At 40.3% G+C, this 66,772-nt stretch overlaps 3 protein-coding genes across 3 annotated transcripts; 2 read left to right on the forward strand and 1 right to left on the reverse strand.

Annotated features, from left to right (window-relative positions):
• Positions 1–14,868: 14,868 nt before the first annotated feature.
• LOC139292260 (immunoglobulin superfamily member 3-like) lies at positions 14,869–21,847 on the reverse strand. The gene is made up of 10 exons (XM_070914529.1): positions 21,778–21,847; positions 20,711–21,085; positions 20,164–20,580; positions 19,605–20,009; positions 19,034–19,405; positions 17,617–17,988; positions 17,117–17,509; positions 16,407–16,817; positions 15,346–15,738; positions 14,869–15,233 (listed from the first exon to the last, which is right to left on the reverse strand). Exons 1-10 carry the CDS (start codon positions 21,845–21,847, stop codon positions 15,037–15,039), a joined length of 3,405 nt encoding a protein of 1,134 aa, XP_070770630.1. The 3' UTR covers positions 14,869–15,036.
• A 3,015-nt stretch (positions 21,848–24,862) lies between these two features.
• On the forward strand, positions 24,863–30,342 carry klhl6 (kelch-like family member 6). The gene is made up of 7 exons (XM_070914674.1): positions 24,863–25,182; positions 25,263–25,428; positions 26,614–27,063; positions 27,316–27,553; positions 28,124–28,326; positions 28,669–28,882; positions 29,662–30,342. The coding sequence occupies exons 1-7, from the start codon at positions 24,923–24,925 to the stop codon at positions 29,958–29,960; spliced, it is 1,830 nt and encodes a 609-aa protein (XP_070770775.1). The 5' UTR covers positions 24,863–24,922; the 3' UTR covers positions 29,961–30,342.
• Positions 30,343–31,377: 1,035 nt separating this feature from the next.
• On the forward strand, positions 31,378–40,602 carry LOC139292490 (protein starmaker-like). The gene is made up of 11 exons (XM_070914842.1): positions 31,378–31,527; positions 32,663–32,953; positions 34,595–34,864; positions 36,109–36,204; positions 36,557–36,625; positions 37,108–37,143; positions 37,607–37,777; positions 38,035–38,568; positions 38,641–38,730; positions 38,917–38,976; positions 39,346–40,602. The coding sequence occupies exons 1-11, from the start codon at positions 31,482–31,484 to the stop codon at positions 39,351–39,353; spliced, it is 1,671 nt and encodes a 556-aa protein (XP_070770943.1). The 5' UTR covers positions 31,378–31,481; the 3' UTR covers positions 39,354–40,602.
• Positions 40,603–66,772: the final 26,170 nt, after the last annotated feature.

Genomic DNA, 66,772 nt, shown 5'->3' on the forward strand with positions numbered 1-66,772 from the left:
TTCTGATGGAGTCAAAAAGCAATAGGAAAAAAAAACATTTGAAATCTTCTGGTCATATTTATTCTAAGAGGCTTCCCTAAGAGGAGTGGGAGAGCAAGGCAGAGAGGGATGGGGAAATAATCCAGATGATGGAGGGAAGATAAACAGAGAAAGTGTAACATTTCACTGTCAAACAAAAGTCATGTTGCAATATGTGGTTCATCTGAATTAAACAGCACGAGTGGGGTTATGAGGTAAAAAGGATCTGGCATTGCTTAAAGGGAGAGCAGCTATTGTGCAAAAATACTTTGCAATCCATCAACAAGTATGGACACATTCACAGTCAAAACTATTTCTCCTAATTTGTACGCATGTGGCAGGTTGTTATGCTCTGCTCTTATACAGCTTCTGTTAGATGGCCATGTAGAGCGTATAGTCGCAGGTACCAACCCGACATATTGCATGTATGGTGGGTTTCGACAGTCAGCAGACTGACAGACAGCAGGCAACACTCCAGCTGGGACCGACCAGATTCAAGAGTGCCACTCTTCTATCTAGGATTTAATGTGAGCTGAGTCACTACACAGTCAAAGTGATACACTCACGCCAATTTCTCACGCCACACTTCACATCGGCTCGGAAGATTACACACTGCACTGTCAGATAACCTTTGATTATATGCAGCTGAGGCTGGTGCAGTCAGAGATGTATGATGGTGATTTTGCCTTTATGTTGTAAAACAAGTGTCATGCACAAGCTGTTTTTTTTTTAAAGCTCCAAAGAGTCTCGCACATGAAACTTATGTTGTATAGCCACAGTCACAGGGCCTTATTTTACATTGCATTAGCCTGCCAGGAGCACAAATCACTACATTTTCCAGGAGATTAATTATTCATCATAGGGGCTCTTAATGTAGAGTATTAATATGAAATTACTGTCAAGCTACCAATTTTTTTCTATCTGTCCGTGTCTCCTTTTCCATCCCTCACCTTTTCTCTCACTCTTTGTCATTTCTGTACTACTTGCTACTTTTTTCTTTTCTCTTGAAAGCTCTCTTTGCTATGATTACTTGATGATTATATCTACCGGTACTTACGTGTGTGTCTGCATACATGTCTTTTTTTTTCCATTGTAAAGAATCATGTAGTTTATACTTAGCAGTAATGTGTGTTCCTTTGTCTTCAAATTATAGCAGAACTGGTGCTGCAACAATGACCGAACACTATATGTAATTTTCATAATCATTAACTTACAGGTGCTTGCAAGAAATAGCCTATATTTATTTAATTGCAAATGATCACTCTAGCTGAATGTGACAATTAAAGGCTTTTGAATAAACTGAACAAATACTTGAACATCTGAGGAACGAAAGATCATTTCACCTAGGCTGGCTAGGCTTGCTGTTATTACATGGAGTTACACCAGGTGTTAATATACACACACTGTCAGCAGCAGAGCCACCAGGCCACACGGAAAAAAACAGAACAAGTCAGAAACAATTATGGCAGTTTCTGGCAGCAGTGATGGTAAAATCCTCCTGTGTCATGAAGAGGGACAGCTGTGTACACTTGTTCTTTCGTTGCGTGTAGCAGAACTAATTTTCTTCATCAAGTTAATTTTAGTAAGGTCCATGCATTCATCTCTCCTCTTCTCTCCGTCTGTCTGTCTTTGTCTTTTTTTACTCGTCTTGATTATGTGGGTGTTGCCCAGTGTTCAAACACAGCGGAACGTCATACATTATTCATTTGTAGTGTACTGGACAAAGTGACACACACACAAACACATGAACACACACACAGACACACACAGATGCAGTGTTCTCAGGGAATAGCTCATGATGGCAAGGGCATCAAGGTGAGCTTAGACACACTGTGAAGATTGTTCGACTTTACGCCCCAAAACACCAACTACATTACACAACACACGCATTTCATCATCATCCCTCGCAGGTACAGGCTTGTCCTTTTCGCTGTTGGGTAACAACAACAAAGCAGATGCTATCTATCAACTCCAGGCTGAAAAACATCATTTGTTTCTTATGGTCACACTTACTGGAGCTTGTGCTTTATGTATGCAGAACAAAGTAACTCATTCTCACAGCACACTCCTGAAAAACTGACATGACTCATGGCTGGGATGTATGTGGGCAAAAAAGGCTTTTGGAGGCACAGTTAATACACCACCAGATTACTGAATCACAGCATTATCCAAGCTTGTAACAAAAAAGGGGCACTGCATGTGAAATTGTATTAGTTTTAATGGATACATGATAGTACACGTCATGCTGAGTACTGATGTTTACTTGTATTCACCTATATCCTTTACTTTTACATATCTTTCACTTATAAGTTCATTAATTTAACTATAAACTGAGGAGTATAACATTACTGTGGTTGGTTGTACAGTATAAGTTTATTTTACTGTGGTGGCAGTGAAGCGTGGAGCAATTACAGGGTAGTTGTAAATGTAATTGTAGCAGTTAAAGGGATTTCTGCAACCAGAAGATGTCAGGTTTATTCCCAGGGACATGTCTGTTACGCCCCCTTCAGACCAACGCAACACAACCACACAACATGTATTATCCCACCTGGGTTCACAACCCTGCTCCTGATCTATGTTGAACACAGGTCTGACACTACTTGACTGTATGAAAAGTATTAAACAATAATTATAGGATTACTGTATGCTTTTATTATTGGATTACTTTAACCTCATGGGTGGATTTTGGTGTCAACTTCCAGTCCTCTAAACTATTATTTATGCTGCATTGTTATAGATGGTTGCATAAGCATACGATGATGAAAAGAAAAGAATTCACAGGAAAATCTAAACGAGAAAGTAAATAAAAATAAAGATCCTATCATATTAGACCACTTTATTCATGCCGTCTGTTGTTAATCAACCGTTTTGCAAATATGGATCTGTGATTTAGCAGTGATGTATATTGAACAACAGTGGCCATTAGACTGATGTCATTAACCCATGAGTAGCAGTCTAACTGGTAAAGGGGTCAAACCTATTACCCCGGGTCAGACATGGTGTTTGTGTGTGAAAGTGGTATACAGTGAGAGAGGTTTCATTTAACAGCAGGGACATTAAGTAGCAATTAACTCATAGCAAACTGGCACATAATTAGTGAATGTGAATTGGAATTTACTATAGTCTTAAACGGCATTCTTGCAGGTCACAATTGTTTTCTATACATTCGTCTTTGTACTCATGGACAAGGCTGGGATTTAGACATTGTACAGTAATTCTTGATTTAAAGGAATACTGAATTTTGTGGAGTACACTCACTTTCTTGCCAAGCGTTAGTTGAGAAGATTGATACCACTCTCATGTCTGTGCATTACAATATGGAGATACCACCAGCAGACAGTTAGCATCGCTTAGTATAAAGACTGGAAACCTGTCCAATGGTAAAAAAAACAAAACAATAACCCATATCTTCCTACAGCACCTCTAAAGCTCACGTGATTTATTCCATGCAAAACTGAAATGTAAAAACAAATAAGCTATAATGTGTTCATTAGTTAGCTTTGCTGTGCAAGATGTTTCCCCCTGCTTCCAGTCTTTATGCTAAGCAAGCTACCTGCTGGCAGTGGCTTCATACATTATTTACTGTGGTTACTCTAATCTGCAATTACTTCTGTCCTAGTGTCCTTGAGCAAGTTCCTGAACCTCTGGAAATCTGAGAAATTACAAAAATTGCGAGGCCATGAACTTGGTGGTTGTGTCTCTGCAACAGCACTGAGAAAACTGTGTGACATCATCACCGATGGGGAAACCTGAGACAGAACAACTGAGAGTGCCACAGTCCCTGGGACACAAGTATTAAATCCTGTTTAAGGTCACATTGAGGTATTGATGGCAATGACACGCAGTAGGTTACACAAGTTTGGTGCACGGCAAGTGACTCAGATAAGGGCCTTTTAATGTAGTTTTGCTTATTGTAACTATTTCAATGTTACAACCAACACCATTCTCCTCTGCTTTTCACCTGTAACAAGGGTTGAATGGGTGCATGGGCACAATCTATCTATCTGTTTTTTTGCTTGTTTTCCCCATGATCTAACACGTAAAAGGAAATTGACAATAGAAGATGATATTCTATTATTTTGATTTAGATCAAGGCAATCTGTGCACTGATACTTAATCAAACCATTCAGATGGGAGTTGAGAGTCTGCAGATAAGATTTCTGAGCCGCTTGTGTGCGTTGTTCAGCTGAGGTAAAGCCCAGGGCTTCTTACTGTAAATGATCAGGTCAGTCCGATCTTATCTGTGCTGCCTGCCAAACACAAGAAACATGAGCTGCCTGCCTACCTCGGGCTGAGTCATGCACTTCACTCTCTTAAACAAACACACTTGCATATTCATCTGCGCTGAACACACACACAAAGGGACACACGCGCACACCGAGTTTAGCACACACATACAGCTGCCATGAAAAACACCGCCTCTGATGCAAACACTATCTCATGCTAGCACTCCCATGCAAAACACTTTCCCTAACATGTCTTTGAGCCTGCTCTCCTTTTTCATCTCACCAGCATTATTCAGTTCCATTCATATGGGCTTTTCATGTCCTTCAACAATCATAAACAAGCTCACAGTGCTACATCTTTGCTCCTGGTGGCTGACTGTCTTGCTGGAGAAGCACTGCTCAGAGGAGCTGTAAAAATATCAACATGTAACCAACATGTGTGTACCTGCAGACGGTCTTGCGTGCACACATACAGGCTCACACAAGCATGTGTTGATTGCCCAAACAAACTTTGACTCAGTTTTAAGAAAACTGTACCCACTGTTAGCGGCGGTGCAATAGAGGACCCCCGATCCTGTGAATCACAATATGCAACATTTTGCAAGTCTTGACATTCTCATCTTACATCATGAAGCCAGAAATAATTATTGTGGTTCCATATTGATTTTCTCAACCTTTTTCACTGAAAGCTGTTGAGGAAAAATAATTACAGTGTAATGTATAATAATGTTGTTTTTACTGAAATGAGACTTTCATTAGAGAAAAAGATATTATCATTTTAAATCAAGAGGATATTTGGAGTCAACAGCATAAAATCATGTGATATTAGTTAAAGCATGTTAAAGGTTTCAGGGGATATTAGTTCAATGCTGCAGGAAATTCAAGGAATTCATTAGTCAGATTGCAGTTGTCAGATTTGGCTTGGATTGCACGGCTGATGAGCTGCACCACGATTCAAAACAATTGATGGATTAAGCTTTTACATCTATAAAAACATTTTGTCTCTTGTTCTTTTGTCAGAGGAAAATACTGTAGTTTGTCTTTTACCCCTCTGGCAACAACAAAACTTCCTGTACATGCAATCAATTCTCAACATTGCAAACACACTCATTAATAAGTCAAATGCAAACATCTGCAAAACAAAATAAAATAAATAAAAAGACACTGTATTGGCCCAGTTGGCCCATGTCCCATGCTTTACTGTAAGCCTGTTGTGAGCAGCACACATGGACTAAAGATAACGCGGCAGAGCTATCTGAGTCCAGGACTTACTCTCAGTCCCTCAGGACTCCATATCTTCGCTCTTCTTGGTCCACATTCTTCAATAGACTGTGAGTGTGTGTTTGAGAGAGGGGGGGTTCCTCTCTCTGAACCAGGCAGGGCTGTTAGCAAAAGAGTTTTAATTGATTTTGAAGTAGTAGCTGTTGGGAATGCCTCTCACCGTTAAAACATGCTTGACACACAGAAATCAAAACAGCTTATTACCACATCAAAGGGGCAGCCACCCTCATGCCATTTGTGTAAATTGAATCGCCAATTTTGATGACACAGAGCTTTTTTTTTTTTTAATGTTAATTTATAAACTTCCCTTTAGCTGTGTTAGGGTCATCTTATTGAATAGGCTCAGGATATGCAACAGCCATCAGCTTTGAGGGAGGGATTGTTGCTTCATGCTTATCACATACAGAGAAGTTGAAAGGGAGCATTCATTCATCACAGCAGGATGTGGAGCAAAAAAGCAACCCAAATCTCCCCCAACAAAAAGTATGATGGAATAGTGTCGGTAAAGGATTGGAGTTTGTTCATCCTCTCAGGTGTTTATCTGAGTGATAAGTCGCTCACTGTACAGGTTCAGTCATGTGCAGCTCTGATATCAGACAGTCTCCTGCACAGCGTGAGCCTCAGCTCTGGGATAAAGGAGCTGCTTACCAACAGAAATACCAATTACTGCACACTGCATCATGAAGCCTAATGGGCCTGCTGTGGCAGAGAGACACTCAGGATGAAAGACATGTAAGTTCTCTCACAGTAAAACCTGCATCTCATCTCGCATCAGCTTGTTTTAAGGCCACTACCTACAGTTTTTAAGGACCTAATTCTGATACTAGGTTGTGATAAAGCTTTACCATGGTATAGCTTTCCTTGCTCAGCTCACATGCAGTGCTAAATATACTGTGTATGGTTCATTAAAAGGACAGCATCTGCCGTTAAGTGACCGTAAACCAGGATCTAAACTCACATAAGCTACTACACGTTCACACAGAAAAGCGAGGCTAAGCGTGACAAACGTGCTAGCGGGCTACACGCTTGTGTCCTGCTTGAGGTTTGCCAGGGGTTTTGCCTTTCATGTTAGCTGTGTCGGCAGCAGATTTGGCTATCTCTGTTGTAAACAGATTATTAAATGCAAGGAAAATATTTGTGTTATTAGAGTGTAAAAAAAAAACCTAGTAGCATCTCCAGTGAGTTGGAAACTGCAAATACCCAAAAGGGCGGTACATTCTCCATATTCAACTCTCATTAGTCAGAAAGAAGGTCGTTTAAAAGATGACAGCTTTTATTCCAGTGTGTTTCCTGGGTGATCAGAAACTCTAAAGAATAAAACTTAAAAGGTAAACCAGCATGGAATTACACAGAGTAGTAAACTGCTGCTGAAACGCTCTCTATGGGAAACTGTCGAGCATGCTGCACTCTTGGCCACACCCCAATCAGTGATGTTTTGAATCATTTGCAAAAAAAAGAAAATAACATGCTTTTACATCTCTGATTGCAGTGTGGCAAGAGGTGCAAAGTGATTGAAAGTTTCATTGCACCAGCAATTTTCTGTCTTATTTGAATCAGCATGGATTTGTCCTTTGAAAGCAAGATAGAGAGAAAAGACGGATTTATAATATAATTCACAAAAAAGTGTTACAATATATAGTCAGTAGCATGCAATTCAAATGCTGCTAAATTGCACTAAATAGGCATATTGTACTTGTGCCTGCCGGGTAATTTCCTACCTCAAAGTTGCAAACCATAAATGAAATAAAGAGAGCAGCTTCTGTGGTGGCTACATCTATACTGTATGTAATTAGGCAGAGACTGGCAGATGATGAATAAAAGAAAACGTCGCATAAAAGTATCATGGGACCTCTCATTACCTCCGTTATGACTTTGAGTCTGGCTGTGCTTTGGACTAGAAAAAAACCTACCTACATGTAGGCGTGGGCCAGACCCTTCCTGTGCCCTGAAGGCCTACTGTGTCACACTGTAAGACCCTGATGATGTGTGACAGGCCTGCCTGCCTCAGTGTCACATCAACCAGCTGCTCAGAGAGAGACAAGCAGCACGAGTGACAGCAAGAAAGACACACTGACAGACACTTAAAAGTCCTTTAGCTTCATATTTCTCCATATACTTACCTGATTTGGCCAGCGGGCTGTGATGGAACAGATACAGGTGTCACAGAAAATGCACTAATAAGGATCATCAATTAGATATAATAGAGATTAACGTCAGTCATAACTGGTTCATTTACAATTATGAACACTTTTTTTTTTTTTTACTTTTCGTGTTAATACTCTCAAGGAGTTGGTTACCATGGTAGCCACAGGGTGATGTGAAAGGGGGGATGGTAATCAGATGCTCTATTTTAGTTGATATGATTCCACATTAAGCATCATTGTACTGTGAAAATAAAAGGAAGGGTCTCTCTGCAGCATTTCTAGTCTAGAAGTGTAGATTAGGAAATGTAAAAGAAATGTAATGACTTAATATGTACTCAGTAAGTAAAACATGACACACTAAGTGAAAATGTGTGAATGCATGTAGCCTTTATGGCCATATGAATGCGAATGCTTCTTTATGCTTCATAAGTGCATACTTGTTTGTGTGTGGTTTCAGATGTATACAAACATGAGCGCTGTAAATGTGCCAGGCCCTTGGTCGAACTGTACAGTGTTTGTCAGCTAATTAGCAACATGAGTTAGTGCGACAGCAGTTGGGGGAGCGCCTCACACGCAGAGAAAGGCTGATGGGAGCTGATGGGAGCTGATGGGCGCAGCAGAGCGTCGTTGCTGGTGACTGAGGAAGAGGAGGGGCGCTGACAGCATCTAAACCACTGCTAATGAAGACATCATCTCACTTGCATAGCTATCTTAGTCATGGGCGAGACAGCCTTCAAAATTGGCATTGTGGCGTGAATATATTGCGCAGACGGTGCAGAAGAATCATCAGATGTACACATGCTGGTGCAGAGAACAAAAACATTTGTGCTTGTGAAAACACAATTATCCCACTCCAGTAGGGACGGTGGTGTCCTGGTGGCATTGTCAAATGTGCAGAAGTAAACTAAAGAAAACAGCAAACACAATAAGATTGTCTCTGTTTGTTTGATGGTTCTGTCTGATTTGAGCTGTACTTCTGTCTTACTGTATTTGCCTGCATTGTTTTGGGACGCAGGAAAACACAATAATCCACAATGGCTGGAATAGAGTGGTTTAAAGCAGCAAAGGCAACTAAAAGTTTATTTTAATTTTGATTTCAGGTTGCTCTCATTGTGCATATGGTGTTACCATGACAATTTGAAGGCTACAGTATTGGAAAAAGAACATACATCTTAAATGTGAGTTTCACAGTGGTGTAGGTGTATATAATGGAATCATACATGGCTGAGTTCTGGATGCTAAAAGAAGGAAAAATGAACGCAAGACAGGCAACAAGGGTAACATGTGGTAAAATAGAAATAAAATAGGTGGCATAGAAGATAATTAGCTGAAAGCAACATCAGGCAGACAGGCTGCAAATAAAGTGGAAGATACAAAGACAGACTCTACACTGAATTATGTCGGATTTTCCTAGTAGCTAACAGCAAAACTGAGGCAGCAATCTCATCCCTCTCAAAATGTGTAACAACAAGGTGTAGTGTGGTTAAAGTCAAACTGACCATGACATTTCTCCCCTCTCTACCCTCCAGGAAAACATTTCGGATGCGAGACCCTGATGGGCACGGGGTGTGAGGAAAGCCTTCAGTGCCGGGGGCTGATGTATTGGCTGATTGGCAGCTTGCGTGGCCTCTGCTGATAGAGTTCCCTGATAGCTGCAGAGCTATATTTGCTGCCCTGCTCTGAGATACCGATGAACGAATGTTTTGGAAGCAGCTGACATTTTCCTCCGCTCTCATCCCGCGGCTAAGAGGCCTCTTCTCTGCAGCAGCTCTGTCAGTATGAAAATCAGATAACGTCAAACTGTACGCAGACAGTGTTAAAACCAGCTTAACCGTTGTTTCCCCATTTTCTCACCCAGGAAAGTTCACACCAACAACTTCAGTCAGAAGTCACAGTTGTGCTAAATTAAAAAGTCGTGCTCCAGCTGACATCTCAGACATCATGCTACTTCTTCCTCCTTAGTGATGCTTGATTCAGATTGCCCTCGCCAGCACGTCATCTGCAAGCCAGATGCATGGCACCTCCCACTGCATTAGTTGTTTATATCATCAGTTATTCACATTGGGCACATGTTACTGTCACTGGTATTTCTTTGATATAAATTCCAGATGATTTATTAAAGAGAATTTCTGAATGATGACAGTTACGATAACGACCATGAGTAGCAGCCAGGCTCGCACCACAAGACAGCAGCAGTCTCATTGTAGAAGCCCCTGCAGTCTTGTAAAGAAGCACCAATGGTGTGTTTGTTTCATTTGATCAGCTCTGGAAAGTATGTTGAATTTGATCCCAAAACGAAAATTCTTGTTTGTCAGTGGGATGGAAATGTCTTTGCTGTCTTGTTAAATGGAGGAGGTCTATGGAGGATAGTAGAGATGGAGTGACAAAGGAGAAATATGCTCGATCAAGAGTCAGTTAAGATTCATTGTTTTATTCATGTGCCTACTGGCACAATATTATTAAAAAAAAAACAACAACAACAAAAAAACAAGATTGATTTCATTTTGACACATGAATCAGTACATGCTTCATGGTGCTGTTACAATGAAATCTGCACTCATCGCCAACCTCTCCATTTTTTGTCCATCTTCCATCAGGGGACATACACAGCATACTGCAAGCATGATTAAAGGTAGCAGCGACAGCATATGCACATACACATGTAGGCAGTCAAGCACACAAACATGAAAGACACATGCATGCATATTAGTATGTTACATTATCATAACAGGAGGCACACAGATAAAGCAGCTTTGGGGTGTTCATCTATGCAGTTCCAGCATGTGAGAGTACAGCTGTGAGAGAAAAAAAATGGGAGCTCAGAGTTTCTTGAGAGCTCCCTTGACAGGGAGCAGAACAGGCTATTACTTCATATTGCACCATTTAAGCTGTTTTTATTTTGGACTCTCCAGCTCCTTCTACCAGCCGGCGCTGTCTCTAGGGATAACAATCAGGCCTCAACAAGAAAGAGAAGACAGCTCTTTACAGTTTAGCGAGTTGTATACAGTTTGCGTGTCTATATAGTTGTGTGTTGGGGTGCGGTTGGATAAATGAGATAATTCTCTCTTTGTGTGAAAAAAGATCGTGGCTGTCAATCATGCTCAGTTTGCTTCGACTCTTCTCAAATGCTGCTATTCTAGGCGACAATGTGTAGTCTGCTGTGTCACCTTCACACACTGGCTTCCAGCCTCCCCACCTGTGTGTCTCGGTCCAACTTTGTAGGCAGTTTTTCCTCTATTCTCTGACACTTACTCGCCAAGGGAGCTCATATCAACAAGTGAAGGCAGAGAAAGGAATCTACAGTTTCAAAGTCTTAGATTGGGTGCTGCGAAGACAAACTCTGAAGCACTCTGACTCACCCCTTTCTATTTTAACTTGTTGACTACTATATGTCTCTGTCCTTTTGGCTATCAATAGCTCCCTCTAGTGCTGACAGATGATAAGACTGATGTGGAGAGACAGAAAGGGAGAGAGAGAGAGAGAGAGAGAGACAGAGAGAGAGAGAGAGAGAGAGAGAAAGAGACAGAGAGAGAGAGAGAGAGAGAGAGAGAGAGAGAGAGAGAGAGAAAAACCATGTAGTTTATAGTTCGGGTGAGGAACAGAAGGCTGTTCTGTCAGGCCTGTGTCCTCTCCTTGTGAGAAAAGGGAATATCAAAGGCAAGACATGGCCATGAGGGAGTAGAGAGGAGTTGAGGGTATAAGCAGAGAGATTCAGTGAGCCGAGGTGAGAGGAGGCAAGAAGTGGTTCTGAGAAGACTTTCAGATTTCAGGAGAGGCGTTACGTAATTCGTGCAGATGGTAGTTTGAGTGTCTCTCTCCCCTCGTGTCGCCCCTACCCCTGCCAGGACACATTATCCTCTTTTTCAGGAGGTTTGACGGCTAACTTTGATCACTTGTGCTGTTTACTGTGTGTGTGTGTGTGTGTGTGTGTGTGTGTGTGTGTGTGTGTATGTGTTTGTGTGTGTGTGAAATAGCTTTGACAGGGCACTGTTAAATGCACACACATGCAGAGACATATTTAGTCTTAAGCTGCAGACAACAGTAACAGACAGGATGCATATTAGACCACAACAGACCTTTCTAATAGAAGACGTTTTGACTTCTCAGAGTCTAAAAGTCAGCTGCTAACATGCTCATGTTTAAGCAGATATAATGTTTACCATGTTCACCATTTTAGTTTAGGGTGTTAACAAATTGAAATTTTGACCTGGTACTGGAGCTAGATACAAAGTCAAGTAATCACCAGCGTTATTGTAATTCATTCTGAGGGGGACATGCATTTCTGTACCGAAGTTCATTGCAAACCATCCGATAGTTAAGACATTTATCTGCTATATCCTCTGTACCAAGATTGTCAACCTCATGGTAGCACTAGAGGTGATGGATTCATGTCCTGGGAACCCATGGATGACTGTGCATAATGTTGTGCCAACCCATCTAGTAAATGATGAGATATTTCACTCGATAAGTGAAACATGTGACCTGCTGGTGGCGCTAGAGAAAAAGTCAGGGGTTCACCAAATTCCTTAGCATTTTCTTCTGCTTACCGTGAATGCCTGTACCAAATCCAGTTGTCCAGACATTTTACAAAAAGACTAAACTGTAAACTTTATGGTGGCACTAGAGGAAAGGTCACCAATGCACAGGTGAAACTAATAACATTAATGATGGCACCGTGCCATTTAGGTGTGTCAATAAACCAGACAGACAGCATGCACAATAGGTTCCTGGCACTGGGATACCTACTTGGAACACACCCATCAATGCTGTTAACGACACCTGTGATTCACCAGTTGACAGGTGTGCAGATTGAGGTTGCTTTTGCTGTCAGATGAGTAACCTTCTTTCGCTTTCATTAACAAGTAGCTGTTTCTTTAACCTCAGATATCTATACTGCTGTAATAAATTATTATTATTATTATTATTATTATTATTATTATTATTATTATATAATAATTAAAAAAAGTGGTTATATGTGTGTGCACTTCCAAAATTCAAGCTCCTGTTGTTTAATGAGCTGCAGTTCAAGATGTTATGGAACAATGGCCACTTGGCTTTCATAAATCTAGTCCATTCATGGCACATGAAGGACAGAGCATCAAGCTGATGCCAAATCAGATCTGGAGTGAGATCATAGCAATGGAGATAACCAGCTCAAAGCATCCAGCTACATGCTACACTGAATCCAATGTCAAAACAAGAACTGATGATATGACTGTTCAATATGTTCATTTTCAGACTTGATTAAGGTGAATAGCATGACAAGAGAGTTTCTAGCATGGCTGCCATTGTACATTCAAGTTTGTCCCTGTTACATAGTCTGTGCCGCATAGACACCAGCATTGATTTGCCTCCCAAATTCAATGTTTCTTTGTTTGCTCTGACAGGCATTGCCATGGAAACACACAGGAGTGGAATTACAGTAAAGTTAAGAGGGAGGCTGTAAGAGGGAGCCAGTCCACCAGACTGTGAAGGGCTGGTATAATTCAAGACCAAAGACAGTGCTATAGCATCTCTCTGGGGCTGAGAGGACTACAGCCTGCCTTAAAGGTCCTCAGTGAACTTTTAGTCTCTCACATCTTTCGGAAAACCACTGTTAGTTTTACCTTAAGTTGTACATAACTGGTACACACTCCTCGGACAAGAGCCTTTCTCTGTATGGGAGTAATCTGGTGTCTAGGCCTGTTTCCTCAAAAGTGAAAGCAAGAAATGGATTCTATTCTTGTCTCTTACACAGATGGGGTGTTAAACATTGATAGGGCTGATGTAGGGAGAAAGGGAGAGAGGGGAGAGAGAGGGAGACAGAGAGAGGCACTACTTTCTTCTTCTATAGTTTTGATTTGATTACTCTCCAGCAACCAATTTTGTTGAGTAGGAACATCTGTTAAAATGCAGCAACTGCATTATAGCAGATTTCGAATCTGACGTGCATTCATGTGCAAACAAATACAAGCACAGTGCAGCCTGTGAGCATTTGGACAGTAACACATTTGTTGTTTTGGCACATTCGACTTTCAAGTTAAAGTGCTGACTTTAATCTTTACTTTGACGGTGCTTACAACTACATCAGACAAACCATGAAGGATTTGTAGCCGCAATTTAGGGGACCAACATTAAATAGGACAATTTCATATATGTAAAATTGGTTGCAGGCATCTCAACTTCTTGCTTGTTTAGGTGGGTTCTACTATCAGTCTGGTCTTCAAGAACTGGAAGACATGGTTTTAAGTTATTGACTTGGCCAATCAAAACCATTCATCAAGCCCAAAATGCTCTGGCTGTGTATTTAGGATCTTTGATCTGCTGCATTGTCCTACATCATGGGACCATGTATAAGAAAAGTGACGATTCTTAGATTGTTCAACCATTATGGATGTGAAAACCCTGAAACACCCTTGAAAGTCAGACATTTAATCTCATAGTAATTGTTTAATTTTAAATCCAATGTGCTGGATTAGAGCCAAAACAATGAAAAATGTTTCACTGTTAAATTATGGATGGACTGTTTGTGCACAAACACACATTCAGTAAGCACAGGCTCCCACACTCTTCCACAGCTTCCATGTCTCATCTATAAGTGAAACTGTTCATCCAGAATCACATGTGAATGACATGTGGTCATCATCAAAAACAATGGGCAACTTTTAGCAGGACAAGTAATGGCAGTAAAAGGAATCTTTGCATTGGCTGACTTCTACTTTCATTGCACAAATGTAACCTCTTCAAGAATGCTGTGACTGTCTACACAAATGCTCGTCACACTCACATCTCAGCAGATTTGCAGACCACACATCCACGTCATCCTGTCCTTTTGTACAACCACAGACTATTTCCTGGTTGAGAAAAGTTTCAAATCTTACCACATTTCGTGCTTAGCTGCTCCCTAAGACATGCTATGCTTTGACTTCTCCCCATGAAAGACTGTATCAAGCTGCCTGGTACGTTGCCACATAAAAAGGAAACTGTCAGTCAGAGTCTGTTGCTTTGTAGGTGCAAAGCCACAAAGTTGATCTGCTGCCTAGCTCAACTGTCCATTGCAGGCAGCTAAGAAGCTGGTGATTATGCAAAGAAGTTTTAGCTCTAAAATGAAAAGTGCCTGTTTAATTTTAAAGGTTTAATGAATTTAATTAATTCATAAAGGCAAAAAATTATTCCCAGCTGCACAGAGAGTAAAACACTGAAACATTTTTTTAATGGAACATTATCAACAGATTAATTTATACAAGAATTATTGAACTTTGAATAAAAATGAATAACAAATATTTACAGTGCAACTTTTTAAAATTCTAAAACACTATTGGATACATGGCACATAAAACATATGAGTGCATTTTCCCTCTCCTCTCTTCTCCTCTGGTCTATGAGTTTCATTCCTCTGCACTGGGTTTGATGTTCAGAGGGACTTGCTGTGCCCAGAAAGATTGGCTGGCCTTCTTTCCCTTGCTCCGGCACATCTTCACCACCAGTAGCAATATGACCAACAGTGTGCAGATGACAATAGCTATGAGAATCCCTATCCAGGTACCCGACTTGCATTCTGGCTCAGAGACGGCGTTGGCATCTTCTGCAAAGAAGAAGATAAAGAAACGCATTGCTTGTATCCATATACACATTTAACATGGTTTTCAATGTCTGATATTTTCTGGGAGAAACTAACCACGTTAAGATGTGCTTACCTTTTGCACGGACATTGACAGTCAAGTATCCTGACTTTTCCACTGCAACCTTCCTCCACCCATGAAACAGAGATGGGAGCCACTCTTCTACCTCACAGAAATACACGCCACTATCCTCAGGACCTGGCTTCAAGACTGTAAGGCTGAACTGGTTGGGCAAAGGGTGGCCAAATCTTAGATGATTACCCTTCACAAAGCTGTCTTGTAGGGTGGAGTTTCGGTACACAACAAATATGGGCCCTTGTTTAGTTTCTGTCTCTTTCTGCCAAAACCATGTGACCTGGAACTCAGACTCATTGCTGGATTGTTTGGTGATATGACAGGGGATAGTAAAATCCTGGGATCTGCTCACATTCAACTCCCCTTCTTTCTTTACAATGGACAGGTTTTTTTCTGTGAAAAAGCACACAGGTAAAACGGCATGTTTTATTCAGCTTTAGTTTAACAAGTCAAACCAATTAATGGGACTTTAAGTTAAATGAATAGGTACCCGGGAAGCCTGCCTACCTATTACAGAAACAGAAAACACAACAAAACAAGTTTGTAATACTAAAAGAGCAGAACACGTAGCACAGATGTACGTAACAAAGTAGAGATAACAAAATGTATAAAAGCATCAACATCACCACTAGAACAAAACATATGACAGCACAGTTAGAGAAGTGGTTATTTTGTTGAGAGCATGTGTGGTTATGCAGTACAAGAAAATGCATGCAGACAAACATACCCACCATCACATGATATTGGTAATATGAATGTACTACCTATTGCAAGTTTTAAGGGAACAGTGCAACATTTTGTCAGTGAGTGAGCATGCACAATATCAGAGCCCTGGAACTGGGCAGCCATCATTAATACCTATGGATAGAGCCAGACTAGCTGTTTCCACTTGTTTCCAGTCTATGTGCTAAGTTAAGCTGGCTGCTCACGGCAGCTTCACAAGTACCAAACAAACATGAGCATCGTATTAATCTTCTTGTCTAACTCTAAAGCAAATTTCCCAAAACGATGCCTTTAAACACCCATGCAAACACACACCTACATTAATAAAGCTTGCATACCTGCAACATTTACAGTCACTGCGATGGGGCCAGCGCTGTCTGAGGCCTTTTGCTGCCAGTGGCCTTCATGATCCAGCTGGTATTGCTCCACCTGGCACTGATAGGTCCCACTATCCCCGTCATGGGCCTTCTGAATCCCTAGGTAGAAGCTGCTCTGAGTGGGTCTGGAGAGACGAAGCCGCCCCTGCAGGCCTCTGAGCCCCTGGTTCTCTGGGTAACTCAGCAGGCCCGTGTGATCAAGCTCCACCAGGACAATTGGGACAGACGACTCGTGTCCAGCGTAGAGCCAAGAGACTCCGTAGAAAAAAGAGGGACTGGGTGCGCCTGAGATCATGTTACACTTGAGCTCCACGTTGTCTCCCTCCCTGGCAAACAGCGGCTGCTCTTTCTTATCTAAGCGAAGGTCATTGGCTGGAGAATGAGAGAGGGCAAATCATTTTTGTTAAAAGAACATGAAAAGGAAAAAAGGGTCAAATAGTAATTCACGAAGGCTTTTAACCCCAGCCACAAAATCAGTAAGAAAGTAAAGGACACAAATGTGAAAAATTGTTTGAACTTTGCCAGAATATAATGTGTTCTTGTAGAGCCTCATTGCTTATAGTATGAAGCTTGTTGAAAAAATAGGTTTTCTGGGCCTTAAAAATGGTATGGGCTGCATGTTGTTCATGACATGTTAAGTGCTTAATCAAATTAAAGATACACAAACTTACCAGGCTCAACAACTGTTAGCTTTGTAGTTTTGGACACTGGTGGGAGCTGATACCAATCACCATGAGGATCTTGTAGCCACTCCACCACCTCACATATGTATGAGCCTGTGTCTGAGATCCGAGCTTGCCGAATACTCAGTTCAAAACTAGGGCCCTTAGTGCGCTTCATGCTGATTCGCTGGCTGTGGCTCAACTCTACCCTGGGTCCAAATGTTACTAGGGCGTCCAGGTCCGAGCTTGCAATGGTCTTATTTTCTGCCTGTTGCAGCAGCATCCAGGTGACAGCGTAGCGAGAGGACGCAGAGCGTTCTGAGATAACTGAGCATTTTATTTCTATCTCAGTGTTGATATTTCTTGTCAAGGCCGGGGTGGAGGTGAGAACAAGCTTGCTCACTAGGAGAGGGAGACAAATTAAGTCATGTATGGTAAGAAACAAAGAGACATTCATAGTGCAGCTTTCATCCAAAGATGGCATGTAGCCTTACAAATCTTGGTGGTACCTGGGTTCTTCACATCCACAGCCAGCTGGTTGGACGGAGGCAGCTTCTTGTGTACATTCTCCAGGAAGACAGACACGCTACACTGGTACCTTCCTGCCTCTCTGTGGCTCGCACCGTTGATGAGCAGAAAGTGAACGACTTCATTCTGTTTCGTCTCTACTTTCAGCTGGTAGCGGTGCTGGTCTCCAGACCAGCTGATGGCACCATCAGAGTACAGTGTCAGGATGTTATCTAGGGTTGAGGTATCACGCTGCAGACTCCAAGTCAGTGTTATTGGTACGTGTGGCCCTCTGACCCTGCACATCAACTCCACATTTTCTCCTACAGTCACTACGTTGTTGCGACTTATCAGGTACACTTTCACAAACGAATCTGTGACACAAATCCAAAATAGTCAGCAGTGGAGAGTAAGAAAGGAGAAGTTGCTCATCATGAAAACATCAAGTGATCATAAGTGTCAAAAGTAAAAAAGGGATGTGAAAATGAGTTTTTCTCTTCTCTAGCTTATTCTCACACCTATTGTTTTGTACATCATTTCACATTATCATTTTCTTCTTTAAAACAAGAAAAGGTTCATATGTCCTTAAATGTATAAAAAAAACCAAACCCATTCATGTATTAAATATCAAGTATTTCTATGTCAACATACTTGTCTTCTCATATGACTTAAAGCATTAAGCAGTCTTAACACATATATCCTTTTGTGTCATTTCAACAAATGCACAAAACTTCAAGTCTAAAGGCTTGGAAGTGAACCTCATTACACCTTACAACACAAACGTATTGGACAGAACAAAAACCATCCTGTAGATTTCTATGAGCTTTACTTGTAGTCAGGCTCAAAGTGCAAAGTTTGTGCTGGTTAAAATCAAAATGAATTTTCCTCTTGGAAGCATGATTGTGCAAATGTCATGGCAATCTGCCTACTGGGTTTTGAAATGTCTTGAGTGCAAACTTAAGATTTTGACCTGAGGTGGCACAAGAGGGGAGACCATGCAGTGCACAAATGGAAAAGGTTCCTCTGTGGAGCATGAATGTACTCAGGAAGTATCTTACAATGTGATTTTGATATGTCTGTTTTGGCCTGATGGTGGTACTACAGGAAACATCAGAGGGGTCGTCTAAAGATTAGGAATAATCTTCTGGGAACCATGATCTTAAATGTCATGGCAATCTGACCTACTCTGGACTAAGCTGTTGGATGGATGGACAGACGGACAGCCCTACTGGCAGACTGACCAAGATCCACATCCTTAGCTTTGCCATTCATTTGGCAAAAATTGACAAATGTGTAGAAGTTTCAGATATGGTGAAACCTTTTTTAGAGAGTAATCAAATCATCTATGTGACAAGATTCAATGTGCAGGTTTCATCATTCATTTGTACTAGTACTCAGACAGAGGGAGACATATCTTACCCGCAGGAGCAACTGTCACAGCGGCAGTCTGTGACTGGCTCTTGGTCTTGCTATTGATTTTCCATTCAGACACAGTACACTGGTAGACACCTGCATCTGAAGGTGTGACCTCATCAAGCTCTAGGGTGAAGGTGTCAGTTGCTGTACGCGTTGCCTTTACTTTGCGACTCACAAACTCCCCCACTTTTTCCATAACACCCTCCTGACTTAGACTGATGATGTTGGTGAAGATGGCTGTTGATGAGGGTGTTGATCTGTGTTGCCAGGTGACGGAGAGCTGATCTTTGACCCCATTCACTTTACAGGTGAGCTTCAGCCTGTCACCTTCGTTAACACTCAGAGTGTTTTGCATTTCAACTGAGAGCCCACTTTCTGTGAAGAGATGAGGACAACAGACAGGTTGTGTTTGAGAAGATAATAATAGAAAACACAAAATTGAATCATCCTTTACAAGAGATAAAATGAAGAAGATAAAACTTAAAATCCTGGGTAAATCACACAGGTAAGAAAATTAAACCCTAAATAAATGTTTTGTGTGTCTGAGTCAGTATGGGCTCGCTTGCTGACTGACCTGTGACTGAGATGCTGACCAGCTGGGGGCTGGAGTCCTGGGCTGCTCCCTCTGTAAAGGCACCACCCTGGCCTCTGTCCTGAGGCCATGCCCTGCAGATATACTCTCCTTGGTCCTCGGTTCTGACAGGCTGCAACATGAGACTGTAATCTCTGTCCCCTATCCGGGCGGCCCTGAGCTCTCCTTCTTTCGCTCGCACGCTGTACTCGGGCCCCGCAGACAGAATGCCTGTAGGGCCGATGTGGGCCAGCACAACACTTCCCCTGAGCCAGGCTACAGAGAAGAACCTTTCCTCCAGGTTCTGTGTGTCTATGTTGCAGGATAGTGATAGTTCCTGCCCTTCCTGCAGAGTTGTCGGTTGTGCCAAGATTCTCACCACCAGAGACGACGTGTCTGGCACCATCACTACTCAAGAAATAAGCACAGTGAGACAAACATAGACACTCACATCCTGTCAAGAAGCCACAATGACTGCGTAGAGGAAGAGCAGAGATAACTGTGTCGACTCAAGATGTTCTATTAAAAAGATACAATCAGTTAAATGATAGCTACTTCTAACCTCTGCCTTTGACATTCAGGACAGTTTCTCCTGCACTCTTCTGTGCGATAGTGTACCAGGAGCGGTCAGGATCTTGGATCCACTCCTGAGCCTGGCAGTAGATCCTGCCTTGGTCTGACAGCTTCAGCTGAGCCATCTTAAGCCTGTACGTGGCCTCTCCCATTTTATCTAACCTTATGAGTCCAGCTTGGTAACGCCCTTCAAACCCCTGGCCTGGGCTCAGTGTGAAATCTCTGTCCAGAGAAATGATAGGCTGTGCGTTGTCCTCGCCGTCTTTATGGAGATACCAGGCAAGAGACAGATGGGTGTGCTGGACGGTGTTGCTGGAGGCTTGGCATGTTAAAGTGAGAACATCACCCTCATTATAGCTCAGTGAGGTGGAGGCAGGTGATGAAACACTTAGGGAGTTGTCAATCACTGTGGCACCACATCAGAAACAGACACAAAGACATGAAAGTAATAAATTTTTTGCCATCTTACATTACAGCAATGCAGTTACATTAAAAAGTATGCCTTAAAACTCAAAAGTAGAATGGTGACTGATTACCTTTCACTGTTGTCTTAGCATTGTAGGCTCCATCATAGCCAGCTTCTGGGTTGATCACAGAACAGTCATATTCCCCTTCATCACGTTTCTCTAGGCTTTGTATCTCAAAGACGACTGAGTTTGAAGACACATGTTTCAGAGTAATTTCCCCGTTCATCACACGGTTAGAATACATGGCATAGGCAAAGGTTTGGTCACTGGTGCTGATGATGTTGATCTCAAATGTTGGATTTGCAGCCTTGATAATACGGAATTCAAATTCTTTTCTAGTGCTGGCGCTGGCGAAGCCACTCACATTGCAGGAGATGAAGAGCGGAGAGCCCACCACACGATACAGAGGCCCAGTCTGTGCTTCAGTGTTCACTCTGGCTTCCCCTGAGTGAAGCACAGACAAAACACAGATGTTGAAGTCAGCTGAACACAACCACTGCAACTTTTAGTGTCAGTCATGTTTTATAAGAATGCTGCACACTAACCCTAACCCAACCTTTGTTTCAGTATTGCATGGATAGGTAAAACAAAACTACGTAGCTTAGTTATGTTACATTGCAAGAAAAGTATTCAATATAAACATTCATGAGGATAATTATAGTGCCTGCAAATAATGGAAAAGGACATTGATCTTCATCCAAAAGAAAGGAAGTGATTATTGTAATATAATGTTATGAAATTATTTGCCAATAATTAGTTTGCCTAAATCAATTAAATTGTTATTTTAAAAGATAGAGTGAATAACATGAAAAACACAGTCAGTATTTTAGATTTATCAGATAAATTTAGCTTGATATGTACATGTATTAGTGGTTATTATTATTTCTTGTTATTTATTAGTGGTGTGTTCAATATGGACATAATGACAGATGCACAAATAACTATGTTCCTCTTAAAATGCACTCAACAGGCCCAAGTTACATGGCTCCATTTACTCTAAAACTACTTTTTCTTTTCTGTTCTTATTTTCAACAAGGGCATATATTTTACAAAGTAAGTAGCCAATATTCTAAGATTGTTTCATTCAGCATGATCGCTCACCAGAAACCAATTCAACAAGAAGAATTACTACTTACCACAGCGCAGAAATAGCCCCAAATACAAGAGCAAATTGGCCCCCCAAAAGGACTGCAGGGAACACATCATCCTGAACCTGCCTCAGAAGTAACGCAGTGTTCAAATCATTGTAGTTGTGACCAAGCCTGTGTGAAAATCTGTCTGTGCCTTTACAGAGACACTGAAGTGTTCAGTGCTTCCTGCAGGTACACCAAGAGGAAGTCTGAAATAGTTCCTGCATAGTCTACCACACATACACTTGAAGCACAATGTACTTATCATTGCTACATATTCTGTATGTAAATGTGTTGGTGGTTTGTAGCGAAGTTTTGAAAAAAAAAAAAACAAAAAAAAAAAAACACCCACAGTCACAAACAGTTTTGTTTCGTCCTAGATCTACTTGCGGTGTGATTTGGGTTAGGTATAAGTCTGTGGTCGGAAAAAAAATCACATTGTCCTCGTTCGGGCTCGTGTACGTCACATGGTTTGACACCATCACCAAAATGTGATACAAAATCAATTGGGCAGAAATCAACCCATTAACCGAGAAACGAGGCGCTCATGTTAGCTGAACCATAGCTGGAGTAATGTGGAGTGGAGCGATGCTGTCGGCTCCTGCCTCTGCTGCAGGCAGGTGATGCACTCTATCGGCATCTTCACAGATCGACACCCCTCCATGTCTGTAAGGGCTTTGCCTTTAGGAAAAACTACATCCATTTTTTTTCTTGTATTTTATTTCACGGTAATATATGTGTAACTTCCGGTTTTACAGAATTCGATTATTCATTTGCATGATTAACAATATATTTCCATAATCCGATAAAACTGTTACGAGTGCGCGAGATAAAAGGGGCTGCGGTTGAATTGCGTTGCTAGGAAACAGCTTGGGTCCAAGTTCGACCTATTTCGGCAAACACTGAAACAAGAAATAAGTTCGGACACGTTTGGATTATGTTTGAATGGTGTTGTAGACCAGTGAGGCAATAGTGCCACTTAGTGGAGAAGTTGAAAGCGTACAGAAATGATGTATCCGTTCATGAGAAGGACAAGAGAGATGACAACCGACAGGCTGGACATCTCTGGGGTGTAGGACCGAGGTGGGGGAAATAGTACACTTTTCTCTTTCTTTTCTTTTTTTCTGTCTTTTATTTTTCCAGAGATGTTTGAAAGAGATAAGATACGATCAGATGAGACAGATAAAGAACAATATGAATTAAATAAATACAAATAAAATAGGAGATCAAGGAAATTAGAAATATGTCATTAGAAATCTATATACAAAACATACATTACCATACATTAGACTTCATAAGAATGGGAGCCAGAGCCTTCAGCTATCGAGCTCCTCTCCTGTGGAGTCAGTTCCCAGTTTGGGTCCGGGAGGCAGACACACTCTCTACTTTTAAGAGTAGGCTTAAAACTTTGTTTTTTGATAACGCTTATAGTTAGAGCTGGCTCAGGCCTGCCTGGACCAGCCCCTGGTTATGCTCCTATAGTTCTGTTATTATTAAAGTTGTTATTGCTATTAGTAATCATATTTCAGTTATTATTACAGCTGTAACTATTATTATCAGTCATATTTCCATTATTATTATAATTACAGTTGCTATGGCTACTGCTGGTGCTGCTATACATCTCTGCCTCCTTGTCTGTCTGTCTGTGTCTTTGCGCCCCCCCCCCCCCTTCTCTCTCTCTCTCTCACTCTCTCTCTCTCTCTCTCTCTCTCTCTCTCTCTCTCTCTGTCTGTCTGTCTGTCTGTCTCTCTCTCTCTCTCTCTCTCTCTCTCTCTCTCTCTGTCTGTCTGTCTCTCACTCTCTCTCTCTCTCTCTCTGTCTGTCTGTCTGTCTGTCTGTCTCTCTCTCTCTCTCTGTCTGTCTGTCTGTCTGTCTGTCTCTCACTCTCTCTCTCTCTCTGTCTGTCTGTCTGTCTGTCTGTCTCTCTATCTCTCTGTCTGTCTGTCTGTCTGTCTCTCCAACACAACCGGTCAAAGCACATGACCGCCCACTTAGAGTCTGGGTCTGCTTGAGGTTTCTTCCTCTGCCTCTTTCCTTGCCTCTGTCGTCAAAGTGCTTGCTCATGGTGGAAACTGTTGGGTCTCCGTAATAACATTATAAAGAGTCGGTCTAGAGATGGCTTTTGTTGTGATTTGGCGCTGTATAAATTGAATTGAATTGAATAAGAAAATTGTGCAAATATTTGTGCAGAAGAAATCCAGTAGCGCAATATACATATGTATAGGTATGAATAATAAATACAATATACATTATAATACATTAAAGTAGATAGATATAATATAATCCTATCCTATCCAATCCTATATGATTTGATAATATATAATAATTATGGAAATGGAAAATAATACCATGATATACCATAAAAATATGGGTTCAATAGTACTATAATATTATTATATAATGATGTAATGATGAAGTAATATAGCAATATAGTGGTAAATATGTTACTACTACTTCCATAGTAATATAATAAAAATAGTGAATATGTAATTGATTATATATTGTTGTGGATATCAATTAAGAAAAATAAATGTGCGACAAAACTTGTGCCCCCCCCAACTTTTCTCTTATCTGTGCTTGGACTGTTTTACCTCTTCAGGCCTCTAAAAACAGTTCTATATAAGACAACCTGAGAATAGACATCTGCAACCTCTGCAAAGGGGTCACAAGTAAACACTGCGTCACTTTAAAGGGTCTCAAGCCAAAAAGGCTGTGAACCACTGCATTAAACGATAAGGGCTTTGCTCAGGGGAATCTTAGTGGTGGTAATGAGGGAAGGGCAAACGCTTAAAATGATGAGAAGACGCTGAGTGTTATTTGCAGTCATCTCTATTTAGTGTGGTCGGGTGGAAGAGATATGGTTCTGAAACAAGAAGAAAAGAGAAGAAAAGAGAAAATTGAGTAACTTAGGGGAAATTTACTCAGCACAAGAAGAGGAAGTCTAGTAACAAGCATTGCTACATACGCATGTTCCTCTCAGAACAGGAATAGGAAGTATGAAGACGACAGGAAAAAACAAATCCACATCTCAAAGCGACAGAACTGTTGCAAGCGCAAACCACAGGGGTCTTTTTACTAGTGCAGGTGCACCCACAGCAGCTGCATACTGTTCTTCTGTGAAGCGTGAGTTTATGAAGAGCTACCTGTGTGAATGATGAGCGACTCACTGGAGAGGACTACAGACTGTCCCTTGTTGCCACTCGCAGATGACTCCAGCCCAGATGAGGAGAGAGAGAACCTGACAGGCTCAAGTGAGTTACGTTGGGAAGATGGAGGTCTACCTGTGGAACTGCAGAGAGGAATGGAGACCCTACGAGTGAACGGAGAACTGACCGATGTGGTGCTGTGTGTTCAGGGACATGACTTCCCTTGCCACAGAGCCATACTCGCTGCTGCCAGTCAGTACTTCAGGTAAAATTAATCTAATTTTGGCTAACTCCATTCTGACAGTGCTGCTGGCTTTACCGACTGAATGTTTGTTTTCTGTGTAGGGCAATGTTTTGCAGTGGTCTGAAGGAGAGTCATGAGGAGTGTGTGGAAATAAAGGGGTTGGACAGTGGGACGATGCGCTCTCTCCTAGAGTACACCTACACCAGCCGAGCCCTCCTCACACACTCAAATGTCCAGAGAGTACTGGAGGCCGCCAGTCAGTTTCAGGTAAAATGATAGTTACTTACAATAAATGCTAAAGAAGATACTCGATTACTTTGTACAATCATCATCTGATGCACAGACTTCCTTCTGTGTATCAGAAATCTTGAGCACATTATCAGCAGCAATCACATCACACCAAAAATTGCATAAAATCCTAATATCCTCAAAATGTAAATCAACCAGCAAAAACAAAGATTTTATCTTTAGCTTGATATATTTTTGACTTGATCCAATTCTGTGTGAAAGGGTTTTTAACAGAGTTGTATAGCTTTCTCATTCTAAGTGTGACTTCAGTGGAAGTAAAAACACAGAATAAAAGTCATGACGTTCTAACCCAACAGCAACTGTTTACTGTTTATACAATATAGTTGATATTCATGGCAATTTAATTCAGTGTCAATTAATTACTAGCAGTCAGTTGTCACATTGCACTGCGGTACAGAATTAGCAGCAAAAAGCATGACAAATGTAAAACATCATTGATTTATTTACATTCAGAGACAGCTTCTATCACAGGGATGATTTTTATCAGCGCTATGACCCTGCTGTCATAGACCTGTGTTTAAAGTCTTCAAATTGTTCTGATCTTCTCACTTGAGGCTGTTTTTTTTTTAAAACCGTACTGAGTAAGAGATGAGTCGCTCAAAGAGGGAAGTGAAAGTTGCCCAGTTGTTTACACTCAGGATGAGTTTTCCATACAGGCTTAAATTAACTATGCAGCTGTGCCACATAAGGGGGGAGGCAGGGGTTTGTGTTCCTATACTTCCATTTTTGTGACTAAACAATTTGAGTTTTTGATTTTGAAGATAAAGTTCAAGCATTACAGTTGGTACTCGCTTCTTCAACAGGCTGTTTTAGGGTTAGGCCTTACTTTAGGATTGAGGTTAGAATTACAATCAGATTAAGATTTAGGGTACAGTTTGAGGATATGCATGTTATAATGATTTCGTATGATTTTGTATCGCACTTTTCTAAGTAGAGTTTCAAAGTGATTATCGGTAAACAAAAACAGTAAAAATGCTAAAATAATTCAATTACGACAAAGAATTAAAAGCAGAACACAGTTATTGTTAAGGATAGATGGATTTCAAGACATTTTCATGTTGTTTTGTCAATTTCAGTTTTGCATACAAATTCTAGTACTGCTCATCAGTAATGCCCCTGCTGTCCTTAATGCCTCTCTTGTAGTTCCTGCGTGTGGTGGATGCATGTGCTGCCTTTATGAGCAAGTCTCTGCACCTAGAGAGTTGTATTGGGATCCTGAATCTTGCTGAAAGCCATGCCCTGCCAGCCTTGAAGACCAGGGCTCAGGACTACATCACCTCTCAGTTCTCCCAGGTAGTCCAGCAGCAGGACTTCCTGGAGCTGCCAGCAGAGTCGCTGGAGACGGTCCTGCAGAGGGATGACCTTGATGTGAGGTGTGAGGAGTGTGTTTTTGAGGCACTCATGCGGTGGGTGAGAGCCCAGCAGGAAGAACGCTATCCTTTACTGGCCAGGTTGCTTTCACATGTGCGACTACCTCTATTGGAGCCTGCATACTTTGTAGAAAAAGTGGAGTCGGATGAACTGATTCGTCGCTGCAGTGAGGCGTTTCCTTTTTTGCAAGAGGCCCGCACCTATCACCTCTCCGGCAGGGAGGTCAGTATACAGGGAACACCAAAAATGTGTTGTCATGTCTGACATCAGAAGAGTTGTTTTACAAAATACTGGCATGCTATTTTGGAAACATCACTTCGTCCACCAGTGGCAAAAGCTATCCTCTACCCTTTAAAATGTTCCATATTTTTAGTTTGATATTTTTTGTGGCTACCGTCTTTTGTAATTAAATCACTGCTGCGTTTCATTGTTTTATTGTTCAAGATGCTTTGTATATGTATAACATGTTTATAGGTGGTCTCTGAACGAACCAAACCCCGTGTGCGGCACTTTCTATCAGAGGTGTTTCTGATCATCGGAGGCTGCACTAAAGATGAACGCTTCATTTCCACTGTCACCTGTTTGGACCCTCTTAGACGCAGCAGGCTGGAGGTTGCCAGGCTGCCAATCACAGAGATGGAGGACGAATCCCAAAACAGAAAATGGGTGGAGTTTGCTTGCATCACCTTCCACAATGAAGTGTACATATCTGGTGAGAGAAGTCACGTATTCATGTCTTTTTATAGAAAGGCTCGGTCACTGTAATATGTAATACGTGAACCTCTACAGTGCAGAGGAAAGTGGTTACTATTCACCGTCTCCTGATTATGTATCTGCCAAGTTATGGTTTCTATATGTCCTCTCATCGAGTATTCATTTTTCTTGCATCTTCATCATGTAAACAGGTTGTTGTAGATGTTTCTAGGCTTCTCTTATTTAAATGTAATGTTTTAATCAGTAAGTCCGTAGCGTACAACTGAACAAAACAAAAAGAATTTGTGACATCATCTGCAGCAGCAGTTCTTGTGGTTTTAGGTGTTTCCCAACCAGGAAGTGACACCTCAGCCATGGTTACTTCAACTGTTCTGTAACACGTAGGCTACACTGTGACAGTTAAGACTGGGTCATGGGATTTTACATCTTGAATCAGAATGATAAGTGGGTGGCCCAATGTAGAGCACAGACACAGTCATTACAGAAGATTCAGTGGCACGTCGATATTTTGGTATGAAAGGTAGTCTACACAGCAGGTGACAATTTTCTCTTATGCTCCTTGTTGCAGGAGGTAAAGAGACACAGCATGATGTTTGGAAATATAATGGTGCCCTAGACAAGTGGATCCAGATCGAGGCCCTGACAACTGGGCGCTGGAGACACAAGATGGCAGTTCATGGGGGGAAGGTGTACGCACTGGGTGGATTTGATGGAGTCCAGAGACTTGCTAGTGTAGAGGCCTATGATCCCTTTCACAATCGCTGGACTAAGGTAAACATTCAAGAATTCAATATTCTATGTAGTATAATAAAAAGGTTCCGTGAACTACATGTATGTGAAAGGTATCGCTCCTAGTGACAAACCCACTGACAATTATCACCTGACTCTGCAGTTCCCCTCAGCACCACAGAGCAGGTCGTTGTTTTAGTTTTACTCTTACACTTGTAAATAGGAAACTGTTTGCTAACAATCACTTGATATCGCAATATCAACTTATGAAGTGATGTCAATGTTGTGTTTACAGCTTGGTTCTGCTGTCCCCAAAGTACTGTTTTTAAACAACATACATCACATATTTACTTCACTTGGATGCCTTTCTGGCTGTACTTGCAGGTGACACCTCTTGCAGTAGGTGTGAGCTCCTTTGCTGCTGCAAGCTTTGACAGATGGATCTATGTGATTGGTGGCGGGCCGAATGGAAAGCTGGCAACCGATCAGGTCCAGTGCTGGGAACCTGGGACAGACTGCTGGGAACTGCGGGCGCCCATTCCCATCGAAACCAAATGCACTAATGCAGTCACATTCAAGAACTGCATCTATATAGTAGGTAAGTTGGCAGTGATGGATGGTAACTGAGTACATCTACTGTATTTGAGAACAAATTTGAGGTATTTGTACTTTAAATTAGTATTTTAATTTCATGTTTCTTTAAACTTCTACTCCACTACTAATATTACACTTTTTCCACCAACATTTACTTGATACTTTTACCTTGAGAACTCATAAAATAAATTAGCTTTACCTTCACCAACCAAAAACAGTGAAATGCTACTTATACATGAATCCATGATTAACAATCACAGGGGACAGTTTTCTGTATTTTAAGACTTTTTTTCAGACTTTTACCGAAATTACATTTTCAAGGCAGGACGTTTTTATTTTTTGCATGTTGCACATCTTTAATCAGGTAGGATCTAAATTCTTACTCCATCACTGTAAATTGGTGGCTTTAAATTTGGAGTACACATGTGTGTCTGTGTTTATCATAAATATGAAGAGTTTCATTCCAAAATAAGATGACCACAATGTGGAAGAAGTAGTGCAGACAGAAACTCTTCAAAAAGGATCACTAGCATTCATCTCCTTTTTTATTTATTTTCCTAAATCATGTTTTGTGTACTCAAGGGCATATCAATCAAACTGGTGTTTGTTTATTCATTTTAACTGTTAAATTTACGTTTTAATGACGTTTATCTGTTTTTGCAAATTAATTCTTAAGTTACTTACAGCTGACAACTTGCTCAAATCATTGTATGTGTGTATATATATATATGTGTATATATTTATTAACCTTAGGTTACTGTTCAATTCTTTGTCTGCTCCCAGGTGGCGCCATGCATGCCATGTACTGCTACTCGCCTCTGTCAGACTCCTGGTCCCTTGTGACCCGTCTCGGGGAGAGGGCAAGCTGTGCCATCGCCGCCTGTAATAACAAACTCTTCATCACTGGGGGGCGGGACAACAAGAACCAAGTTATCTCCACAGTGATGTGCTGGGACGTTGGCCGAGGGGTGTTGACAGAGGAGTGTGTTTTACCTATGGGAGTGTCGCACCACGGCAGTGTGACACTCATGAAGTCCTACACACACATACACAGAATAACACCGGCTTCAGAGTGCCAATGACACAGGCCTCTGTGAACAGGACAGTATTGTTGTTGAGGGAAAGGTTGAAAAGGAAAAGTGAAGAAAAAACTGATTTTGTTTTGGCGTGCATGTTCTATGTTTCACATCACTTTATGACATTTTCAAATACTAGGAGTCAATCACTATGTTTATCCTTTAGCGGTATAATTTTAAGAACCAAGAAATACATTGTTTCATGGTTTTTACAGTTAAAAATGTTTTAAATAAAGATTACTAAAACATGCTAAGCAATGAAACGTTGCTGACAGAATGGAGGAATATTTGGATGAAACAAATATGTATAGTAAATATGTATTTTAACTCTAACTAAAAATATGCACATCAACACAAGGTGTGACTTTCATGGAGGAACCTAACCTAAGCCCTGTAGTACCTCGTGTTTTTTATTCACACACACACACACACACACACACACACACACACACACACACACACACACCACATTTTGGTGGTGCTGTTTGTGTCTATTTTCTTGTGAACAGTGCCATCAAGTGGTGAACATAAAGCTTTATTTTAAACACATTTTGAATCATTTCAAGTGTTAATAAATTAGTAAAAATAATAATATGAAGATATAAGTTTCATCTAAAACAATTATTGTATTGTCGTATCTGCAGACTGCAAACGTGTTTTACAAAACTACAAACCTTTTGATCGGTACTGGTTTCATTTATGAGACAGAACTACTGGATGTAGCCGACTTATTTACAGGTATTCCTTATCTTATATTCCTGCTGTCACAGGAAAAGAATCTGTCACTGACACCACCATCCAGGTGAACTCTCAAGCGGAACAGTCCAGCTTCCGGTATATTTTCAAAGTAAAACACACGGACATGCAGGTGACAACTCCAGTAGGCTAAAGTCATTAAAAACCAAACAAATCTTATGTGGAAAAATGTGTTTGTCCGAAGGATTTGCTCAACAGCATGAAAGGCATATGTGGAGATTTTTTATTTTATTTCTTAAAAATACCTCACAGTGTGAGAACATTCACATTCCAGGTAACAATGAAAAAACTGGCAGAAAGGACACTTGACGGATACGGTTGGATTAAAAACACTGTAATGTTTAAATCGCTTTTCCATATTACAAAGATTATGGACATATATATATATATATATATATCTTTTTAAAATCTTTAATTTACAAGTTTAATAATCAATAATCTGGTTTATTTTGAAGTCGAGCGAGCAGGAACTCTCCGCTGTTGCACCTGCGTGTTCTAAAGTACAAAAATCCTCGGGGAAGTTTGCCAGCCTGTCTCTTACAAACACACCCCTTACTTTACCTGCGCAGGTAATCTCAGTAGTTTTGTTTTTAGCCTGTCCGAACTTGTTCGAGGAAGAAAAACAACTCAGGTGCTTTTCGACGTACTATATCGGGAAGGACGACAGTTAACCTTTTTATTCACGCAACACCTGCGAAGACGAAGTGAAAGTGAATGTAGGAGGAGGGCGGCTTGGCGGCTGCGTACCTGAGATTTTCCTGCCTTTCTGAAATGGCTCGTTATTCCCTGGCCTATTTCGTCTTGACCTCCTGCCTTGGTGAGTTTGTCTGTGGATTGTGATTGTGCTTGTTTGTTAAACTTCGCGGGCCTGACGGGACAAGTTAATGAATCCAAAGTTGAGTTCAATAGTTCATATTTTCTTACAGCAGGTAAAACTTGTGTCTGTGGTATTCTGAACTTTGGTTAAACATTTTTTGAAGTAATACTGTAGGAATACAGCATTACTTCTGAATACTAAGGGAACACCTAAAAATATACTTGATAATGTTTTTGTATTTCTTATAACTGTGTATGAAAATACTTTACTTTCACTTTACACCTGTAGTTACAACTGTACAATCAAATAATACAACTGCCATTATGTCTTAAACTGATATGACTGTTGTTGACACTGTGTCAGAGAGGTGTTAGCTTTTTGAAGCTGTACTTTGTGTATTGTTGTGTTGGACTGAACTATATTGAAAGGTTTGACAAAATAATCTTGATTTATGTTGAGTCCTGGTCAGTGAGTTTGATCTCCTCCTAGTCGATGCTTTAACTGGTTCTGGTCTGGTTTTCACGGACAATTTGTGTTTCCTTTTACCTTAACCTGCACTCAACCTCATCACTAACCCCAACCAGTTGTTGCCTGCAATGTTTAATGTCAACCTAACATTACCCTAAGCCAAGTCAAAGGCAGTTACTAACAATTCTTTTTATTATTGTTTAATCTGCCGATTGTTGTCTCAATTAATCGTAATCAAATTGGATGTTTGATGACATCAAAATTCAGTTTTATATCATATAACACACAGAGAAAAGCAATAAAATCACAACTGAGAAGCTGGGAACGGGAATATTTGACAACGACAATGCTTATTTTTTGGCACAAAATACAAAATATTGGAAACACCTCTCTTCAATGCTGTCCAGTACACAGTATACAAAAATGATCATAGATTTGAATCAACACTTCTCCGGCATAGTGTTAGCAAAGACTGAACATTGCTTCACACGAACAGGATTTATTGCAGATTATTTGTATTGGATTATATTAGTTTGTGCAGGTGTACCTAATAGAACTCTTTTGCTGAGGTCTGAGTTGTCGTCATACCCTTCAATGTTTAAGATATACGAAAGTCTTTCACACATTATGCTGCATGTTTCTACACCTCTTCATTCTATGTGTCTAGTTGCTGGACAGTCGACAAAATATGCGCTCAAGGGGCAGGAGGTCAACTTGAAGCCAGCCATCACTGGACAACCGAATTCAATTCTGTGGAAACACAATGGCAACAAAGTGGTAGAGTTTGATGGCAAAGAGCAACAGGTGTACAGCCCATATGAAAACAGGATCACTCTCGACTGGCACTCTGCAGAACTCATTATCGATGACCTCAGATTTGAAGACAGCGGTGACTATGAATTGGAAGTAGAAATCAACAAATTGTTGCATCAGTCACATTTTCCATTGGAGGTCATAGGTAAGTGTTTTTACTTTTACTTTGTATTTTCAGAATAAAGTCAAAATTTCGATATTTCAAGACTAGAGTCAAAAGAATAAATCAAACAACTAGCGTTGGTGTAAATAGATGAGAGCTGTCTGTCTTTATGTGCCAAATGAGTGATGCTGATGACCTTGAAACCAGTTACAAGATGTGTGAGTCCATATGAAGCTGCAGCCAGAGTACATCAGGGACCTGGTTTTCTCCAGACAGCTGAGACCAGAGTTCAGTTATGGCATCAGAGAGTGATTAAAGCTCAGTTGGCTTTGTGCAAATGATGTGAAAGGCAGCCAGAATCCACCTGTCCTATAGGTTGCTTCGAGTCGAATGCTTAGGTTGATTCAATTACATGTGCATGTTTTAGCATTTCCTGACAGCCTGCAGTTATTACTTGAAAAAAAGTGTGACGTCTCCTCTGCTTCTCCCTCGCTTACAATCACCTTTGCTCTGTTTGGGACTGTCTTCCTCCGGGATGCTTCCCATTGAGAAGCTCCTGGGAAGCGGCTATGAGTTGCACTTTATCAGAGATGATGAAGTTAACATTTGTGTGGACAATAAGACACACAAAAGTGAGATTTATCAGAAGTGCTTACACAGTCTCAGTTTTCCATCTCCCATAAAGAGCACCTAAACTTTGTCTCATCCCGACACAAACGGGGTCAGGTGTCTGTCCGATGGTCTGAATGGGAAACTACCATATAAGCAGAGTAATAATGTAGCCTAATGCACAGCGGTGCTGCAAAAGGTGCCTCTACCAAATATTGACCTGGAGTGTGGTGAATACACATTTCAATATCAATTCAATTTAGAACATTTTTTATGGATTTGTTTTCACTTTCAAGAGTAATTCTTTCTGTTGATCAATTTCAAAGATTGTTACTCACTAATATAAATTGGTGCAGCAGTAGTTTTATAGGCCCTGTACCATTAGCAGAGTTTGTGTTTGAAGTTGTTAGTATCATCATTGTCGAGGTGTAACTGAGGTGCAAATCCACTACTACATTAAATCCATTTGACCTCCATTTGGTGAGATTTGCAGCTTGTCAGTGTGGAAACCCCACAGAGCATTCACACTTCGGCCTCCAGTTACTGGAGAAATTCAGCCAGGTGATCAAGATATCAAAGCCAGTATTATCTCTTAATACGTCACCTATAAAATGCATTTTAAAGTTGCTGACAGCCTTTGATCTCCATATAAGACAATCTAGTGTAGGAATTAGTGTGATTTTCTTATATTGCAGTAAAAAGTCAGGGTGTTGACATGAATGTCATGTAACTGTAGTCAGTGTTTGTCTCCTTTAACCTTGTCATGACCATGATGTTCCCCTAACCTTAAAACAAGAAGTTAAACTTATTTACATAACAAGGAACAATTTAACCTTTTTGACATTGGAAGTTATGATGATAATGATGATGTCTCTGCCATTGTAGACATTTTATTTCATTCTTTATAACTTATACAATATCTCTTTATAAGCACTTGATAAGCACTTTACGCCACTGCTATTTAAAGTGTTGATGCCTGAATGTAATGTTTCATACATGTAACATAAGGGAATCATTTATTTACTCATTTAGGTTTGTATTCATGTAATTATTTTCATCTTTGTCTTCATATAGACAAAGTTGTCAAGCCCACCATATCCTGTGAGATGAACGGTGGCAGCAGCTCGAACATATCAGGAACGCTGCAGTGCTCTGCAGAGCCCAGAGCACCTCAATCCTTAATGAAGTTTGAGTGGAAATCACATGGAGAGGGGAAAGCACAGCTTAGCCCAAAGTTAACAATACCTCTGGGGGATAAACATGATAACAAAGTACATGTTTGTATGGTGAGCAACCCTCTGAGTAGAGAAACAGCTACATTCACTGCAAAGGATTGCTACCCAGGTAAGATTTCACTTAGATATTAGCTGTGTTGTATATTATTATATTATATTGTATATTTCTATTTTGTCATTTCAAGCAAATACATTCAGAAACAAATTTACACTATTCTTGTAATATCAATATACAGTATATTTCACAATATATTTTATTCTATTCAACAGTCACTATGGAGCAAGTGTTCAATATTAAGTAAATAAGTAATTATAAAATAAATCATATGATCATATGAATAAATCATGTAAAATTATATTAATGAAACAATAATTGGTAAAATTATTTAAGAAATTATTAAACTCAACTCATTGCTACAAGATGTTATTTCATCATTCTTATTTCCATAATAAAGTTTTACAGGAGTTCATTTTTTTTTTATTTCATATTAGATTTTTTTTTTCAAAATGTCCCTTTTCAAAAGTCTTATTATTTCATAATGATATTTTTTCCAATGATACTTCTATTTCATATCACTTCTTATTTCATAATGTCACTTTTCATGACAGTGGTGTTAACAGTCAGTGCCCTCTCCCGTTTCAGCCAATCTGCTTCATAAGCACACAAGCTCAACAACTGATACCAGAATTAGCCTGTTAGCACTTGTTAGCTAGAACAACAACAATGTCAAAGTAATTCTGAAGGAACTATGTAGCTGCTGCTGTAAATAAACACATTACACAGACACAGGAGTGATCTGACACTGCTGACACTGGCTCCTCACCTTGATGCCGAGTAATAATCTAAGCTCGCTAGCTAGCTAGATAGCATATCTAGCATTTTTATGATAAGGGAGGGAGATGTTTGGTTGCTGTGTCTGTATTAAACACTTTAGCAATGTTGTTACTCTAGCTAACAGGAGCTAACTGGCTAAATCTGGTAGCAGTTGTTGAGTTTGTTAGCTTAAAAGAGGCAGGCTGTATGTCATTGGCTGAAAGGGGAGGGGGCGGTGACGACACCACTGGCATCAAAAGTGACAAACAATTGTTCTTGGGGAAAAATGCCAAAAATTAAAAGCAGACTTTTGTGTCCAATAAAATATAACTGACTGACAACTCCACTGTCATGAAAACTGACATTGTGAAAAAATAGTATTACTAAGAGGGCACTTTGACATAATGCCTACAAGGAAATAAGACTGGACTCCAGTGTCAGGGAGGCACATGTCATATGTCTGTGGTTGTACAAGTAATGCAGCTCATTATTGTTTTTGCAAAAGTTATTTTAATTTGACTTTTGTGTTTTTGCTGCAGGTACAAGTTTACTTGTAGGACTGATTATCTTGGCCATTCTTGTGATTTTACTCCTGATATGCTTGGCCATATTTTTCTACATGCGACACCGCAAAGGTACAGTAAATAAATTGCTGTTTCATAAAATAATATATAAATAGTAAACCATAGGGATTGATTCCAAAATTATTGGTATCCTGGAAAAGGTTGCACATACTTTTTAGGAACTCTGTAGGAGTAGCTGATCCTGTAAATAGTGTCAATGTATTCTCAAAGCTATTTTGTAACAGTTGTTTCATATTCTTTTATGGGTCCCATGTTTTTCCCATAACTGTTTTTACATAGAAAGCTAGAAATGTTCAGTAGCACTCAACACTTAATGCTATATTGTCAAATACCCTCATCTTCATGATGTACTAACCTAAAATATGCTGTTTCTTTATTTTCTTTGCTAACTTGTTCCTCTTAGCTCAAGAACACACTGGAAAAGAAAAGATAAATGATTTGGAAAATCAATTACCAAATGGTTCAATAGAAGGTATGATATGTTTTCAGTGGTCCGTCCCAGATTAGAGAACAAGTAGTGGAGACAAGCAATGAACCCTAACAATGCTCAGGAAAAAATATATTTCTATTTGTTATGCTGTGTTGCACTTGAAATATTGTCCAGTGAAAGAGTTTTTGTATTTTATGCATATTTTCTACTCATCATAAGTCAGAGAATCACAGGAAAGCTTAGCAAATGTAAGAGAGAGAAAGGGAACGTGCATTAGAAACCTGACTTTTTTTATATCCTGGATCTGGATCTACATTAAACTTGACACTGTTATGGACAATAACGAGATGCATATCTCAGTTCTTTTTCATTCAGTAAAAATCTGGATTTAGAACCAGTACTAATTACTTGTTAACTTGTTGCTTGGGCCATTGCCTAACTTTCCACCAAATTTAATTCACATATGAAATGATAATGGCCTGAAACCATGAAGCATCCTCTTTTCAATGTTCTCTTTTTTGCAGAGATTGAACGGGATGAAGATGACAGCCCGAATGAAGGTCACTCATCCTGATTTTAGTATTATAACTGATTGTATAAAGATTGTTGCAATTTTATTTTGACGGTTCTGACTGTTAATTCTTTACAGGCAATGTCGCGACTAGGGTTCATTTTTTTGAGTTAAAGAATAAAGCAGAGAATAGGTTTCAATTTACAAAATCCTTCACAAAGAAAAATGCAGGTAATTTTTTTGTCTCTAATTTTAATCTCTAATTTTAATCTGATCAGTGAAACTCAGTTATATTCGACAATGATCAAAGTGTTTTATTCATATTTAATGAATAAATGAAACTTAAAAAGTTGAAAAGCAGCTACAGCCTTTGGATTTCTTGCAGGCCATGGCTCACATGTTAAGTAGTTTGTTTATAGCTTGTTATTAGTATCATTGTTGTAAAATAAATTGCATGGATGTTTGAAATTAACTGAAATTTAATTTTGTGTTTTATTTGGTTTTGGGGTCAGACAAGACAACAGATCCGGAAGAGGAAAAAAGGCCTCTTTTGAACGGTGAACCTGATATCAAACACAAAGAAGATGGTGACTCACACCAGGTTTCTGTGGAACCTACAGAGGAAAATGGTCCAGAATCTGATTCATCAAGTTGTGAGAAGAGAAATGAACCAGATTTATATGGTGAGTTGTATATTTTAAGTGAGGAGAAACTCGATCATCCATCTCTCCTTAAGAGTAAGAGCAACCAAACTTTATTCTCATGATCACCACTGGATCACTGATACACCTGATCTAGGTTATAATGATACGCAGCACAAAAGTTTAATTTTGTAACTGCTAATTCTTAAAATGGTAGAAAAGAAACCAAGACTGCTTCTGGGTGATTTTAGTAATTTTTTCTGTAATCGGCTTTTTACCTATTTTATTGTCTGTTTCAGGTTCAGAGAAGGAGGATGAGGAAGCACAGTCTCTTCCAGTCAATGTTGAAACTTCTCCTACTGCTCTGCCAAGTTCTCCAAATATGGACTTTGCTGGTGAACACAAGGAAGAGTCTGACTCAGATCAGGTCAATTCATCGGATTCATCGGATTCATCAGACATTCAGCCGAAAATAAATGAACCAGACGACTCTGGCGAGGAGAAGCAGCCGTCCACCGTTCCTGAACAGAACAGTTCAGAAACATCAGTACATGAGCAAGACTCACAGGGAGAAACACACACAAAAGAAGACAACCAACAAGAAATGGACAAACCAGCTTCTGCAACTGAAAACGAATCAGATAGTGTAGGTGATTTATCCACCTCCCAGCAGCCTGAGAGCCCCACACCAACAACACCAGACAACAGGAACACCAATACCTCTCAAGAGTCCCCAGACACTGCACATGCAGATCCAGATCAAGTAGATGGAAAGACCAGGCAGGACTCAGACGAGCCTGAGGGGCCGTCAGACTGCAGCACAGCAGTGGCAGGTAAGGCGAGGGTATTATAACTGATGCGTGATATAAAGGTTATTTTGACATTTGACTGTTGATTTTTTGCAGGGGGCTATGTCATGGGTCAGATAAAGAAGATTGAGGGCACTCCTGAGTCAAAGAATGAAGGAAAGGATTTGCAAACAAAGAGAAGCGCAGGTAATTTTTATGTCTCCAGTTACAGATAATCTGATCAATGAAACTCAATTTGACAATAACACTTTGTCAAACTGTTTTACTCTGTTTTTCTCTAACGCGTATCACCCACACATTCTTTCATGTGGGTTTCAATACATATTGATGACTTGTACTTATCCTCTTGTTACTTCTTGTGCTTTTTAACAGAAGATAAAGGGTTGGATGACAGCCAGAGTGCAACGGCACAAGATGAGGCACCAGAACAAGGTTACACAAACTTATTTTACTATTACTACATAAGTAATACATAGTATCAAGGGTGCAGTAGTTTTGTTTTTTTGTTGTGACTGTTCATTCCTGTCTGGGACTGTTCCAGATAGCATAAAGCCATTTAGGATGGCACCTGAGTTAGAGAATAGACTGATGGAGTTTCCAACTACAAGGTTCTCCCCAGAGACCAAACTGAAGCATGAGGGCTAGCAGATAATTGATCACACCAATGAAACATATTGATGTTAAACTATAACACTTAATAAATTACTTTGAATTATTTTATAAATAATAATTTATGAATATGTCTTTGGTGTAGTATCACAGAAAGGCTTTTTTTAAAACCCATTTTATTGTCTGTTTCAGGGTTGTAAATACAATGTTGCAGCAAGGAAAAGATCAATACAAGAGGTAAAGGCAGAAGTAAAAGAGTACAGAGGACCTTCAGTGAATAATATTTCAAAGACAGACAAATATTCACTGTGGGACTGTAAGAAGATTATGATGGAGAAATGGGCATGCAGTAAGAGCCATCGAGGACAGAAAGCAACACAAAAGAAGACCATGAAAAAGATGGAGGTCGAGGTCCGAAAGCAAATGGGTGGTTCATCCATCTCTGTTTCCTGTTTCTTCCTTTAAAGCAACATAATACAAAAAGGTCCCCTTAAAACCAGTGTTAGCAGTGTGCTAACCAGATAAAAGAAATCTAAATCATAGCAGGACTTTAAAATACAACAATTTCATACACATGACTTGACAGTTAAGCCTCGTCACAGTTTGTAGAACGTGACATGCCAGAGTACCAGAAGTTACACTCAGAAATGTTGTTTCATATGTTTCATTTACACACATTACAGAACCCATCTCTTAAGATCTCCCTGGTCCTTCTCATTTTAACTTAATTACTTGGCTACTTTTAATAATAATATATTAATAAATAATTATTCATGTAATGTTTTTGACTAACAGCTGCAATATATATTTACTGTTTTATTGTTTGTGGTTTGCAGGGTACAAAAAATATCAACTAATGATGCTGTGTTTTTTATTTTTTATAAATGATGCTATGACCTTTGACCCTACTCATAATAAAGACACTAAGGTGTGATACAAATAAGCTTTATTAGAAGTAGGGCTGCAACTAACAAGTATTTTCATTATAAGTTAATCTGCTGATTATTTTCTCAATGAATCAATGAATCACCTAGACCTAGGTGATGGAGAGTGATATTAACACAAGCAGGGAATTCAGTTAGCACCGGCCAAATACAGGGTAAATGTTGGCTGTATCAAATATTCCCTTTGGGTTCTCAAAGAAAAAAATATATACCTGTATACCTATGATAATATAAAGGTATTCTCCGTGTACTTTAAAAATCTGTGAGATGGTTCAATGTCAGACATCTTTTCAGATATATATTTTCATGCCCAGCTTATTTCTGCTAATTAATTAATTGTTGATACATTATTGACATTCTCTGTATATTTGTAATCATTCATGACACTACTTCTAGATTTTATTTGTATTTTGTTTACTTTTCTCTTACTGTAGTTTTTGCTGATGCATGTTTTTGGACTGTTTCATTGCACTGATAAATAAAAGCGATGCTATTGTGAGCGTGATTTGTAAATAAGTTATTTCCAATTTCTTCTCTTTTTTTTTAATAAAGTATATGCTCAGATCCCACAGCTTTTAAGGGAATATTTTAGTTATAGTACCAGAATATTTGTTGAATATTGTGGCAGAATTTGCTTTTAGATTCATTTGAAAGCTGAGTAATGCAGCCAGAAAACTCAGGGAATGCATTTAGAGGAGCAGCCATGTATCAGGGGGGAAAATGATTGTTCAAATTAAATATAAGAATAAGGTAATAAACTGATGGTGAGTTTGACAGCTTAGCAGGGCAAATCTATAACCTACACATATATTTAAGGTGATATTGGTAAGTAACTGTGAGGACATTTTTCCATCAGTAGGGGGCAGTGTTTATTAGCTCTTACCTCTAGTCAAGGACTGCTGTTTAGAAATTACAAGTGAGCTTTTTTATGATCTTAACACAGATGGTTGAAGGACATCCTTGGATATAGAGGTAGGCTTAATAAATACACAGTTGAAAAGTGTGATGATCAAGTGTGGCTTTACTGGAATATATTGCAGAACATTCAAGTCTTAAACATACATATTTGTGGTATTTGAGTTCAGGGCAGTGTTGATGAAGAGTTGTCTAAATGCACTCTATAGGAATGTGTGGGACTGCAGGTTCAAAGATATTCAGAGAAGTTAAGGAAGCTTGTGAGTGCAGTTTAAAGAAATGTGTCTACTTAAATTGACAGTTACACCACATTTTGGATATTAACCTGTGGTAGGTCATTCATTTAGTGAGAGGCAAAACAGCGGCCACAGTAAACCAGCAGTCAAACCAACTAAAGTGCTCTGTGGTGTAAATGCATGAAAAGCAGGTTCACCCACTGCTGAATGACAAGCTGGTGTAGATTTCTAGAGGTACTGGTTGGGCCATGTGAGAAAGTCATGCATGATTAGTTTAACCTCTGAGTCACAGAAAAGTCTGTGATCTGCTACCACCTGACCTGTGGGTTCAGGGCACAAGCAGACAATGAACACTATCGTATTTCGGTGCTCGCAACAAATACCAAGGGGATATTAGAGTATTGAATTATTTGTGTGGATCGGGGCTCTGCCTCCTCAGACGGGGGTCACAATGTGGTTCCACTGAGACATTGTTAATGTGTTGATGGCAGCAGGGAAGCATCCTGGCTCAGAGTCTTCCAGTGGAGCAATGATATATCCATGCCAACATGTTTTTATATAAGCACCTTTTTCCTGGGATGATTGTTACACCAAAGAGGCTTTTTTGAGTTTTTCCTGGACTTTTAAAAAAAACATGACAATGGCATGCCAGCCTAACTGGCAAGGGCATGCCTGTTAAAGTAAGAGCGCTTGTTTCCTTTTCCACATCATATAGTTACATTACACTGGAGTGTAATGTTCCCTCAGATACAGGCACGATCACACTTTTCCCCTCAGATTGTTTAGGTCCTTTTTTTGGCCTGGTTGCGATAGCAGAGAAGGAAAAAAAGAAGAATGGGCCACCATCCAGAACAGCCTTTTATACAAGGTTGATTAGCATGCTGGCTTGTTTAAATTGCCTCCTGGAGGGCTGACGTGAAATCGAACAATATCCTCTGGCTTTAGAGACTAGCCCCATAGCTTCTCATTTATTTTTATGCAGAGTTAGGACAGACCTTGGCACTGCTCCACTGAGGAAGCTGAGCCCGGGGAGGCCAGGTCTGGATAGGTCAGGACAAATCAATTAATATCAGCTCAATAAAAGTTTACTGTGACAGTGCAACCTGGGCGCCCACTATAATTAGGTGGATAAATTGTTAAGTGTGGTTGAGACATTATAATGAAATAATATCCTTTTCCTATCTCTATAAAAGACATCCATTAAGGCCTGATTTGTCTTTGGACCCTACTTTTACGAGAAGTGATAGCAAAGCATTGTTTGTCATCGTTATTATTATACTATATTAAACAAGGTTTCCCTCTTGGGTGATCATGTTTATGACTGTATATTTGGGTCCAACTCAACCTCTATGCCCTTGTTTTTCTGCTAACATTTGGTCATCATGTAAAATTCAAGTGAGCCCAAGGCAGAAAGATTATTATACCCACGGCAGCAACCAACACAGTGGAAACACTTATTAATATACTACTTATATACCTATAAATGCTACAATTGGGACAGATAAAATAGGTGTAGGGTAGAAGATTGAAAGTTTGTCTGTCCTCTCTGAACCAAAAATGATCTCAGTAGTCAGAAATAATTCAAGTAAGTACAAATATACCTCTGCTCCTTTGTGGTCTTAATGACAGAGGCCTTGCTCTGCCAGGGAAAAACCTGATCCGGTCATTGTTGAGATTTATACGGCTATCATGTTGCCATAACTCCACTAATAAGGAACTTAATTTGAGGTTGATATCTTCTGTTTGGATCTATCAAACACACCACTGTTGTGTTCATATTTGGTGACCACAATATAAACACTGGTTATTAGACCTGCAGGCTGCATGAAGGTGTGCACAGTGGCAGCCATGTTTGCGTGAGTCTCATGGTGGATTTCTTAACATCAGGACAGCTTAAAGTTAATTACAGAGTCTTTGACATCTCCTTGTGGCCTGGCTGGAGTTTGGAGTTCGGTCACGTCTTTGTGCCTGCACACTTTCTCTGTCACACAACGTCTTGGCAATAATTTCCCACTGAAACATCAATTGTCAAGTCAGTAAGTAAATATTTTCTTCTGTAAGGCCAGGAAAATTCTTTGAGTATTTACATGTTTTCATTATGGTTTCTCTTGGGCATTTTCTTTGGAGACAGCTTTCATCTTTGTGGTGGGGACACAGAACCTGGCCTAATTTGGGCATTTTATCTGAACAGTATGGGCCTAAGCATGAAACAGAGACAAACAATACTTGATGCACTGCCTCTTTTGTCCAGCATTACAAAACATTAGTTTGACTGTAGTAGCTTAATGTATGTTGCTTTTAGGGATGTTAGTGTCGGTTGGCTGGTGCACCGCTTTGGTCCAGACTGAAATATCTCTAACTATTGAATGGATTTCCGTGGCATCTGGTACACACATTCAGCTGAACTATTATACTTGGAAAACTAATGACATTCCCATCAGTCTCAGCTGTACTTTGTGTTTAGTGCTAATTAGCATTGTTAGCAAGCTAACATGCTAAACTAAGATGATGATGAGGAAACATTACACCTACAAAACAACAGCAGCTAGCATTGTCATTGTTAGCATGCTCACATTAGCACTTAGCTCAAAGCAGTGCCTCGCTTATATAGCTACAGCCTCACAAAGCTAAGTGTTGCTGTAGACTCTTGTTCTGTGTTATGCTATTTGTCAAGAAAATCATTCATTTCAAAACTGATGGTCCTGCAGAGCATGGAGTCTATTGAGACAGATGCAATAGATGGAGAACACGTTTGTATCTTTGATTTACGTTTGTATTCGTTTGTATTCTCTTGCAATGAGCACCACTCATCATCTGGTTTCACACTCCTTTGTCTGAAACAACCAGCACCATATGATGCTATTTGTCAAAGATAAGCTCCACACAAGTTGTTGAACACTCTTGACTTTGCATATGCATAGCTGTCACAAAAGCTTATGTTTTCCATTTGCTCACATTTTTAAACTTCTCTGTAACCATTTGTAATTAACTTTAGAGTGGAAAAAGTATGGATAGCCCTATTCAACAATTGGACATACAGTATATCCTTTCAGCACCATGGACAGACAGTTTCTGAGAACCAGCAGAGGGAATCACTTTGTTTTTGTTTTCTGTTGTCATGTGCATGTGTTTCTGTAAATACTTTTCTCAACAGTCGAGCCGCTCAGTTCAGAGCTTTGTCAGTTCTTTATTTGAACAAGCTGCCTGTCAATGTGCCACGCTGACGTATCTGTGCTTGTGCACTTGCAGAACCTGACACAATTCTCCTGTGGCAGAATGGAAAACACTTGCAGCATACTGCCTGCCTCGTATTGTCTGATGGGAAGATTAAAGCCAATCCAAACAAAATTCACTCTCTTCAACTCTGAGTTGGTCGATGGTGAGACCACCAGAGGGGAACAGCTTGTTCAACTATGTCATCAGATCACATTATCATTGATCTCAGTCTCCCGCTCACCTCCTCTGTCTGTCTTTGCCTTCCTGAGTCTGCCCTGTGCTTTCAGTAACATTTCTCATGGCTTGCTGTTGCCTCTCATCTCTTGAGTGTGATAAGAACTCATGATGACTTCACCAGAATAACATGCTGCAGAGATGCACTTTTAACTGTTTTTGTCCCAGGCTTTGAATATAATCACCTTTACTTGACTCTTGATACTTACCAGCCTCTGTTAATAATAGGAGGTAATAATGTGTTGGGACTACAGCTCTAGGTAATTGTTGCCAGTCTGGTGATGTATTTTTGGCTGTTTTATCTTCACACCAAAAATGATGGCATGGCTTTCTGCCACAACCATAGAGCCCCCTGTAGTGTATTCATTGGCAGCAAGGAGCATTGTTGACAGAAAATTTTAAATCAATTGTGAGATAAATTCAAAAGCCTTAAAATAACTGCTGCTTTGAGTATACAGTATAACGTCACAATCAGGAAAAGGCAAGATTTTTTTTTAGCACAGCAGGTAGAAACTAAACTAACTGTTCAACATGGAGGTCACCCACATTTAAACTGTGCCTTGGTTAGTTGGTGTATCGGAGTCCTCACTAACTGAATAAATCCTAATTGAACAATTAAGATCTGACCCAAAAGACAGAAATTCTGCTTTTAATTTAATAAATATTATGCTGAGGGAAATGATCAGAGTGCTTTTCAGTTGAAGCACAATAAATTGAGTCATGATGAATTTCAACTGTCAGTGAAAAAATATTGAAAATGAATAATGGAGTTAAATGTGTTTATTTTTGTAAAATGGATCCAGAATTTTGTGAACAATTGTGGCTATTTAAGATTTTTATGAAAATGAGATGTTACCAAAACAAGATGTACAACACTCTGTCTGGCTCTGTTGTGGTCGATGTGGAGTATAAATATGTCCAAATGCTCTCCATATGTCTGGCAACTCCACTGACCCCTCTTACTTAAACATTGCCAGGGTGGATGTGCTCCACGCTCGGGCCAATGTGCGGTGATGTTGTTGTTTTACTTTACATGGGTATCACAGCAGTAAAAATTCCAGTGAAACCTAACAAGGAGAGATAGATCTACTACTGTGGCGTGTCTAAATTTGGAGTAGAGAAAGCTTGCCACTGATTCAAATGTTATTGCCAGCAGAGGACTTTTTATATACTCCATAATGATGCATAGGTATATGGAAAAAAAACTCCTGCTGTTAAAGCTCACGCTGCCAGACAGAGAGTTACTGTATGTGAAAGCGAGCGTTACAGCCAAATGTTATAATTGTTTATTTGTGTCTGTTCGGCTTGATGGCAGCGTGTCACTTCTGTTTCCCGGATCTGTCTGTGGGGGAATGATTCATGTGGACAGCACCGCAGATTGTGCTGGTGATTACCCAAAATAGCTCTGGCATGCGGCATGCGTGCATGCGTAGAGAAGTGCATGTATGTCATTGTATGTGCATAAATGTTTGTTCATGTGTCTTTGTGCACATGTCTGCTAGTGTGTGCGCATTCCTGCCTTCATGTGCATGTAGTCTGGGATCTGGCGAGTTCCTCTCCACCCGTGGTGGGCCTCTCTCGGCCAGATGGATGGTCTCAGCCAGTGTCAGAGAGGTGACAGCTGGCTGGCCTGGCCTCTCCTGGCCAAGGGTCTGGATCCTGTCCTCTGACAGCTCCTGATGGGTGACACGTCTACCGCTCCCCCCACCCATGAGCTTGCATCATGGAAACTCCTGGTTTACTGAGAAATCAATGATGTCTCACAGCGTGCTTTAATGAAATGTAAATGATATGAGCCACACCCCCGGTGAGATGACGCCTGAACTCGTAAGTGCTCTAAAGGAAGTAGCCACCCTACTGATGATTGAATAATTAGGTCTTTTCAATGGCTGTAAAACACATTTTACAGAGGAAAAGAGTAATAGCTGCTCCACTCCAAACTGAAATAAGACAACAGGTCATGGTTCTCACTGAAAAGCTAAACTCATGTACCATGTCGAAAACCTCATTAGGTAAGCTACACAAGCTGTCACAAAATCTCTCATGAAAGTCATAAATTAGACTAAGCTAGTGCTACTTCTTTTACTTAACATAACACCCCGCTCTCCCTCCTCTCTTGTTCTTGAGTGGCCTCAACATTACAGTCAACTCGTTAGAGAGGCTGGAGGTCTAAGCTGGGGAGTGGTGCTGGAACTGGGGACTGTGTGCAGGGACTTTGTAATGTGTGTGAGTCATTATTTTCAGCTTCCATGCAGCAGCAGGCTGCAGGCTTCAGCAGGACAGAGATGGGGCTGTGCTAAACCAAGCCTGCTGGGCTCTGTGTTAATGAGACAGCTCTGCAGGGATGAGAAGAACACACACAGAGCAACTCAGGAGATGTCTGCTGGCCTCCCAAAGGTAATTCCCTTAAATGAAAAGCAGACTGCATGCTAGTCATTGTTGCATCAAGGGGATGAGGATGAAGAGTGACGGGGTTGTATTTCAGCACACCTCCCCATGCTCTTATTACGGGGCTGAGATGAGTGGAGGCAGGGGTACCTTGTTCAGACACTCCCTGCCGATGCTCTTTCTTACCCAATTATCCTTGACTAGAATGACTTGTGTAACACTGGCTGTGTCACGCAGCGTTGGAATGGATGTTTTATCCTATCAAGGCCTTTTCATTTTTCAGATTAAAAGTTTCTCTTGCTTCCAACCAAGGACGCCAACAGGACTGAAGTACTCTACATCTGGGAGACATTAGGGACACATGGAAGAGGCTCATTTAAGGCTCTTGTTAGCTCACCTGGCGCTTTAAGTAGGACCATTAATATCGATCTACTTAAAATATGGACAACCTCGGTTCACACGTGTCTGTTTGATGAGAAAGACACAGTGTCCCACAGCGTGCATCTGCATGTCAATTCCAGGCTTGCATCAGCCATCGCTATCAAACTGGCCCAAGCTGTGATTTGGAGCTAATAGGCTTTCCAGATGTTCTCCCTTGTATTTCATTGAATCCAACACCTCTGCAGGCCACTGTCCAGCCATAAATCAAGAGGCTGCGTGCTGCATGAGGAGAATGAGGGGATGTGGCTTGATGCATAAGTCACATGCTTGATTCATGAGCTCACTGCAAATATCTTCAGGACACAAGCGAAACAATTAACTGTTACCTTAACCCCGAGGCCACAAAGTCTCTTAAAGGGATTTAGTATCCCCTTTATAAGCTCTGAAGCCCCAGCTCAAAGCCGTGGGGACAGCAGAGCTTTATAAGAATGATTTGGTTTTATGTGGTATTCTTGGATGACAGTCCACCACGAGTCACTGTGCAGTGTTAGCAACAGTTCACGGCTTTATTTGGTTCTGCAGGCGAGCTTCAGTTCCAACTGTCTGAGATTAGTCGGGTTGAACAGATGTCTGATAAAATGTTCTGCTCTCATCCATCTAATGTAAATGTACTGTGTGACCAAGGTTGTTATTAATCTCTGTAAAGCATCAGGCAATGTTTTCCTTCCGAGAGCTGAGCCAGAATAAGGTCCTGGCAAGAAATACATCTATACCAATATTCAACATGTGGGCTGAACGTTTATCCATAAACACACATGCATCCATCGCGTTGCACCTAATTTAATTCCCCAGTGTGTAATATGTTGCTCCTCCTTAGCCGTGCTAATCTAATCTAATGAGCATCTTAACCTTGAGCTGCATTGAGTTTTTTTTACTGCATAGACCTGCCATTTGTCTGAAATGTTATGAATCCACATACAGAACAAATCACACAAACTCAAGATGGTTATATGTCACTTTAAGTCTTCTCTCCAACTGCCTCTTGGTTACCGAGGCCTTGGGAAAATCATGCCATTTTAAATCTTTCCCCTTCCTGAAAGGATGTCGCCTCTATCCCACTTTTTTTTAGCCTTTAAAATTGGCCATTGGCGCGTCTGAAGTCTTTTAATGTGCAATCCATCTGCTCTTTGGCTCATATAGAGGAAATGAGCAGATCCATAATCTTTACCTGCACTGGCAAGTTGATCTGACATGGTGACAGGAATGATCGATCTGGTGTTTGGGTATATCTTTCCAGGAGATTTTTGTTTGGCTTAGATATCTCAGTGGAATCACTGGGTGAAACAAAAACATTCATAAAGCTGTTTGCTTCCACTATCTGAGTTCTCCAATATCGTGAATCATCAAACATCAAATAAAAGAGAGAAAAAAATGCTGCTACAGACGCAAAAGTTTATGATCCGTTACTCGCACGCTGTTAGAGATTTCCCAAATAGTTCCCCACCCTTCACATGTGATGGTGTGTGAATTTGAAGTCATGTTTAACTGTGTGAGAATTTTCACACCCAGAATTTGCCCTTTCTTCATTTGCCCTTTCTTTTATTCTTCACTGAAGAAAGTGTAATTATACAGAATGTAAAAGTTAAGAGAGGTATATATATATATATATATATATATAGACCTTTTTGTAGATTCATGTCTCTCCTCCCCAAGGCCCTGATGCTCCACAGGGTACCTAAATTGGGTTGCCCCATTAAAACTTCAGGACTTAGTGCAAATTGATCACTAGGAAACATCTGTAGTGCTATCCAATCACAAGCAATCAGCTATATAAACAGGAAGTCATTGTAGCATCACAAGCTGTAGCATAACCTCAGTTTTAGGGTGGGCAAATTATACGTTAAACTTAACTGTTTATCCTTTGTAAATGACTTTGTTTTATTTATAAATGCATATGTGGAGAGTGTCAGCAGTATTTATGCAGTTTAGTATTAAATATTATATTACGCTCGCTAGCATAATCTAGCTGACGTTATTAGGTCAATTGAGGTAATTTGTGTTATTTTTATAAAACTTAATTTCAAATGTTCCCAGTTTACTTCATCACTAAATAGCATTTTATCAAGTGTTGGGTCAGTTATGTCGACCATATTCCACATGACCTCTTTTACTCCCCCCAAACACGTCATATATTAACACACTAACGTTAGCTTTGTCACTTCAATTCAGTTAACTTTAGTAACAGTTAATCTCAAAGTAAAAACTAGTTTGTTATAACAAGTTGTAACAAGCCTAAGTGTGAACTTATAAAGAGCTGGTGCAACAGGCTCCAGGTCTCCTCAGTGACAGCTAGAAACCTGGCACTGTTGTCTCCAGAGAGCTGCCAACAACAAAGCCCAGAGCAGCTGCACTGACTGTCCTAAGATCATCCTGTTATTTATTCTATACAAATTACTTGCATATGTTCGCCGCTGTCTTGCCCTCCAGGTTAAAGCTCTCATCCGAGCCCGAGGAGGGATGTAGAGAGGACAGTTGGCAGAGTGACAGATCCACTCTCAGCTGTAGCCACTACAACGTTGTCTCTCGTTTCCCATCCACACCTCGCAGCAAGGTCCAGACGCTGAGAGAAATGAGTTCCAGAGATATTCATGTGAAACGCTCAGCCGATTCTTGGCCTGTTTGTGATCACACCTTTAGATTCAGATTAAAGTCAAATCAGAAGTAACTCGAGGGAGCACCTTCACATGGCCAACCATTACAATCAATGTCATTTGTCTGAGTTGACCTGCCTGGCGTGATGGGAAGCAGAGAAGGTGACGAAGTGTGTTGTTTCCATATCAAAGGAGGGCTCTTAGTTTCAGGATGACTGTACATCAACGGCATGTGGTGAAGGGTCTGACTGATAAATGAAAAAACTAATTAGAGGAAGTGGTCCTGTGGTGCTACAAGGCGGCTGGAGCTTGAGGTCCGGATGTCATGTCACCAAGTTTGCAACGTGGACCTGTCAGGATGCTCTGTGGTTGGTGCACACGCTGGACAGGCTGACATAATGCCCTACCCAGCTAACCTTCATGTGAGAAGATGAAGCCTGCAACAGCTATTCCCATTTATCACAGGCCTTGTAAATGTCAGCACCGAAACTGCTGTAGACATGACATGCAAACGAAAGTGAATCTAAACAAAAATAGGTCATGATCTGGATTCCATTACAGTACGTATTGTGGCCTCCTGCCTCAGTTATTCGTCAGTATCTGGGCTGTGCTGTTGCTCAACTTACATAGCTTTGGCTAGAGAGGAAGATCTATTTGTAACAGCCTTTTAATACAATACACAAAGGTAATTTGAAGGAAATAAATCATAATCTTAACTTTGGTCGGGTGCCAATTCAAAGGTAGCAAATGTCAACGACACCATGAACAAAAGCACAGACTCAGAACCAGCAATAACAAACACACTTTTATTTGACTTCCGAGTGGCGTTCCAGGAAACTTTAATGACATTTCAGGTCACTGGCCCAGTTTGTTAGTGAACTTTTTATATTTAATAAAATATATTGATAGCAAAAGCCATTCAGGAAAAAAGAAGATGGTGCAGATTTCTCTCTTAAGTCTGGGCTGTGCCACTGGGAATGGTATATCCACGTGTTCCTTTCCTTGACATTCTCCTTTGGTTTTTAACAAGCTCGCAGAGACACATAAAGCCCTCTTCGTCTATCCTGAGAACAAGTTTGATGCAACTCTTGTGAGCAGATTCTCAGAGGAGTTCTCCTCCTCCAAATGCAAATCAGACTGGAAGAAATATAAATCTTAAGGCACCCATCATATCATGCACAGTGGCTTAAATTTCTCTTCTCTTATTTGTACAAACTGTGTGGGTTCAGACAAACCAGCACATTTGTTATTATGAACCAACTATCCACTAAATGGATGCTAATTCGTAATCCACTGTATCAAGTGTCACTAAATCCTAAAGTTTCTTTTGTTCTTTCATGTTTTGAAGCTCATTTCCTCATTGTAACATAATTCATAAACGCTGCACTGACTAGGATGTAATGATTAAGATAAACACTTTGATGGTTTGCTTTTGTTTTGAAATATGGATCTATTATAAATGGGTTCCTGACAAACAAACACATGCCTGGCTTCCCCTAGACGTCCTCAGAGGCTCGCAAAGCTTAGACAGAAACAATGCCACAGCGATCATGAAAGGGAATAGCAAATCCTCTGAATGTCATGTGCTTTCACCATATCCATCAGCTTGAAAGGGCTGCTTAAAATGGGTGGACAAAATATACATATCCCTGGATTTGACATGGAATTATTTGAACCTCTGCTGGGGCATAAATCCACCCTATCCTAAGCCTGTGGTAACTTGTAAACAGCCACTCACATGACATACCTCATACCCACTGAAGAATGTCTCAGCGTCTCTCTTGTCTTACAATATGTCATGCTTTGAAAATCTGCTTCCACATAATTCCATTGTAAAGTCAATAGATTGTGGTTTTCGTAACATCCTAACATCCTTCAGTGCTGCCCTGCTGTCTCTCACAGGGCGATGCCAGAGGAGTGGCAGGAGGTGGCACCGCCCCGCTCCCCGAAATCTTATTGACCCCCCCCATCCCCCCTACCAGAGTCAGAAGGTGATAGGTAGTTATCTTATTATTTTCATGGATAGATGACTAAATGGGCCTACTGGGTACAGACCCAGGGCCTGGACCTGGACCACAACCTCTGTATGAAGTGACTGTTGACATGTCTGGTTGGAAAGTCTATCAAATGACTACAAAGAAATGCAAAACCACCACAAAGAGACTCACAACAGGACACAAAACAACTGAAAAGAGACATTCATTTCCTGAAGAGGTGAAAAATGAATTAAGAGACACAAAACGACAAAAAAAAGAGAAATAAAATGACAAAAGAGACAAAAAATGTAAAGAAATGTAAAAGACCCCAAGTATGCGCAAAATGACAATGCAACTATTAATATTGTACAGATTATTATTGCCAAGAACCTTTAGGCTTTAAATTTGAGTCTTCAAACATTTTTACTCGTTTTACAAATGTGCCCCTCTTCATTAAAACTGTGCCCCAGTCCGGCTCCCCCATTCAAACGTTTCTAAACCCGCCCCTGGTCTCTCACAAAAACATGTGTTCAGTGCTGCTTTGAGAGGTGATTGCATGCTGCGTGGTGTCCAGACTCCTTGGCCCCGACCTTGGCTCCATTCATTTGAATCAGAAAGAGCTTTTCACTGGATGGTGTTGTGGTCACAGAGGAGCTGGACTCAGCTCTCCTCTCTTTCCTTGGACTTTACAATAACTCGGTGCCAAGGGACAAATATTCTTTTTTACTGCAAACCTTATATAAGCTTGTGCTAGGATAAATGATTTTCTTGCAAAAGTTAACGTACGCCTGACTTTTATGATTTGATCTGAAGCACATGTGGAGAACACCTACGATTAAAAAGCCGTAGCTGTAAAGTGAAACAATGCGTGATGGGTTTTTTTTGTGTGTGTGGTCACAGATAGATATGTCATCTTTTCAATGACTTGAGAGCTCTGTTGAATTTCAAACGCCTCGATCTCCACAATAGATTCACGGCAGAAAGCGCATCTGTCGTTTAGAAATGACGAAAGCACAATGTCACTCCAGGCATGCCCTTTTGCGAGAGTCCAAGGCTCAGATCAGCTGCATTGTATGCTTCTTCCTCCATATATTGCACAGGCGTCATAGCACAGGCCCCTCTGCCCTCATAAACACATCCAGAAGGGAGTGATTATTTCTCAAGATGTGGAGATGGAGGACTTGCCAGTTCATGCCTCTTTATGAGTGTTTTGGCATGACGGCCTGTTCCGCTTCACAATGCTTTTGTTCCTCTTGTTAGAAGAGATGCTTCACCCAACCACCCTGTGGGCCATGTGTCTCTGTCACCTTGAGCTCAGCGACGGGGCAAAGAGAAACAGCACTGTGGCTTTCTGTGTTTGTGTCTCCCTCTAATGAAATGCACAGTATCAAGTGTCCCCAAATTAGTAACAGTATTGCAGGTCATAAAACATGGCATCTCCTTTAATCCGCAGTGACACGACCATGCCCGCATTCTCTCATGTTGCAACATCAGGAATGCATTTTCATCTAATATGGGGCTTCTTAGCCTTGTTCATGCATTTTTGAGGAGACCAATTTGTCCCCAGATTGTGAAATTTGAAGATGTAATAAATCAGGACATTTAGCAGGGATATTATGAGCGGTTGAAGTGTGGGCTTTGGAAAAGGATAAAAACAAATATGTGCTCAGTCTTAAGAAAGATTTTTATTTTTCCTTTCTTGGATAGGACCTCTGAATGAATGCCAAGAAGCAAGTTTGTCATTAAAAAGGCACAGATAAGCTTTGATGAGTCAGTTCTTAAAGCTCAACTATGTCTTACTTCATCGTCTTCCCTTCAGATCTGCATTTAATGATAAAATCGAATTATCCTAATGCTTCCTACCCAACCCAAGAAAAATGTCATGTATTTTTATGATGCATTATTAATGACCATTCCTCCATACACACACCTCCTATTCAAATTATATTCCAGTGGGAAAAAAATGTATATTTGAATTTGAGAACTAGGGAAAACTGCATCTGCTGATGAAGATCATATGACATGATTGAAAGCTCCAAAAATGCTGTTAAATGGACCTTGTGGTGATTGTTTTCAGAATAACACCAGGGATTATAACAATTTATGTTTTCCCATTTCCCATTCATAAAATTGAAGCAAAACATATAAGAAATCCTTCAAATTATGATATTTGTTTAAAGTAGCCGAGTGTTTATTTCAATCTGTGTGTGGATTACTCAATAGACTGTAGGATACTCTCTACAGAGTCTCTCTGGAGTCAACAACACTGAATAATGAAATCATCACTACTCCTCAAAGAGTACCTCATCTCCTGAATACCTATCATTTTAATTATATTGTAGAAATACTACTGGCTCTTTTCCCAGACCTATACGTACAGAATCAGTCACACAAGATCGGGCTTGGCAAATGTTTATTTTCCCAAATACTAAATGGGACCCTGGGGATATTATGCTTCATTCCACTTTGTTTCTCACTTCAAAGGCACTGCCGGGAATCAACTGACATATTTCATTGAGCTTTCTTGTCCGAAAAGAACATATTATATAATATATTTGTCAATTTCAAAATATTCAAAAAGCGCTCTCTATCAAAATTAATAGAACAAATCCTCACAACCCAACAAGCAATAAAAAACATAATTTCTGATTCTACTTAGGGATCTTTATTTCCCATGGCCAAGCATCAACATCAGGGAGGAATGTGCTGGCTTCACACCTACGGACCTCATAAATTAAAATGTGTAGACAAATTACACACGATGGCAAAAAAAAGACGAAAATTAGTCGACAGAAATGTGAGCTGTGTATTTAACAGCATGCTGTTTGACTCTCTGGCTCTCAAACAGTGCCTTTATTATTGTGCTGCTTCCCGGTACTCCTCAAACAAACTCTCACACTCGCTTAATTAAATCCTCGATTGAAAATGTGTTTGTGGAAAGAAAGGAGATATTCCGTGCAGAAAACACTTTTTGCAGGCAATTCATGGGCCTTTGTTTTCCCAAAGAGGGCTGCACACACTCCAACCCAGATTGTGTCTGTGTTTGTTGGCTTATAAGTGGGTGAATTTATTTCCAACAGGCTTTTCTTTTTTTTTCAGTGTCTTGCAAGGCTGTGGTGGATTTTTACACTGCTGTAAGCTGACAGTCAAACAGACACCCAGGTCATATGAGCAATTAAAATACTCAAGGCATCCAGGATTCCATACCTGACGGTGGTGGGGTTTTATGACACTAATGAGGCATCCTTCTTACTCCGGTCAGGAGGTGTTTCCTTTGGAAAAGGTTGCATTCTTGGTTTGTTGGCAACTCTCACCACCTCTAATGATTCATGCCTTCAAAATAGGTGTTTTTGAGAGCTGCGATGAAGTTTGTAAAAGGTGTTTTGCTAATGAACCACCTTGAAGTAGCACCTTATTTTGCAGGACACCTGCTGGGCATTGCTGATCTCTCTCAAAGTGATTCCTGTCTTCTTTCAAACGAGGCTACTTTATCCGTCTTAGTATACATTTATATTTAAAGCGGCTGTTAATGGTTTGGATGTCATCACATGCTAATGCAGACTAAAATAATTGTTTAAAGCCACTTGACATGAAGTTTAAAGGCATTCCTCCTGTATCATCATACAGGGGATTTGTTCCAAGAGTGAAAAGCCACAGACTAAATCACGCATAATGCTGCTTTCTTGCACATGTTTCATGGTTTGGGATCACTTTGGCACAGCAGGCCGGGGAGTCCACGACAGTCTGTGATGTAGTAGCAACAGGCCTGTTGTGATTGACACATTTCAAGTGGGATTTGTGGGACTGAAAGACCATGAGTGCATTAGGAGTGGAGACATGGCGCCAAAGGCAACACCTGTAATATGAGTTGCATGTTTCAAACAAAGTAGCATTACAGTCACTTTCAATCTGTGCTCTGCAAGAAAATGAAGCATAGCCAGTTAAATCTGGAGAAATATAATTCTAGTTATGCTTTCCCATGCCTTGACCCTCTGTCATTCATGTTTCTGTGGATCTGTATTCATTAATACAGTGAGATGATGGGAAATTTGTCTTTTCATTCCATGCATTTAGCTTCAGAGGCCAACTACCCTCCGTTAGGTGGAGCTCAGCAGAGAGGAGAGCAGGAATGCAGGAGGGATGGCAGCTCTGAAAGTGTATTTACTGTAATGAGAAGCAGACAAGGAGGAACTCTGAGCTGCTATTGTTGTGCACAGGTTTGCTTTGGATTCCTGTCTCACCCCTGCAGGCTACAGACCCATGAATATTTAAATAGGAAAGGGACTTCCTCTAAACATCAATCAAAACCCTATCTATTCAATTACTGGCCTCAGATCTGAGATGTTCAACCAACAGCAGCTTCTGATGAGAAGAAAGTCTGCCCGTGGCAATGCCTGTGCATATACCATAGACCATGTGGACAATGAGTCAATTAAAAACAGCCCCTCAATAGCTGGCAGACCTTCAAGAGAGGAAAGTCGCTGGATATTTATTCAGTGACACTGCACTTGGAAGAAATTCATAAGAAGTTTTAGTCAATTGAAAGAGGATCAGAATACAGCAGAAAATCGCTGTAAAGAAATATAATCCCCTTTTCTTGTGAAAAAATGTAGCCGTATGAAAGTTTAACTCAATTCAATATTTTCTCATAAAGTATGTTGAATAGGCTCAAATTCAAAGGCACTTTCTCTCTCTGAACACATTTCATCCTTGATAAATGCCAGCGGCTAACACTATTTCTTTTGTATGAAAAGAGTAAGAGAAAGCAACAGAGAAAAAGTGTGTGGGTGTGTGTGAGAGAGTGGGAGGGGAGGCGACTGAGGTGGGATCAGATACACAAACAGTAATGTAAAAAAAAATATATATATAGAGAGAAAAAGAGCGATGAGAAAGAAAAACAACTGCTTTGGACACCTGTTCAAAGACATCCTACCAGGCCTTTGCCATGAGAAAAAGGTGACTCACACTGGCAGAGGATCAGTTGATTGGAGGTGTGTCATTTAGCAGCCCGAACATCTCTGTCAGTGAGCGATTGCACGCAACAGTCCCGTGATCTTTTTTAAACCACAACAACAACACGGCTCAGCCTGCAAAGAAGCTGTGCTTGACACAAACCTATCCTCCGCTAACAAGAGCCAGACACATCAGCCAGAGTGCTATTCTTGGCAGTCAGCACTGGTCGTCTATGAAAGACAGATCGTGCAGCAAGGCCAGAGGACTACTAGAGGGATTTTACAGCAACCACTACAGTGGTTAGTTAATATAATGTTTACTTTTTGTATTATCTTTACATATTGTGGCTTCCTGTTCTTGATTTGGTCACACTAATTGAGTTAATCAAGGATCAGAGTGTTGTGCCCTGCAGCAAATGGTTGATTTTGTCTGATGAACATAAGAAAACCATAGAGGGATTTATAGAAACACAGCAAGGCGATGAATGAGCTGCGAGAGTGCTGAAACACTGCATTAACAAACACACCATGCTTTGATTAAAGGAATAGTTTGACGCATACACACTTTCATGCAGAGTTAGATGAGAGGATCGATACCACTCTTATATCTGTACGTTAAATATGAAGCTACAGCCAGGAGACTGTTAGAGTCAGCTAGCCTGGCTCTGTCCAAAGGTAACTAAATCTGTCCAAGCTCACAAATGAACATGTTATATCTAATTTAAGTGTAAAAATGACAAGTTGTAGTTTTACAGGGTTTCTTGGACAAAATAATCCAGTCTTCATGCTAAACTAATTGGCTGCTGGTAGTAGCTTCAAATTTAGCATACGGACATGAGAGTGGTATCAATTTTCTCATCTAACTCGTGGAAAGAAAGTGAACAAGCGTATTTCCTGAAGTCAGAGCTGCACAAAATGAGTACAGTTTACAGGTGAATGTGGTGTCTCCAGGGTGAGGGTGTAAAATTAATTCATGTGTTGTATTCAAGTGTTTCATCACCTGGATAGTGGTATTAGTGTATTAGTGTGATCAGAGATTAACCTATAGAAAGACCTGATCTGAAATTCTGCAGTTTCTTTGTCAATTCATGACATTATTTTTCCACATATATGGCTTTGAGCCATCCATGATCAAACATTAGGTTGACTTTGTTTGAAACAAAGTTTGCTTTTACCTAAGATTAATTGAAAAGCAATCCAGAAAGATGATGGTGAAATATTGTCAGAGCTGAAAATAATCTGCAACACATTAAGAGCCCTGCTTGGAGGAGCAGATGAAAGGCGCTGCCCTTATATTAAAAGAGCTGCTGGGGAGGTGAAGGATTCTCCTCAGGAGAAATCAAAAACACTCCTTTCCCACTGGCGCACTGACAGTAACTCACAGCGCTGTCAATCCATTTTAATCAAATTACTGTGATGTTTCAAACTGTCTATTTTCAAACAGGAATGACATAAGTCTGAGAGATTGCTGGTTTCACATCATGAAAGCTGTTTTCAATCAGATCCACACAATATTTCATTGTCTTTGGAGCTTTGTTTTGGAGGACTGTGGATATGAGAAGAGATGAGCACAGAGATGAGTTGAGGAGGATCTTTGGCAACATCATACAGTCACAGACATGAGAAGAGAGAGAAGACTGGTAGACATGGCACAGATCATATCAAAGCAGTAAGTTGTTTCTGAATTGAAAAGAGGACAAATGTTTGTTTGTTGAGCACATGTGAATCTTAGAGGAACTATGTGGTTTTTCAGGAATCTTGAGGTGCTCTGCTTCAGCCAAATCACAGCTGATGTTTCTTAAGAGTCTCTTGTGTGGATAAATTAAACATCAAGCAATTAAAAACACCCAGAAATATGTTTCTTTATTCATCACATGTCAGTATAAAGGATTGGGGAGTGAACTGGGTCTGGAAAAATATGCTCTAGGCTTCTGTCATAAGTGATGAAAAGCAGATTGTCCTGAGAAAAGTATCAGATAAGTAGCTGATAATGTCATTTATCCCAAAGGTGGGAGGCGGTTAACAGCCACTTGCCATCAAAGCGTGGAAAAACGGAGATCATCCCTCGTTTAGCCGCGCTGTGCAAACCCTCCTAACATGTATACCATATGCTTTTTTTCTCCTGAGTGTCATAAATGTGTTACAGGCTGCGTGGGCACAGTGGCCTGTCCTGACACTGAATCACAGGGTTCCCTCAGCTCACCTAAATCTTGGGTCCACTCAACACCTCAACACAAACGGAAGTGTTTATGTTGCAAACAGGCTCAGTGAAGCACACATGCAATGGTGTATTTAGACAAGGGAGCTATGATCAAGATGTTACTGTGTTATTTTACATTGTTGATCTACCCACTGTCCCAAGATGTTAACGCCTAATATCCGTTAATACCCACTGCAGATATCCCTATCATCCCCTGTAGATTTGGTGAAATGGGACACTTACATAATGCTTCAGCAGTGTGACTGAGATATATACCATCATGCTCTGCTCACCATCGTCTTCACCCTCTGAGACAAACAAGACCAGGCTGCACCTCGAAGCAAGCTGAGGCACAGGAAATAGTCAGCCATCACTGAGGTCTTAAATTGAAGGCATGAAAGCATTAGATGTTGCTTGAACTGTGCATTTCTTAGAGATAAGGCATACCTTTTAATGGTTTTTAAAGGCTTTGTCAGTAATTGGTTTCATTTTGCTTTATAGATCAGTAATAACATATTAATAATAATAGCATTGGTCCAGAGCTGAAGGCTTATTGGAACGTTTTAAAAAGCTGTTAGCCTGTATGAATGTTGTAGTAACATAACTGATAACTTAATAGCTTAAAATTGATCTGCGTAGTGTGGGGAATGCTGTGGGATATCTGTAAAAGTTTGGATGATGTCTTTCACACCTTGAGCCATTTTTCACAGTTTTTTTCCCCCCGATTCTTTGTAGGACATTTTTGACTGAAACCAAAATATCAAATCCACCAGGTCGAACAGCTCTCAGCACGGCTGACGTACGCCGAGAGACGCCGACGACCAGAGAGGGAGAGCGGTTGACTTTCACCAGCCAGGCCCTCTGTTTGACATCATGTTATTGTAATGAGAGCCAGCTGCCCGCAACATCAGCATTCAACTTCATACCAGCATAAAAAAAAAACATGAAAGTTAGTGCTTTAAACATGTCCAGATTCCTCTGTACGCCACAGGCAGGACTCGCCTGCTCTTCAGCGTTACAATCAATGGTGCCTGTGATCATCAAGGGTGGAAATGAGCTCTTAGCCTTGGAGCACACACACACACACACACACATAGAGAGGCAAAATACTGCATATTCATTATATAAACACTGCGGTTTGTCGAGCCATGTGCCGGCTTTGTTTTTAATGCATTTAAATCAATGTCTTCATACAAAATAAAAACAAAAAATCACATTATCCTGGTGCTAAATCATTTGTGGAGTCAATTGCTGTTCCGTGTTTTCAGGGGGGGCCTGGAAAAGCTTTTGCCTCTATAGCCAGTGATTGCACATATAAGCCGCTCTTTTACAGTATAATCAATTTCATGCTCTCTTTTCAGCTCATGCCTCATTTTGATTTTCTCAGGACAACAAATGGATTTAACACAAATTCTGAAAAACATCCCAGTGCCTTTAATGTGAGCAATAATTACCTCAGATGCCATCTCTATATATGTAAACAAACAGGTATATATGTATTATTTTGGGGTATGAACCAGATGTTAATCCACAGCAGTCCTTCCATATGAAGAGAGCAGACACACATATGGTTCGACTGTTTAAAAGATAGTCTTTGCCAATCTGGAACAATCAAGGCAGAGACAGAGCAGATTTTCCTAAGAGAGATCTCTGAATTAAAATGTGCAACTGTGTTTGAGCTGAAGTAAGAATCAGATTTGTTTATTGTAAAAAGAGGAAAACAAAGTGCATGGATTTTAATCCCTAAACAGCCCTCAGAAAACATTTTTCACGCCTCTTTTTTTCTGTCACACAAGTTAATTTCGACATATTGAGGAAGCGGAGGCACTGAGGCATGGTGTTTACACATCACATTATGCCTGTCATGACTTCTTCTTTTACAGTAACCGGATGGCAGATGTATCATCTTATTAACACCTTTGAATTAGAGCGCAGAGTTAGAGATGTGTTTACAGTGTGTGTTTCTGCACCTCCCTTGTGGAGTCTTTAGGCAGGAAAAGTGGAGGAAGCTCTGTTCTCCCCTGACAACATCTATTTCAACATCCTCTGTGTGGATTCCATCTGAACTCAACCCCTGACCCTTCCCCTTGTTCCCGAGCCTGGTCTTGCCCCCGCGCTGCCGTCCATCCTCCTGGGTACACGCTGACCTGTGAACTTTGCCTCGCCTCTGAGGTCCGACTGCCGACCCCGCACACTGACTTCACAGAGAGAAAAGAACACAAGACGGAAAGTTGCCCCTCATCACTAGTCACGCCTGGAGGGTGTGTTGCATTGTGAAAAGGAGAAACCAGCCGGTGATCCCAATTTTAAAAAAGTCAGCTGTAGTATTTTGAGTTATTACCTATAAATTGCATCATTAGGAGCATGTTTTACTTCAGTACAAGCTCACATAACACCGGATTGACCGCAGTGAATAGATGATGGCACACCAACGTTCCTAACTTCATAAATTAGGAGTGGGTCACTTGGGTCAACATGTGTTTACTCTCAGGAAGGAGCATTAAGGGGATTAACACTAATCAGAGGAGATTATAAACTGCTATTAACCAGCTGGATGGTACTTTCCTGCCTGATCTCTTCTCTTTGTACGCCTGTGGAGAAGGATGTTTGGTTTGTAAAAAGGGATCTGGATAACGATTACCTCTTGTGACGTTTTCTTTGTAAACACAAACATACTGGACCTCTCACTTACCTTTGACCCAAACTCCAAAGGATGGCCTTTGAACAAAGTGTTTCAACTGAGGAGAAGGGAAAACGTATGTGAAATGTTTCATGCGGTAGGTTAACTGATTGTTAATTGAAGGATCAGTTTGTGACTTATAATGGTGTGAGCAGTCATTAGATGTTTTTTTACAATGAGCAACCAGTTTACTGTGCAATCCAATCCAATAGCTCTGCTATAAATGCTCTCTTTGTGCTCAAGTATTCACATTAGTTGACAGAGAGGTGTTGATTGTATTGAACTGTATAGTTATTTTGGGGGCTGTAGTTAGCGTTGTTGTTGTATCACACTGCATCATACTCAGTAGTGGAAAGAAAATATGTACATTTAAGCACTGTACTTCAGTACAGTTTTGAGGTACTTATACTTTACCGGAATATTTCCATTTTATGCCGCTTTATACTTCTACTCCACTCCACGACATTTCAGTGGGAAATATTTTTTACATTTGTCTTACAGTTTACAATTACAATTACTACAGATTAATATTTTACATGCAAAACATTTTATCAGTTTACAAAATACAGTATGAAGCATTGTTATAGATCAAAAGACTCAGCAGTAAGCAGCTAAAATGAGTTCCAATGATAATATTATATACAATATAATAGTTAGCTGCAATAATATAATAATGCATAATAAATAACACTATGAAATGGCTAATTATTATTCTGGTTCTTTTACCTTAGTAGAATTTTGAATGCATTACTTTTACTTGTAAAGGAGTATTTTTACATGGTATCGACACTTTTACTTTAAAGAATTGCAGTACATCTTCCACCATTGATTATACTGAGAGGTGATTTAATATTTGGCCTCCCATCCCTCATCTCTCTATAATAGTCCAATATACAGTATCTCCACCACAGCTGCCACAAAATAAGCTGAATCAACAGATCTCTGACACAGTGTCAATAAAAATGAACATTATGACATTGGAGAGCTATTGTACTGGACTGCATTAGATTGCACAGGTGTCCCTTATACGAGGGTAACTTTGTTTATGTGACAGAAATTTGTTGTGGTGTTATTACAGCAGCTCAGCCGCTGACTTGTAGAAACCCAAGATGGCACATCTTCCAATTCATCCAAAATATACACGATAGAAAGCTTTTCCAGGCACCGAGTCTAGGAAATCATGTTCCCTGTGGAGCCACAGAGGCAAAGGAAATGATTGCTAAAATGAAAGACAGAGAAAACAAACATCTTATTTGTCTGTCTTTGGGTGTGACAGTGTTTGTACTTCGTTGTCCTGGTAGTGCTGCTTTTTAATCACAGCACACACATGTGCTTATCAAGCGTTTCACTTTGTCAACCTTTAAAGAACAGGAGAAGAATACCAAGCTTGTCAACAGTGTTGTAGCTCCAGCGCTTGTATAATGTGTGGCATGCATGTTCTCGGGTCTGTCCATGTGTTCTGGTCTTCATTAGACTTAGACTGAACATCTTTGCGACCTGACAGAGAGATCCTTTCATGTGTCCCCTGCCTGGTCCCACTCAGCAGAGCCTAAGCAGAAACATGCCCACTGCCCAGGGCAAGGTCAGATTTCTCACCATACCACAGCATTAAAGCAACATTGCCTTTCCTAATGGATGGGGGGGGCACTCTCTTTATTTTTCATCAATCTCACAGACAATATATTCCATCCCATCATATTGAAGGAGTACCAGCGCAAATGGATGTAGTCCATGTGGTAGTAATCTGGAGCGAATGCCTGGCTCGGCTCGATGATCTCACTGACCTGAAACTCACATGAGAGTAAAATTTGCTTTCAAATCGTTCAGGTTACGATTGGTGTCATCTGAAAAGGGAAAGTAAAGTCCATCCGTTGTATTCTTTTCTGCCTCATTCTTCAAAGTCCTGCTCGGATTGTACCCATCATCAAAACTTCAATTCCGCCCATCCTTTAAGGAGTAATGTTACAGTGGCTCTGTCAGCTATTGTAGGGTGACCCATAAAAGTGGCTTAAATTTGATAAATAGTGATGCATGGCTCATTGCGATGTTAATCTGCAGAACGGGTGCTAAGGGGTCAGAGGAAATGTGTGGGAGAAACAGCCTATCTTTGTTGCTCTCCTCTGAATGGACTCACTGTTATTCTCAATTCTAATGAAATGAGGGCTAATGTCAACCAGAAGACGAGTAAATATTTAACTGACCGCCATTATTCAAAGAGCCAAATGAATAATATTGTTTTGAGAAATATGGGTTTAAATTTGAAAGCAATATCCCCTGCCTGCCTTTCACAATAGGGATGTAATGTCATGCAAAGTGAATAAGCCCTCGCTGGCCTTGTACCATCAGAGACAAAGCTTTTGTACTGACGACTGGCCTATTATTTAGTTGTTGCATTTTTTCCTTTCTTTTATGTCCTCGGAGACTTGGACGTCTTGCAACATACCTCAAAAGAGGCTAGAGGCCCTTTTGTTTTGAGGTTTTCACACTTGAGGGCCATAGTATTTGGTGTGTGTAGAGAAGGGGCTGTGACAGCCTGAAAGGGAGAGGGGCTGGGCTGGCTCACACAGAAAAGGAACCTTGGCTAAACACTGGCCCGGCTCCTAGAAAAGAGAGAGGGATTAGCGTGCACAGACCAAGAGGAACTAATCTCCTGTGACATAATAGAACTGTACATAAACAACGTCCCTGAGAAGTGAATGGCGAAGCACTGACTGACTGAAGGGGCTGAGTGTGTGAAAACAAGGGCTCAGAATCATTCGAGCAACATCTGGACAGCAACGTCTCTTCACAAACATACACACATATAAAAACAAGCACACACTCAAATATGAAAACACACCGCACCCATTTCATACAGGCACAAACAATACAGTGCATGATTCCTAATTTTTCATTTAACACGGACATATTTGCCACACTGAATTGACACTGATTAACCTCCGACAGCATAACAGGAAACTCTGCCTTTGCTGGTAGCACACTGGAATAATATTTGTCTATTTGGGGACACTAATTTCCTTTAAGCGCACCAAAGGTAAGGCAAATTAGAATTGCAATCTGAAACAAGACCATGGCTCAGGGAGGTAAAACAAAAATAACTCATGGAAATGCATCAGTTTGAGGCCGGAAAGGAAACTGAACCAATTGGAAAAGTTAAGTGAAATCGATCAAGTCACTATTTTCTGTTTGTTTTTCCTCTCTAAGTAAAATGCTAATACAAACATTGACTGCTCTCTGTTCGTATTCATCCTCTGTCAGAAACATTTTCGTTGACTGATTTCATTTTACAGTTACATTTATGCATGATTTGTTTTCTTGTTTTTATTTATTTGAATCTATGGAAGAACAGAAATGAAATCCAGTCACTGATGGATTCCCAGCATGGTGTCATTATTACAAAAACTTTTGAAGTCCAAAATGAGGGTTTGGATGTCAAGCACAAACAAGGAAGATGCAGTGGTTTGAATGCGCTGATGAGCTAGTTTGGGGAATAGAATGAGTGAACCATCAACTGATCCTGAAGTTAATTAGTGCAGGGAAAGACAGTTTATGGAGGAGGGATGCACTTCTTGTAAATCACTTTGGTCAAAAGGGTCTGCAAAATGAACATGAATGTATTGACAACAACCATGTGTCATACAATATAGCTCTTGCCTAACTTGTCTGGATGATAAAATATATAAAAGATATGCACTATTAAACACTGTTCTTTGTGCACTCCTTTCAGGATTATTGAATGCATGCTAAAAAAGGCTTTCATCCAAAATACACGAATTGCTCAGCTTGCAGTTTTAAACACAAAAATCATGCACTCCGCACATATAGGCTTAACTCTCAGAGTGTCACTCTTTGCTTTATTTTCTTGTAAACATTTCCACTTTTCATTTTATGAGGGTGAAAGGCTGCTGAGCAGAGGAGGATTTAATGCTTTTCAAACACACAAGTGCTCTGAGAAAGCAGAGCATTATGTTGAGCGGTGCCCAAACTCAGCGATGGTAAACTCGCTCGGGCTGTTGAGCTAGATGACCTGTTTATTTGGACTTACAGAGCGCATGTCTGAGGCTCCTGGGCCGATCAGTGAATATGCTGTACACAGAGTCTGCCATGATGGGTTTTTACAGCCAAAATAAGCAACAGTAACTGCCAAATAGTTGAAAACTGGGAGGAGAAGCATGTCTATTTACCTCTCGCAGCAGCTTCAATTAAACAAACAGCAAAGGGAAACGGGTTAAGGATTATTTTATTACTTAGCATTTTGTACAGTTTCTACCATGGAAAAATAACATGTAACATAAGACTGTATTTACAATTCCATTTTTACAAAATGTCTTTACAAGATTTTTTTGCCGGTTCAAAAACGTGAGACTAGAACACACAAAACGTACACATTCACACACATCCAAACCAAACTTTGTAATACACACATAAATAAATATAGACATTCACTGACTGTTCCACGACAAATATTTCTACAGCCAAGAACATGTACAATTCATCGTTTCCACACAAGTTATAATTTCATTAATAAACATTACATATTACTCCCAATATAATTCTTTGTTAATCTGTTAATGAAATATTGCTAACATACTGAAAAGAGGTAACACAGACATTATTTCATGCCAACAGAATGGTAACGGTTGTCATGCAAAACCATTACAAGCTTTCAATTTGAAGCAAGTAATTCATTTACAGTTCAAAAATCAAATGTACTACATGCAACATACTATGTGAAATATTCTGAATTATACAACAATGACTTTAGTTACATTATCCATCAGTATTGACTGTATGCCTAAGCGCCTCTTTAATGGGTAACACAAAATAAATAGATGAATTTCTACTT

This window comes from Enoplosus armatus, chromosome 11 (assembly GCF_043641665.1).
Source record: "Enoplosus armatus isolate fEnoArm2 chromosome 11, fEnoArm2.hap1, whole genome shotgun sequence".
Classification (NCBI taxonomy): domain Eukaryota; kingdom Metazoa; phylum Chordata; class Actinopteri; order Centrarchiformes; family Enoplosidae; genus Enoplosus; species Enoplosus armatus.

Excerpts from the sequence above, each read along its gene's own strand:
- LOC139292260 (XM_070914529.1), bottom strand. The coding sequence starts at position 21,847 with ATGATGTGTTCCCTGCAGTCCTTTTGGGGGGCCAATTTGCTCTTGTAT. Across the intron at positions 16,818-17,116 it reads GCTAACAGTTGTTGAGCCTG|CCAATGACCTTCGCTTAGAT; the intron begins GTAAGTTTGTGT and ends CTCATTCTCCAG. Across the intron at positions 15,234-15,345 it reads TGTCAATGTCCGTGCAAAAG|AAGATGCCAACGCCGTCTCT; the intron begins GTAAGCACATCT and ends TCTTCTTTGCAG.
- klhl6 (XM_070914674.1), top strand. The coding sequence starts at position 24,923 with ATGATGAGCGACTCACTGGAGAGGACTACAGACTGTCCCTTGTTGCCA. Across the intron at positions 25,183-25,262 it reads GCTGCCAGTCAGTACTTCAG|GGCAATGTTTTGCAGTGGTC; the intron begins GTAAAATTAATC and ends TTTTCTGTGTAG. Across the intron at positions 28,327-28,668 it reads TTCACAATCGCTGGACTAAG|GTGACACCTCTTGCAGTAGG; the intron begins GTAAACATTCAA and ends CTGTACTTGCAG.
- LOC139292490 (XM_070914842.1), top strand. The coding sequence starts at position 31,482 with ATGGCTCGTTATTCCCTGGCCTATTTCGTCTTGACCTCCTGCCTTG. Across the intron at positions 37,778-38,034 it reads AAATGAACCAGATTTATATG|GTTCAGAGAAGGAGGATGAG; the intron begins GTGAGTTGTATA and ends TGTCTGTTTCAG. Across the intron at positions 38,569-38,640 it reads CTGCAGCACAGCAGTGGCAG|GGGGCTATGTCATGGGTCAG; the intron begins GTAAGGCGAGGG and ends GATTTTTTGCAG.